General features: G+C 46.1%; 2 pseudogenes; one reads left to right on the top strand and one right to left on the bottom strand.

Annotated features, from left to right (window-relative positions):
- The first annotated feature begins 32,258 nt into the window (after nucleotides 1-32,258).
- Nucleotides 32,259-33,702, top strand: LOC133053719 (heat shock transcription factor, X-linked member 3-like; annotated as a pseudogene).
- Nucleotides 33,703-34,729: 1,027 nt separating this feature from the next.
- On the bottom strand, nucleotides 34,730-36,289 carry LOC133053718 (EOLA-like protein; annotated as a pseudogene).
- Nucleotides 36,290-72,089: the final 35,800 nt, after the last annotated feature.

The following is a 72,089-nucleotide window of genomic DNA, read 5'->3' as shown; positions in this document are numbered from 1 at the left end:
AATTTTCCACCATGAGATATGGAATTCTCTGTATCTTTTATATAAAAATCTGGGTGCTAATACTCTTTCATAAAGTTGGGCTTCTCTGTATTTCACATTTGAAGATCAGAATGGGGAATTTCCTATAAGAACTATGGAAATCTCTGTATTTCGTGTGAACCACTGCTTCTTCAGCTACTGAAACATGTGTTCTCTGTTATGTTTCTGTTGCTGTGCCTCACACGTGTGCGTGTACAGGCGTGGGCTCGTGTCGCCTGTGTTTGTGGATGGTGCATGATTCTGGCCCACTGCAGACGCAGAGATGAGGGTGACAGAACATGAGATGTGGAACAACCAGAAGAGGAGGCCCAAGGCATCCACAGCCTAGGGGAGACTGGTGGTGCCCATGCCCAGGACAGCAACGAAAGAAGGATGGCCAGGGATAGCTCCTGACAGTGAGTTCACAACTCTGCAATTAGAGAAGAGACATAAACAAGCTCACAATTTCTGCTGTGTTGTTTTTTCTGTTTGTGTTGTTAGGCAGGGGTAGAGGGTTTGAGGAGTCACCCAGAGTAGATCAAGTGGCGGGGGGCTTTAAAACTGCTGCCTGTGGACCCCTCCATCTGTGGGGCATTGGCTGCCGTGGGAAAGATAGATATGGCTGCTGCAGGACTCAGGATTGTGAAGAGACCAAGGTCCTTGAGAAAAGGCTAGAGACTGGGAGGAGGAGGCAAGGAAAGAGAGCCTGCTTCACTGGAGACTTACTTCTGCCACACATGTGAGAAGGAGATAGGTGAAGGTCCTGGGCTAGTGCTGCCTAGCATCAGCCTGCCCGCCAGCACCCTCCCGGCCCCAGGGTGGCACACATTGGCACCATGCGAGACAAATGACGGGCTAAGGTAAGGCCTCAGTTCAAAAGCCCAGGCATCCCAGGATTGACATAGTATGGGTATGGAATCCATCCAGGAACTTCCAGCCTAAATGGCCATGCAGAAAGGTGAGAAAAGCAATGGTGTGGGGTGCATGTGTGTGCCCCTCTGCTGGTGTGTGTCTGTGAGAGAGAGAACAGCGATGAAGCAAGGTTGGTGGGCTGTTTGTGTAAAGGGACCCTTGGGCAGTGAGAGACAGTTGGAAGGTCAGAGCCTGCTGGTTTTCAGGCTCCAGAGGATAGTGAATAGCAGTCCTGTAAAAGAGGCCCTGTTGCTTGCTCCAGAAGATTTTTTTTTTTCATTCATTTTTATTAGTTGGAGGCTAATTACTTTGCAATATTGTAGTGGTTTTTGCCATACATTGATATGAGTCAGCCATGGATTTACATGTGTTCCCCATCCTGATCCCCCCTCCCACCTCCCTCCCCACCCCATCCTTCTGGATCTTCCCAGTGCACCAGCCCTGAGCACTTGTCTCATGCATTCAACCTGGACTGGCAATTTGTTTCACACTTAATAATATACATGTTTCAATGCTATTCTCTCAGATCACCCCAACCTCACCCTCTCCTATAGAGTCCAAAATTCAGTTCTATACATCTGTGTCTCTTTTTCTGTCTTGCATGTAGGGTTATCATTACCATCTTTTAAAATATATGTGTTAGTATATTGTATTGGTGTTTATCTTTCTGGCTTACTTCACTCTGTATAATGGGCTCCAGTTTTATCCATCTCACTAGAACTGATTCAAATGTGTTCTCTTAATGGCTGAATAATATTCCACTGTGTATATGAGCCAGAGCTTTCTTATCCATTCGTCTGCTAATGGGCATCTAGGTTGCTTCCGTGTCCTGGCTATTATAGCAGTGCTGCAGGAATAGAAGGAACATACCTCAACATAATAAAAGCTATATATGACAAACCCACAGCAAACATTATCCTCAATGGTGAAAAAGTGAATGCATTTCTGCTAAAGTCAGGAACAAGACAAGGGGGCCCACTCTCACCACTACTATTCAACATAGTTTTGGAAGTGTTGGCCACAGCAGTCAGAGCAGAAAAAGAAAGAAAAGAAATACAGATAGGAAAAGGAGAAGTAAAACTCTCACTGTTTGCAGACAACATGATCCTCTACATAGAAAACCCTAAAGACTCTACCAGAAAATTACTAAAGCTAATCAATGAGTATAGTAAAGTTGCAAGATATAAAATTAACACACAGAAATCCCTTTCATTCCTATACACTAACAATGAGAAAACAGAAAGAGAAATTAAGGAAACAATACCATTCACCATTGCAACAAAAAGAATAAAACACTTAGAAGTATATCTACCTAAAGCTCCAGAGGTTTTGACGTTAATTTCCTCCTTTCTTGGCAGTTTCCTCCATGGCCATGGAAGGCAAAGGGTTAAAGGTGTCAGTCTGCACCTGAAGGAGAGTCCTGAAAGCCTCACTGGAGCACAACCTCGCTTTCATCATGGGGTTCCTGAAGGAGACCTGCACCACGTGACTCTCACAGGGACCCTGGTTTCTGAGTGAGTGTCTTGGATGTCCCCCAGCCCAACCATTGGCCGGGTTTGGTGGCCCACACTGCGTAAAATAGTTGGGGACAGCTGAGCTGTAGGCAGACCTACCACAGCCTAGCAAGGGCAGCAGAAAGAGAGCCTTGCCATTCAGCAAGTCAGTGAGGCCTGGTGGAATCAACCCCTCTTGGTGCATTTAGGAAAAGAATGCTGCTTTCTGCACAAGGGAGACGAGAGCTGTGGGTGGAGGCTGGGAAAACATCCCAGGGTGCCTTTCGTGTGGGGCTCTTTGTTGATAGTAGTAAACTGTAGAGCCGACAGGAAGGGAGGCCAGCTTACCATGTCAGCTGTGTGTTCACTGCTTCATTTTGTCAGAGCCCCTTTGGATCCATGTGCACCTTCTTCACAGCACTGTGTCAGAGTCAGAGACCTGTCACATTCTCTTTGGCCTTTTGGGGGACCGGGCACCTGTTTGGCATTTTCCTGCCACAGGAAGATAGCAACTGAGTGTAAAGGAAAACAGTTGCAAATGGAAAAGTACAGAGTAGGGAAGAGCAGGGGAACCTCAGTCAGAAGGTGCTGGCCCTGGACAGGGGGTGCTGGGCCTGTGACGCGGCATTGGTAAGGAATATTCTTAGGACGTGCATGCTGAAAAACGGTTGCTCTAAGTCAGCTCCATGTCTGTTGTTCCATGTCCGATTCTAACTGGTGCTTCTTCACCTGCACACAGATTTCTCAGGAGACAGGTAAGGTGGTCTGTTATTCTCACCTCTTTAGGAAGTTTCCACATTTTGCTGTGATCCACACAGTCAAAGGCTTTGGAGTAGTCAATAAAGCAGAACTAGATGTTTTCTGGGAACTCTCTTGCTTTTTTGATGATCCAACCGATGTTGGCAATTTTATTTCTCTGGTTCCTCCGCATTTTCTTAATCTAGCCTGAACATCTGGAACGTCATGGTTCACAAACTGTTGAAGCCTGATTTCGAGAATTTTGAGCATTACTTTCCTAGTGTGTGACATGAGAGCAACTGTGTGGTCATTTGAATGTTCTTTGGCATGGCCTTTGGGATTGGAATGAAAACTGACCTTTTTCAGTCCTGTGGCTACTGCTGAGTTTTCCAAATGTGCTGGCATATTGAGTGCAGCACTTTTCACAGCAGCATCTTTGAGGATTTGAAATAGCTCAATTGGAATTCCATCAGTTCCACTAGCTTTGTTGGTAGCGATGCTTCCCAAGGCTCACTTGACTTTGCATTCCAGGATGTCTGGCTCTAGGAGAGTGATCACACTATCGTGGTTATCTGGGTCATGATGATCTTTTTTTTTTTTTATAGTCCTTCTGTGTATTCTTGCCACTTCTTAATATCTTCTGCTTCTGTTAGGTCCATACCATTTCTGCCCTTTATTGTGCCCATCTTTGCATGAAATATTCCCTTCATATCTCTAATTTTCTCGAAGATATCTCTAGTCTTTTCCATTCTATTGCTTTCTTCTATTTCTTTGCATTGATCACTGAGGACGGATTTCTTATATCTCTGTGCTAATTCTTCGGAACTCTGTATTCAAATGGGTATAGCTTTTCTTTTCTCCTTTGCCTTTAGCTTTTCTTAGATTCTCAGCTATTTGAAAATCCTCCTCAGACAGCCATTTTACCTTTTTGCATTTCTTTTTCTTGGGGATGGTCTTGATCACTGCCTCCTGAACAATGTCATGAACCTCCTTCCATAGTTCTTCAGGCACTTTGTCTATCAGATCTAATCCCTTGAATCTATTTGTCACTTCCACTGTATAATCGTAAGGGATTTCATTTACATCAGATCTGAATGGCCTGGTGGTTTTCCCTACTTTCTTCAATTTAAATCTGAATTTTGCAGTAAGGAGTTCATGATCTGAGCCACAGTCAACTCTTGGTCTTCTTTTTGCTGACTCTATAGAGCTTCTCCATCTTTGGCTGCAAACAATATAATCAATCTGATTTCGGTGTTGACCAACTGATGATGTCCATGTGTAGAGTCTTCTCTTGTGTTGTTGGAAGAGGGTGTATGCTATGACCAGTGCGTTCTCTTGGTAATACTCTGTTAGGCTTTGCCCTGCTTCCTTTTGTACTCCCAGGCCAAATTTTGCCTTTTACTCCAGGTATCTCTTGATTTCCTACTTTAGCATTCTAGCCCCTATGATGTAAATGACATCTTTTTTTGGTGTTAGTTCTAAAGGTTCTTGTAGGTCTTCATAGAAGCATTTAACTTCAGCTTCTTCAGTATTACTGGTTGGGGCATAGACTTGGATTACTGTGATATTGAATGATTTGCCTTGGAAATGTGCAGAGCTCTTTCTGTCATTTTTGAGATTGCACCCAAGTACTGTATTTCAGACAATTTTGTTGATTATGAGGGCAACGCCATTTCTTCTAAGGGATTCTTGCCCATAGTAGTAGATATAGTGGTCATCTGAATTAAATCCACCAAATCAAGTCCATTTTAGTTCACTGATTCCTATAATGTCAATGATCACTCTTGCCATCACCTGTTTGACCACTTCCAAATTACCTTGATTCAAGGACCTAAGATTCCAAGTTCCTATGCAGTATTGTTCTTCACAGCATCAGATTTTCCTTCCATCATCAGTTACATTTTGCTTGGCTCTATCTCTTTATTCTTTCTGGAGCTATTTCTCCACTCTTCTCCAGTAGCATATTGGGCACCTACTGACCTGGGGAGTTCTTTGTGCAGTGTCATATCTTTTTTGCCTTTTCATACTGTTTGGTTCTGAATTGGGAATGGAGTGTGTCAATGTTGTATATTGTCATCCTGCTTATTTAAATTATATGCAGAGTACATCATGTGAAGTTCCAGGCTGGATGAAGCACAAGCTACAATCAAGATAGTCAGTAGAAATATCAACAACCTCAGATATGCAGATGACACACCCTTATGGCCAAAAGCAAAGAAGAACTGAAATGCCTCTTGATAAAAGTTAAAGAGGCAAGTGAAAAGGTTGGCTTAAAATGAGCATTCCAAAAACTAAGATCACTGCATCCAGTCCCATCACTTCATGGCAAATAGATGGGGAAACGATGGAAACAATGACAGACTTTATTTTGGGGGGCTCCAAAATCACTACAGATGGTGACTGGAGCCATGAAATCAAAAGACTCTTGCTCCTTGGAAGAAAAGATATGAGCAACTTTGACAGCATATTTAAAAGCAGAAGAATTACTTTGCTGATGAGGGTCCATCTAGTCAAAGCCATGGTTTTTCCATTAGTCATGTATAGACGTGAGAGTTGAACTATAAAGAAAGGTGAGTGCTGAAGAATTGATGCTTTTCAACTGTGTTGTTGGAGAAGACTCTTGAGAGTCCCTCAGACTATAAGGAGATCAAATTAGTCAAACCTAAAGGATATCAGTCCTGACTATTCAATGGAAGGGCTGAAGCTGAAGCTGAAGCTGAAACTCCAGTATCTGACCACCTGACGTGAAGAATTGACTCATTGGGAAAGACCCTGATGCTGGGAAAGATCAAAGGTACAAGGGGAATGATGACAGAGGATGAGGTGGTTAGATGGCATCACTGACTATTGGACATGAGTTTCAGTATGCTCCAGGACTTGGTGATGTTCAGAGAAGCCTGGAGTGCTACAAGTCCTTGGGGTCGCAATGAGTGGGAAACAACTGAGAGACTGAACTGAACTGAACTGAAGTCAGCCACGTGCAAAACCCCTGGCCATCTCTGTGTGGTTCCTGGAAGGAAAGCCCAGGGAAAGGAAGCATGCCAAAGTAATGGGCACTGTGACCCTGTCCAACATGATGGGAGGACACAGAACACAGGTGCACATCACTCAGCTCTCCATGGGGAGAACTCCCAAACCCGCCCACCTCTTTACAGGTCACTTCTCCTCACAAGCAAATCCAAGGACTGTATAACCTTCCAGTGTAAGTCATTGAGGTCGAAGAGGACATTGACTTGATTGAAGAGCGAATGAAAGAAAGTGACCAGGACAAAAAAAGAGGGGTGGTTACAAATTCCATTATTCTGGATAAGTAGACCTGTAGTTCTGTATTTGTGCAAGTCTCCTTTAAGGTTGTGTGTGTGTGTGTGTGTGTGTGTGTGTGTGTGTGTGTGTGTGTGAGAGAGAGAGAGAGAGAGAGAGAGAGATCAGAACTGGCTGGGCTGGGAGATGGAAGAATGGACACCAAAAACGTGAAAGATCTTGTGTAAAGTTCTTAGTCCGTGGGGCAGCAGAAGCATGGAAGCCAGGGAAATGAGCTCAAGAATCTCACCAAGCAAGCAAGCTGTAAGGGGAATCAAGCTGCTGCACCCTGGATCCCTGCCAGAAAGGAAAAGCTGGAAGAAAGCAACTGGGGGTGGTCAGTGAGGATGCACAGAGCATGAAAAACAGAACGGGGTGGATTCCCAGGCACAGACGAGGCGGAGCCTACAGCCCTTGGACACCCAGCTACAGAGACCTTTCTGTCCTTCTCAAGTGCAGGAACATTCCCCAGCATGACCAGGCACATGAGCACACCTTGCCTTTTTTGTAAGCTTTGGGAGACAGACAGGCGCTGCAGCATAAGCAGCTGCTACCTGAAGAGTTTGCCAGTTTGAAACGTCATTCCTTGTATTCTTCACAGAACCCTTGGTTATTAGGACTATGCAAAGGATGGATTAGGTTGATTCTCTCACTGCTCCCAGCCACACGGTGCTGGGGAGACAGGATAGGGTGTGAAGTATTCTCATCTGGAGGCTAGATGAGAACAGAACAACTTGGAAAGGGCCTCTATGTAGAAAATGGGCAGACTTCAGTTCATCTAATACCAAAGAATCATGGCCCTTAATGCAGTGCTGTCCTTAATATCTCACTGACTGGCATTACAACAGGGTTCTGGGAGTTCCTTCATGCCAGCAAGAGCATGCTCTGTTTCTCCCTCTCTCCAAAGTGTGCCCAAGTCGCCTTAGTCCTGTTCAGTGTTCATGTCTATCATGAAAGGGATGGAAGGACGCCTGTCCCCTGCTGTGGTTCAGCAGACATTGCCTGTGTTCGCCTCTCAAGTTTGAGAAAGCATTCTTCAACTGTGTGGACTGACAAAGTCGCCTCTCCCTGGATACAACTCATACAGGAGAGGGCTTTGGCTTCACGCCAAGGTTAAGGGTCTTTTCCAAGTTCTGTTGTCCAGAGATTAACAGAGGGCAACAACACCAGTTAGAGAGACAGAGTCAAACAGACAAAAGCTCCTACCACACACACGGAAAGATGGGCAGGAAAACAGAAGCAGAGACAGACACAGAGAGAGCTCTGTGCCCTATGGCTCTGGTGCCCTGAGCAGTGGAGCTCAAATGTAGCAAACAGGTGGGTTTGTACCCGATCCACTGTCATCCAGACAGCATCTGACTCTCTGTCCAATGCAGGGCAACTCTCCAGCCACATTGACCCCCTGCCTTTCATTGGACACATTGGGAGAGCTCCCAGTGGTTAAAGGTCCTGTGGGACACAGTAATGTGCTTTTTCAATATGGAAGCAAGGAACTCTTGGTTCGGATTTCCGGAGGCCAAGTCAATGGCCGTTGGCACCCGGGAGGTGCCAGATACAAGGCAGGGAAAGTATGTGGACAGGCACATTCACTGGAGCAAAGGCAGCCACGTGTGCCTTTGCTCCTAAGGATCCCCTGGAGCAATTCCCTCTGGGCTAGGGGCGTGTCCCTGGAAGGTGCCTCCCACTACCTTCTCTGTGATTGGTCGAGATTTTGGCCCAGCAACCTGGGCGTGACTCACAACTCCAACAGTCTAGGGGGCCCGAGTGCCTGGGTGATTGGAGCTGGAATGCACACCATGCCCCAGGCCATTCCCCGCCATTTTCTTCAGTCTCAGAGCACCCCCAGAAAGATGAAGCTATCTCCAGAGGGTGACTGCAGCCTGTGGACAGGCTGGGCATGCCACCTGCCGTGTTGTCATGTCCAGCCCCTTAACTGATGCCCCAGCTTGGGGTCAAGGCCAGTGCCACATGGAGAGTGAGACACAGCCAGAAGAAGGCCGGAGCCATGGAGGACTGTGGACCTTTGTAGTTGTGATCCTGGGTTCGGGGGGCAGGGCCCCTGCAACCTGCCAGCACCGTGGGGTCATCAGGGATGTTGCAAGCACCAGGGGACGTTCCAGGTGAGGAGGTTGCTCTCTTCAGGGTGGAGGCGGTTTGGAAGTCATGGAAATGGAGCCGGAAGAATTGGCGGGGATTGTGCTGCTGCTGGTTCCAGCTGCTGGTGGTAGACATTATGTAGGAGATGGAGGTGGTGACTGACAAGGAGAAGGAGCAGATGTCCTCGTAGGTGTGTGAGGAGAAGCCAAAGGAGTAGAGCCAGGAGCATTCAAGGCCAGGAGCCCCGAGTGAATGGCCTGTGCTGGAGAGACTAGAGGTTCTGGCAGCCCTGCAGGTGAAGATGAGCTATCGGCATGAGACAGACCACAGGACCTGAGCTCCTATCAGGTGGCAGAACCGACACAGGAAGAAGGCTCACTTGGCTGGAAGGAGTGCCATCATCCAGGGCATCCCTGGCTTCTGGGCCAAAGCCATATCCTGACCTCCACTCCATGGGTTCGGTTTCTCAGGAGGAAGACATGGGGGGGGGCAGGAGGAAGGTTGAGGAAGAGGGCACAGGCAAGGTGAGGGGTCTGAGGGAAGAGGGGCTGGTGGAGTGGCAGTCTCCAAAGCACCTCGAGAGGAGAGCCTGGGCAGGGCCATCACAGCTGTAAGTGTCAGAGGCATGACTCTTGGTGCCTCTTTTACCCCTGCATCTGAAGAGCAGATGCACAGGAGTCTCCTGGCGGGGACACTATGTCAGGAGTTAGCAGTGACAGTAGGCCAGAGGAACATTCCCAGAGAGCTTTCATCGCAATTGTGGATAATCCCGGAAAGTAGTAGAGACAGCAGAAGGCTCACAACCCGTCCCGGTCAATCAGAGCCCCTGAAGATTTCCCCACGAGTGCAGTGCAGAAGCACGGGGGTGTCTACCCTTGTGGAGCTGGAAGGGACTGCTGTCCTTGTATGCTACGAGTGAAAGATGACTGCAGACACATCATTGCCACCCCTTTTGAAGACAGGTAGCAGATGAGAGACCCAGGGTTTTCTTGCTAAACACACACACAGACACACAAGTATACACACACACAACGTACACATTTGCCTGCAGACACGATGTGCCACAGAGACTGCCTTTCTGACATTCTAAACAGTCACATGGCACTACCCAGCAAACACAGGCCAGGCAGAAATCAGGAGCAGTCAGAAACACTCTCCCTAGGTGGATGCAGATAGCCTCAGATGCAGAAGACCACGGGGGACCAAGACTCATGAGCATGTCTCAAGGTATGGCAGGGGCTGGGGACAGCAGTGGGGTGGCTGGGCACGAAGGAGTGCCCAGAGCCCTTGCAAATGCCTGTGTCAGTGTCCTTGTTCTGCCCTGGACAAGCCCTGTTGCTCGTGGCACTCCCTTGCCCGGCATGTGACATGACTGGCTCCTTGACGTAGAGCAGCTTATGAACCACCCCCAGGTGTCCATCATTATCAGTAACCAAGACGAAGGCCTGGGTAACGACATGATGGACTGGAAGGTCAGTGAGGGAGACTCCCATTCCAGCACTCTTGCCTGGAAAATCCCATGGATGGAGGAGCCTGGTAGGCTGCAGTCCATGGGGTCAGGAAGAGTTGGACACAACTGAGCGACCTCACTTTCCCTTTTCACTTTCATGCATTGGAGAAGGAAATGGCCACCCAGTCCAGTGTTCTTCCCTGGAGAATCCCAGGGATGGTGGAGCCTGGTGGTCTGCCGTCTATGGGGTCGCACAGAGTCGGACACGACTGAAGCGATGTAGCAGCAGCAGCAGCAGCAGAGGGAGACTCAGAGGACCAGTGGGTAGGGGAGCTGCATGGAGAAGGATGAGGGGGAATCATATTATCCCTGTGCATGTGGTGTGAGCATTCGGAGAGGAGTAGCAGAAGCTGTTGATGCCTGCCTGGCAGGCAAGCTGAGGACCCTAGAAGCTTGCACCTTTTCCTTCTTCCTGGTCCTGAAATGTGCAGTTGAGCCATCCCTGGTCTCGCTGCAAGCTGATACTTTCCTTTTGTAACAACCGCTACTTGTGCAAGACAGTGATCATTAAGGAATACTACGTTGACATCACTGGCACAACTTAGCTCCCAGTGCAGTGTGAGTGGGTGGGGGAGGGAGTGCATGCTCCTTCTGCATGATCTGACCCTGTCTCCCCTGTATTCCTCCAGGATACAGGATTCCTCCAGGTTGCGTCGTTCGCCTCTAGGCCACTAACTCTGGAATAATGAAAGGCGAGCTCCCAGCCAATGGGCTGCACAGCAGCAGCCTTAACTTCCTCAACTGGCTGTCAGACCACAACTGCCCAGGATCAAACAGGATTGCTGAGGTGGAGTCTGTCTGGGCCTCTGCAGAATTGATGATTGCTATTAGAGTTCTTGGCTGCTCATGGGAGGGTTTGGGGCCTGGTCAGCCCAGTGCTGGCCTTGTTCGTGTTGCCAGCAGATCAGCGACAAAGACTTGTTGATCAGTCCCCTGCAGCACTACCCAGGTAGAAGGTTCTGAAACGAGAGGTAACTGAGAGAAACATGGGTTGTTAGGAGATCAGCAGCTGGGCCCTGAAGGCACAGCCGTGTAGAGGCCAGGACACTCCTTTCCCACATGGGGAATCTAAGGCTCATGCAGGCTGGATGTGGAGCCTTGGTTCGTGTCATGCACATAGACTGGATGATTGAGGACCTCATCCTCAAGTCATCCTCAAGTCACTTCGTGTCCAACTCACAAATGAAGCAGCTGTGCTTACAGCATGAGAGTCCTATGTGATTCTGATAGAGGCAGGGTTAATCAAGCTCCTTCATCAGAATCTTCCTTCCCTGGGCCCTGCCATCTACAGGCCTCCTGCTGCTCATTGAGTTTGAGATTCCCTGGGCCCTTCATCCCCACTCCTTCTCCTGGGAAGCCCCACCAATTACAACAGGCTTCTCTCTGGTGTCACATTGCACTTCTGTTCTGACTTTGGAGTCTTCTCTGTATTTCCACGCCCGCCGCTTGGCCTCTCACCACCAACACACAGTCAAAGCTGGAAATGGCTTTAGCCTGGCTGGTGATAATACTGAAGGGCTGGGGGAGGCAATAGACTGGGACCCCAAAAGGGCAGGACATGGAGCCTACTAACATCATCTCCCACATTGCTGGAGACAGGCGTCTTCAGCTACTGAAACACCTGTGTTCCCTGTTTTGTGTTTATGTCCCTGTATCTTGCACGAGTGTGTGTACACAGGCGTGCTTGTGTCGCCTGTGTTTGTGCATGTGTCTGGCCCGCTGAAGACACAGAGGTCAAGGTGACAGAACGTGAGAAGTGGAACAACCAGAAGAGGAGGCACGAGGCATCCACAGACTTGGGGAGACTGGTTGAAGTATTTCTGCAGTGCCCATTTCCAGGACAGAAGTGAGGAAAGGATGGCCAGTGACAACAGTCCTGCAAATACCAGCCAATCGCACAGACAGTATTTCCTGAACTTCTAGGACATTGTACTGCAGTTGGTCTAGTCTGGTATTCTGCCCTATCGTGGAGAAATAGAAGAATGCTTATGAATGTAATTTATAAAATCCAAATGTATTCTTTACATGTTGAAAAAGATACTGTATAACTTTATTAAAAATTAATACATACTCATAACAGAACATGTAAAGTTGCTAGAAAAATACAAGGAAAGAAAAAAGTCATCCATGGTATCATTTATCATTAGCTCAGAATTCTGAGTTCCTGGGATAGGGAGATGAAAAGATGAGGGTACACTTGTTTTTATAGTATAAAATTATCTTTTCTTCTATTTGAATACCAACATAGAACTTGATTCTGATAAGTGATTCTTGCTTTCTTTACTTATCTCTCCGCCTCTAATTTTACAAATACCTAGTTAATTAACCCCCTGTTTAGAGACTGTTTGCTTCAAGGTTTTCATGTTGTTGTTGTTGTTGGTTTTCCGTTTTTTCCTATGATTAAACAATATTGCACGTCGTGGCTATGGTAAATAGTGCTACAATGAACATTGGGGTGCATGCATTTTTTTTTAATTAAGGTTTTCTCCAGGAGAATGCCCAGGAGTAGGTCGTATGGTGATTATATTTTTAGTTTTTTAAGGAGCTGCTATAGTGTTCATCATAGTGTTGGTACCAATTTACATGCCCACCGACAGTGCAAGAGGGTTCCCTTTTCTCCACACCCTCTCCAAATTATTGCTGGTAGAATTTTTGATGAAGGCTATTTAGGCTGGTGTGAAGTAATACCTCATTGTAGTTTTGATTTGCATTTCTCTGGTAACTAGTGATGTTGAGCATATTTTCAAGTGTTTGTTTCCCATCTGTGTGTTTTTAGAAGAATGCCTATTTAGATCTGCCCATTTATTGACTGAGTTGTTTTTCTTTTTGTCATACTGGGCTACATGTGCTGTTTGTATATTTTGGCAAATAATGCCTTAATAACTAATGAGAACTATCTTCACACAGGTATCTGTCTTCAGTACTCTGTGGTGACCTAAATCGGAAGGGAATTAGGAGGAAAAAAAAAAAAAAAAACACTTACACACAGCTGACTTACGTTGCTGTAAAGCAGGAAGTAACACAACATAGTAAAGCAACTTACATACTGTAGGCTCCACTTGTAGAAAGTTCTAGATCAGGCAAAACTAACCTCTTCTGAGAGAACTGAGAACAGGGGTTGCATGGGGTAAGGGCAGTGTGGGGATGGGGCCCAAGAGATTTCCAAGGATGATGGGAAAATATATTGCAGGGAAGATCGATATATGATTTATATGACATATATACCATATGAGACATATATATATATATATCTTGGTGAAATTTTATAGATACTTCTGCAATGTAAATGCCAAACAAGTTCTTCTTAAGTAGCTCCATGTATTTATAAATCTACTAGATACTGTCAAATTGTCCTTCAGAAAGCTGCATCACTTTGTGCTTTCACAGCAATGCATGAACATTCATTTTCCAACCTCTGATCCTCAGTTTGGAGGAGATATTTGGTATCACTCAAAGCTTTCATTGAACTTTTGGCAATTTGCATTGTGAGAAATTGTATTCCATTATTGTTTTGGTTTGCATTGGAACTTCCCTGTTGGCTGAGAATGGTGAAAGCATCTGCCTACAGTGCAGGAGACTCAGGTTCGACCCCTGGGTTGGGAAGATCCCCTGGAGAAGGAAATGGCAACCCACTCCAGTATTCTTGCCTGGAAAATCCCTTGGACGGAGGAGCCTGGTAGACTACAGTCCATGGGGTTGCAAAGAGTCGGACACGACTAAGTGACTTCACTTCTTTGATTACAAATTAGGTTAAAGGTTTCCTCCTGCTTTTTGGTAATTTTTCTTATTTTCCTTCTAAGTACTTTGATTTTCTTTGTTTACTTCATGTTTGTCTTTTATTGGGTTTTTCACCATCTTTTCTTACTTTAACTTTTGAACTCTGCTTAAATTAGCTAAATGCACCCTTTGTCAGCTATCTACGAAATATTTCTCAGTTGTCATTTTATAATTCCTTGTTTATTATTCATTTACCCGTTGCAGAAACTTTTCTACAAAGTGCAAAATTTCCCTTTTTAGATACTGGACAAAGATCACTTAAACAATTTAAATAACTGAGAAAAATTCCAAGGACCTAAAGAGTGTAGGTTGAAAGTTTGTGGGGAGGGGTAGCAAGTCTCTTTGAGTTCACCTATGTGCCTTTCCACATGTACTTTTCAATAAACTACCATGAAATATATCTAGATATCTAGATAGATAGATAGATAGATATGTATAAAGAGAAAAAAATGAAGTAGAGGCGGGTAGCTCCATGATGGGCCAAGATGAAGCCAGGAGGGCTGGAGCTGCACCTGGGACTCCAAACAGAGGAGTCAGCCATAGTTGGGTCAGCCCTGTGAAGCCAGCAGGGACACGTCTCTAGAGCTGTGACTGGAGGACTCTGGGCGCCCCAGCAGTACTCAAAGCCAAGATCACCAGGAGGGGAGCACAAGCAGGACGATGATGCTGCACAGTAGGCCTGTCTCCCCTGGGCCACAGGAAAGGTGATGCTACTTTTACTATGGAAAATGTAGTCTGTGGATATTGGGAAAAGAACTTGGTCAGTGCACACAGTGTGAAAAAGTAAGGAAGAACCATGACTATCACCACAGTGCATATTCTAGCCCACTTCTCCCCATCATGTTTCAGCTCATATTTGTAAAGTTGGAATTACACTTCATGCGCATTTTGGTTTTCTCTGTACATTCCCAAAGATTTTATTATAAAAATTTCCAAACATTCAACAAAGTGGAAAATTTTTTCTAGCTAATACACAAAGACATCCCACCTTGATTCTACTGTAACCATTTTCCGTACTTCCTTTGTCATGCATCTATCCATTTTTCCATCCCTATATCCATCCATTAATCAATCTCACTCCTTGGTGCATTTTGTGGGAGATTGCAGACATCAGTATGTGTCTTTGTATTTCAGCAAGCCTACCATCAAGTAGTGAGCTGTATTTGTTTATAGCAGTTTTCTTTGAAATGTAAGCTTTACATACAGTGAAATATACCAATCTTTTTTTTCCCCAGACATGTTCTTTTTTAGTTGAAGATTAGTTGATTTACAATGTTGTGTTACTTTCTGCTTTACAGCCAAGTGATTCAGTCATACACATATATGTGCAATATGCATTCTGTGGGTGTGTGTGTATACATACAGATTCATTTATTTAATCCTTACACTGTGCCACGTATGGGTTTAGTTCACTGACCAGAGATTGAACCTGCATCCCCTCAGATGGAAATATGGAGTCTTCACCACTGGACTGTCAGGAAAGTCCCATATATATTCTTTTCCATTATGATTTATCATAGGATACTGAATATAGTTCTCTTTGCTCTACAGTAGGAACTTGTCCATCCATTCCATGTACTCCAGTATACAGCTCTTAGCCCCAGTCTCTTACTCCTTTCCGCCCCCAATTCTCTCTGCCTTAGAAGCCACAAGTCTGTTCTCTATGTCCATGAGTGTGTTTGTTTCATACGTATGTTCATTTGTGTCATATCTTCGATGCCACGTTTAAGTGATATTTTGTGTTTGTCTTTGTCTGACTCACTTCACTTAGTATGATCTTCCATTGGTCCATCCATGTTGCCTCAAATGGCCTTACTGTTGTAGCTGTACAGTTTCTTGCATCCTTTTTAAGCATACATAGAAGTATTCATCAGTGGTTATTTTGATGAATATATTATGAAAACGTGTTTAGTACACCACTCTTGGAATAATAGGTCCATTTTGAGGCTGTATTAGGGTTTTATATGAATGTATATGTCAGTCAGTTCAGTTCAGTCCTTTAGTCATGTCTGACTCTTTGCGGCCCCATGGACTGTTAACACGCCAGGCCTCCCTGTCCATCACCAACTCCCCAAGTCTACTCAAACTCAGGTTCATCGAGTGGGAGATGCCATCCAATCATTTCATCCTCTGTCGTCCCCTTCTCCTCCCACCTTCAAACTTTTCCAGCATTAGGAACTTTCCAGTGAGTCAGTTCTTCACATCAGTTGGAGAAAGTATTGGAGTTTCAGCTTCAACATCACTCCTTATGAATATTCAGGCTGATTACCTTCAGGATTGACTGGTTTGATCTCCTTTCAACCCAAGCACTCTCAACAGTTTGTGTGGGTATGAATAAAAAATTATTGTGCTTATGCTCCCCTCATGTGGAGAAATATAAGAATGCTTAAGAATGGAATTTATAAAATCCAGGTGTATTCTATCATATGTATATATGGTTATGCATACATATTTACTGTGCTTATGCTGTGCAATCTTGGACAAAAGGAAGAATGCTTATGAGTGTCATTTATAAACTGAAAAGTGATTCTTTACAGGTTGAAAAGGAAGGGAAGTGACTTGCTGACCTCATAAAGCATAAGGGTGTGGCCCCCTAGGGAGGCGTGTATATAGGGGTGCTCAGGGGCTCTGGAGGAGACAACTGCGAGTCTTCAAAATGGCAAACGACAGCTCCAAGTGGAGCAAGGGCAGGTGTGTTCAGTGCATTCTCCCAGCCTGAAGACAGGGGTTTCCGACTGGAAACTGTAAAACTCAGGAGAGCTACCTGAACACTGAGAAGAGAAGGTGGGATGGAAGTTTTCTGGTAGGCGGCCCAGAATTAAATGGTCTTCAATGTGGTTTAAGACCTCAAACACAGCCTAATTATCAAGGAGTGATTTAAGGCAAGATATTAAAAGACTAGATAATGGTGAAAGGTGAGAGAGAAGAGAAAGGGAAGCCTGAATACTGTGGCTGTGAACCAAGGTTTGGAGGAGACACACTACCCCTGCCATGTGACACATCAGTGTAGAGTCAGAGAGAGGAAGATGGCAGGTGAGTTTCATGGGCTCATAAGGGGCATTTAAAATGCCTCTTTTATCCCACCAAACCATCTAAATTTCTCCCCATCCTCCCCTAGAGGTGTCAGAATGGGCCTTTGTGATGTCAAGGCTCACCCAGGGTCACCATTGGTTGGAGAAGTGACTTGCTGACCTCATAATGTATAAGGGTGTTGCCCCCTGGGGAGGGACATATATAGGGGTGCTCAGGGGTCCCTCAAATTCCCCACCCCAAATCTCCCACACTCTCATCATCCCCCTCAAATTACCCCCCTCCCAAATCTCCTACACTCTCATAATCTATCAAATTCCCCCACCCCAAACCTCCCACCCCATCACCAGTTGTGGAAGTCTGTATTGAGGCTCTGACCTGAGCCCAACTCACTGCCAGGCCCAAGAGGCTGACCCTCCTCTCCCAGGACAGACACGTGAGCCCCTGGCTCAGCACCTGCAGCTTCCAGCTCCTGCAGCGTGAGGCGGTGGGCACACAGGGGCATTCCTGGGGTGGGGGTGAAAGTGCAGAGACACGGGCTGGAGCCACCTGCCGGGGGCGAGTCCTCTGCCCACCACCCCCTGTGGACATCCTTGGAAGCGGGGTGGGGAGAAGGAGATGGGTGGGAAGGAGACTCCATACAGCTCTGGGCCCTGAGAATGCACTTCCAGTAGCAAGTTGGACTGTGTACCTGCGTCAGGGGGCTGACCATGAGCAGTGTAAGGCTATGGCTTGACCGGGGCTGGCCAGGCTCTTTCCTCATCAGAGCATTGAGCCAGGACAAGGCAGGGTCAACATAGGCCATTAGAGGATGGGACCCGCAAGAGGGGAACGAGGGAGGCAAAAATGGTCTGAGCCAGGAACGGGAACACATCCTTTTGAGTTTAGCTTTGCTGGGAAGTGTCCCTTGACTCCTTTCCCCTGCCTGGGATCTCAGGGCCACCAGCTCTAAGTCAGGACACTTAGAGGCCGTCCAGAGGTCACAGGGTCTGTAGAGGTGAGAGCTGATGGATGAGGGGAGGGCCCTGGGCTCCTGGCAGGGGGAGTCCCAACTGGGACACAGGCCAAGCAGCGCAGGAAGTTGCCCTCGGGGCAGTGACAGCCCTCCTCGCAGCCGGCGGAGAAGTGGCCCACCAGCCCGGTGAAGTGGGCCCATGAGAAGAGGCACCCCTCACTGGGCAGGCACTCACGGTACACACCCCCAGCCAGGCAGCCTGCCTCTGAAGTGAAATCTCTAAGTTGTGTCCAACTCTTTGCGACCCCATGGACTGTAGCTCAAGTGGAGCCCAAGGCTCTTCCGTCCATGGAATTTTCAAGGCAAGAGTACTGGAGAGGGTTGCCATTTCCTTCTCCAGGGGATCTTTCTGACTCAGGGATCGAACTTGGGTGTCCCATATTGTGCGAAGATGCTTTACCAGCTGAACCCTGAATTAGCGCCCAGGCCACACCACCCTCACGGCCTGCTCTGCCCACCTCCTCTCACCCCAGTGCCCATCCCCTCCAGTGGCCCCCGGAGTCATGCAGACCACACCCTCCCTGGGCCAGACCCTAGGTCACGCCTGCTCCTACAGTCTCCCCTGCCCCACAAATCTGCCTGCTTCCTCCTCTGTTTGCCCACCACTGGCCTGGGTGAGGGGTGGCATGTGGCGGATTGGGTGGGAGAGGTCAAAAGGCAACCTGCGAGTCAGGGTTAAAGGCCAGGATGGGGATCAGGAGTGAAGTCAGAGTGCCCAGACAGGGCCTGGGCCGGTGCTCACCTCTGCAGACCTGGGTGCAGCAGGTGGGGCTCTGGTGGGCAGGCCCCGGGCAGCCGCTCCCGTCCGCCACAGGTGACGCTACATTCCTCCCAGGAGCCCCACACCCCCGGCCCGGGGCAGGCAAGTACCGCCTGGCACTGCAGGATGCCCACCTCACAGGTGCTGGGGATAAAGGCAGGGTTTCAGAAGACAGGGTCCTGCCTGCTTCCCCGGGGTCCCTCCTGCCCAGCTGGCAGCCCACGCCTCCCTGGTGCTCTTGGCTCACCAGTTGTCACACAGCCCCGCCATTACCTCTCCAGGCTCCAGGCTCTCCCAGGAGCTGAGCCCAGACCCCACGGAGCGACTCTGGTTCTCAGGGATCCCTGAGGGCACAGGAGCGGGGTGGGCTCTTCAGATGGCTCAGCCAATCACCAACCCTGCTCAGGGCTCTACCCCACTGTCTCCACCCACGGGGACCAGGGTCCTGGTTGGTGGAGGACACAGAAGCCCCAATGGGCACCAGCCCTGGGACACAGGAGTTGCCCATTCCCATCCTACAGTCCCAGGCTGGCCCCTGTGGGCAAAGTGGAAGGGGCCAGGCGGGAGGGCACTGCTGTGCTTGGGGGGCGGGTTGGGGGACACACTGACCCATGCCTCTGGGCTGGTACTGACAGTGGCACTGGGCCAGTGGGCGGGGTGGGGCACACAAAGGCCATCCTGGGACAGCTGGCCTGGGGGTCACCCACAGCTGGGCTGCTGGCAGGTTGTCGAGTCTGGCTGGCACACGACCTTGGGGAGACATGTCCTCGCAGGAGTGAAGGCAGGGCTGCCCATAGGGGAGAAGACAGTGGCTACCTGCAGAGTCTGCAGCAGGAGGGAAGCAGAGAAGGTAGGTTTGGGAGTGGGTCCATCCTGAGGCGGGGGGGGGGGGTGTCCCGAAATTTGAGTGACCAGCCCTCCTGTCATGCCCACCACCTGCTAGGACCTTCACTCGCCCAGTTCCACAGGGTTAGTGCCCTAAGGGCTCTCCCTCAAAGGAAGTGGCATGCATGTGTGTATGCAGGGGTGGGGGAGGGTCAGATGCAGGGGGTCAAAGCTCAGAGGTAGCATTTCCCTAGCCTTACAAGCCACCACCACCACCCACCATCTCCACAGAAGTCCTCACCTGTGCACTGAGTGGAATTGCCCTGGCAGGGTTGACTCTGCCTGTGGCCCCCAGGGCAGGGCCGGCCTCCCTCAGAGGTGGGAGGCCAGCTGCATGCTCGGCTGTGATGGGACTGCCCCAGGCATACATCACAGGGGGACCATGGCCCCCTTGGGCTCCAAGCTTCGTCCACTGTGGCAGGAATACAAAAGCACCCCTTTGCCTTGGGAAGCCCAAGAGGTTACAGCCCCCTGGGATTGAAGCCCCCCAGTGGGACATCTCACCTGGGCATTCGGGGTAGGGGGGCTGGCACAGGTCTCCCTCTGATGCTGGGCCCCTGCCTCCTCCGCCTGCCTGGGGCTTGGGCGCCCCCACCCCCCCCAATGCTGTGGTGCTGGACAGCTGGAGGCCCTGGAGCGGGTCCTCATCTGGGCCAAGCAGGGCTGGGAGCATGCTGTCCACTCCAACCATGGGCACCAGGCACCAGGCACTGTGGGGGTGAATGGTGAGCCCTGGGGTGCAGCCATCCCACCCCCAGTCCCAGCCCTCACTGCACCCCCAGACTGCTTCTCCTCACCTCGTTCTGAGCGTGGTACATATCTGGGCAAGGCAGGTCTGTGCAGGTGAGCTGGCCTAGGAACATCAGTGGGACTGAAAAGCTATGCACGTGAGGGTTTGGTGCCCTGGGACCCGCCGCCCAGCACCCTTCCCCTGTCTCTGCACCCAGACCTGATTATCCAGAAGGAGCAAAGCAGATGGAATGTGGGGAGTGAGGGGGTGTCCCCCCATGTGCCTGGGCGTGTAGTGGGTGCCGCAGGAGGCTGGGGGGTTCCTGAGGTCAGGCAGCACCCTCCGTGTCTCCCTACAGCGAGCCCATGCAGTGCACAATGCTGTACTCCACCAGGGGAGCACAGAGACCATCGAGGAGGTGGAGGCTAAGCAGGATGAGGAGGCACCTGAGTGGGCCCAGGAGGCCAAGTCCCCATAGGACCCCATGGAGGATGGTGACGTGGAGGCCCTGCCATCCTACAGCAAAGCCATCAGCTTTGAGCAGCTGTCCTTCAACTCCCAGGATGACTCGGCCGGCCAAACCCCCATGGAGGTCAGCCCAGATGACAGCCACTGGGACTGACTGGAGGCCAGCATCCTGCCACCCCTGACTCACCAGCTGACAGCCAGCCAGCTGCTGCTGAACAAGTAAGAGCCGTGGCCACAGCGATGGAGCTGGGAGTGACCCTTAGTGTCCACTGGGCTGCTGAAGGCAAAGACCACTTGGAAAAAGTCCCCCTCAAGACATTTAGAACCACATGTGTGCTCACACTCTCTCTGTAACATGATAGGAGGTTGACAGCACAGGATGCCTGGGGACCCAGGCAGCAGGGAGTGGAGGGCAGGGTCTCACCGTACGGAATCAGTGCCCAGGAGGAACTGAGGCTAGTATTCTGGCAGGATGTTCCAAGACAACGAGCTGGAGGAGACAGAGAAGGTGTACATGGGACAGCCGCACTTCCTGCTGCTCTTCTACGTACTGTACAACATGCTGGTTGCCCGCTCCTAGATGGTGTGCTACTTTGTCATCATCCTCGGCCACATGGTCTCCGCCTCCAAGATCAGCCTCGTGCTGCCCATCCTCATCTTCCTCTGGGCCATGCTGTTCATCCCCCGGCCCAGCAGACGCTTCTGGATGATAGCCGTCGTCTACAAGGAGGTAGGCTTCCCTCCAGTGGACCTGCCTGACCCCTGCTTCACATAAATAAATAGTTAGAGAGATCATCTTAGGTCAGCACATAATTATAACCAGCAGTTGTTGGCGCTGAGAAATCTAGTTGTCTTTTCACATCTCACAATTCATACAACATAGGAGCTAGTATCATTCTGTACAACAGGGATAAGGAACAGCCTTTATGAGATTAAATAATTGGTCCAAAGTGGGCTTCCATGGTGGCTCAGATGGTAAAGAATCTGCCTGCAATGCACGAGACCCAGGTTTGATCCCTGGCTCGGGAAGATTGCCTGGAGAAGAAAATGGCTACCCACTCCAATATTCTTGCCTGGAGAATCCCATGGACAGAGGAGACTGGAAGGCCACAGTCCATGGGGTTGCAAAGAGTCAGACACAACTGAGTGACTAACACTTTCACTTTCATTTTACCCAGCTGGGGAGTGGTGGGGGAGGCTTTTTGAGGTCCGGTGTCTGCTCTGTGATATTGACCAGCAAGACAGTAAGTGTGAGGCAGACTCAAGCATGGTGCCAGGGTCAGTGCATGGTCAGTGAGTGGACATTGGGTCAAACAATACAGTTAGCACTTGAAACACAGTTGGATGCAATTAACCCTGATGATGTAGACATTGGAGGACTGTTTCAACTTAGATCTCTACAAACATCTCTGTGTTTGCACCCTGAGCTGGCAAGGTTTTGTTTCATTTGCTTTTATTTCTTCTTGAGGAGAACTTCCAGTGAGCAATAAAATGCTGAGAAGAAAGAGAGCAGAATAAAGTGAAAATTGTCTATAGTGTCTGTGCAGTTTGCTCCTAAAGATTGTGAGCTAAAGCCATGCTTGTAGAATAAAGATCCTCCTGTTCACATTGGTCCTAGTCACCTCATTTAATAGCTGAATATTTGTATAAGCATCTAATTGAATCAACACAAACTAGCCCTTGCATGCAGCTAAGTCACTTCAGTCATGTCTGACTCTTTGCAACCTCATGGACTGTAACCCTTCAGGCTCCTCTGTCCATGGAATCCTCTAGGCAAGAATACTGAAGTGGGTTGTCAATCCCTTCTCCAGGGGAACTTCCCGACCCGGGGATCAAACCCACATCTCTTATACCTCCTGCATTTGCAGGTGGGTTCTTTACCACTGGTGTCACCTGGGAAGTCCAGAAACTAGCCCACTCCCTGACAATAGAAGAAGTCATTTGAGCCAAGTCAGGAGTAACCTCCATGGCCCCAGTGTGTCTGCAGTCACAGGACCTGGAGACGTGGTTCTGGCCTTGTCTTGAGGTTGATATCTGTGGAAGGAGAATTTGTTATTCCACATGCTGTGTGCATTCCCAGCACCAAAACTGAGACTTTTCCCCTTAATGTTTGTATCACTCTTCCTCATCTAGAACTATTCTTAAAGGGAGTCATTTCTTCTCATTTCTTGCATCTGTGCAGGTGGCCATTGTGGTCAAGTACTTCTTCCCATTTGGGCTCTTCCCCTGGAACAAGAATGTGGAACTGAACAAGAACAAGTTGTACCACCCACCCAACAGCATCAGGGTGGAGACGAAGAATGCCTACATGTTCTATGATCTAATCAAGCTTCTGGCACCTTCTTCCACTGCTCCATCCTGAAGGTACTGCCCGCCCATTACCCCTGGATATTCCCGAGAACCCTGAGCTAGGATCACGAGGGGCTGAGGGGCCACAGGCAGAGTCTATCTGTGTGCTCTTGTTTTCTTTGTTAACTGTTTTGTTCATGCCATTCGTTTTCTCAACACTGTGTACTCAATAATTGAGTTTGTGACCAATCGGGGGAGCTTTCCCCCTATTTCTACTCTGGGATGCATGCTTGCATGCTAAGTTGCTTTAGCCATGTCTGACACTTTTGCAACCCTGTGACCTATAACCTGCCAGGCTCCTCTGTCCATGGGATTCTCCAGGCAAGAATACTGGAGTGGGTTGCCATGCCCTCCTCCAGGGAATCTTCCTGACCCAAGGATTGAACCCACAACTCTTATGTCTCCTGTATTGGCAGACAGGTTCCTTACCACTAGCGCCACCTGCAAAGCACACCCTGGGATGAAGGCACCCTAATGATCCCACGTTTGTGGGGATTCCACAAAAGGTGTGTGGTTCTTATTGCTGTATTCACCAAGTCGTCCCTGAGTTGAAGACAGATCACTAGGGAGTTAGTATTTGGGGTCTCCTCTCCAGTTTGACCTTGGCCCACCCCCTTTTAGGAGCATTGCTTTTCTCATGTATTTTGGCTTTGAAACCACTGATTTAATGACAGACTGTCCAATCCATGGGCCTGGGGATGCCAGGCTGCACTCCCAGAGAGGCCACCTCTGAGAAAGCCATGCCTGCATTGCTCTGGGAAGATAGGTCTGCGGGTAACCTTTTCAGGATCTGTACCTCCTGTCATCCTGCTGAGCACCTGCAGGGTTTCTGATCTCAGACACTGTGAAACATAAGCTCTTGTGATATGCCACTCAACTCTACATGTTAGAGATTGTCACACAGCATGCTTTGGATGTAGTGATGTGCCTTTGGTCAGAATCTCACTTTACTTCCCTTTTTTTAACTGTGTCTCCTTGTATTGATATAGCATATCTTACATTCATTTTATCAAGTATTGTCTTTGTTAGTTCCTTTTCAGAACAAGCTTGGCCTAAGTTAAGGCACACACATGCCACATCCAGCACAGTGGTTGAGAAAGACCTGAAACAGGGGTGAGCACATAATGAAAAGACAGACACATATAATTTGGCAAGCGGGGAGTCAGGGGCCCCTCTTGCTCTCCATGACAGGAAGACAAAATGGCTCTTTTCAGCCCACAGTTTTATTGGCAGAAGTCACAGGAGATCATTAAGGAATAGCTACCCTGGGGAGTTTGATTAGCGAAGGCTCTGCCGTTGATCAGGAATATCTTATTTTGTTTCTATGGGGATGGATGCAGGGGTACACAGTGAAGTGGACCAGACAGCACGTCCCTACCCAAGAATGTCTATTTGGCATGCTTCCTGGGACAATCATGAGGACGCAGTTTGCCACACTCTCAAGTTATGGGGCAGGTTCTGGTCTCTGCTCCGCCAGGCTGCAACACACACATACATGCACACACACATACATGTAAATGTGTTCTCAACCTCTATCTTACTTGGTGGGCTGTTTCACACTGGCTTTTGTCTATGTGAACTATGACCAAGACCTTCACTTTGCCTACTGCCACCTTGCAAGCTGCCAGTCCCTAATCCTCCATTTGAGGGGGTCTTTCCTGAGTCATTGGGGTGTGATGAGTTTGAAATGCTACATATAGGTAGATAATAAGCTTTCTTAGGATCCCTGACCTTGCTTTGGTTTTCTAACTTTTTTTTTTTTTTGTAACTTCAGCTTTGTTTATGTATTGTTGCTTAGTTGCTAAGTCATGTCCAACTCGTTGTGATCCCATGGATTACAGCATACTAAGCTCCCATGTCTTTCACTATCTCCTGGAGTTTGCTTAGATTCATGTCCATTGAATCAAAGATGCCATCAAAATATCTCATCTGTCACCTTCTTCTCTTGCCCTCATCTTTCCCAGCATCAGGATATTTTCTAATGAGTCAGCTGTTCCCATCAGGTGGACAAAGTATTTGAGTTTCAGCTTCAGCATCAATCCTTCTGATGAATATTCAGAGTTGATTTCCTTTAGGATTGACTGGTTTGATCTCCTTGCTGTCCAAGGAACACTCAAGAGTCTTTTCCAGCAACACAGTTTGAAAATGTCAGTTCTTTGATACTCAGCCTTCTTAATGGTCCAACTCTCACGTCCATACGTGACTACTGGAAAACCATAGCTTTAACTAAAGGACACTTTGTTAATTTATAATTGGTCAGTGAAATTGTAAGCTGTCAGAAGTCTACACATGGTGATTTGATGAGCGTATATATGGTGAAAGGACCCCAGTCAGGTTAGTCAACACATCCACCACTTCCTCACCTGACTGTTGGTCGGTGTTTGGTGGGAACACTTAGGTTGTGCTCTCCTAGCAGTCTCCACTGTCCATCAGGGTCGTTGGCTGCAGTCGCCCTGTTTGACATGTGGTTTCCTATCCAGAGGGACACATCCTGGTGGCTAGGGTGTCACAGGACCAAGTCCCAGCTTCTGGCTGGACAGCTGGCTGAGCTGTCCCGCCCCTGCCTCCTCAGTGTCGTGGCCTCTGGGACAAAGACGACATCATGGACAGTTACTCAGGAAAGGTGGAGTTGGGTGATGAGCTGTCCCTTGACCAGGGCAGGAGGGCCTCCTCCGACTTGCTCAAGTCCATCAACCTGGCTCGTCTATGGAGTCGGTGCACGTGACCTTCCCTAAGCATCAGGCCACTGTCCAGGGAAGCGCTCCAGCAGCAGCTCCCAGACATCACAGGGGTCCAGCTTTTCCTCAAATAGGTCTAAGAGAGGTATTGCCGAGTGGTGTCACTGCAAGGACTCCTGAGTGGAGTCATCCCCTGGTGCCAGAGGGTCAGCGGCAAGAGAGCTGGGTGCTGTTGAGGTGGAAGATACTGTGATGTGAAATGAATGTACTTTGTAACTAGACACAATAAGTTCAAATCCTGGCTGAGCTGTGGGTGCTCACGCCCCTGTCCAGGGTGTCTCTCTGAATTACCCAACCCCCACACGGGACAAGTATTTCAGGTTTTGGTGAAAAGTGGCCAGCACACTGCCTCGTACCTCTTGTCAGACACAGTGTAGTTGTCAATCATACCCAGAGATTCTGCCGGTGTGCCCAGAGTGAGGTATATCACGATTTATTTTGAAAGTACACTTAGATTTAATCAATAGGAACTTTAAGCCAAACCACCTGGTTATCTCCTACGCTAGTTACTAATTTCTTACTAAACAGCCAGAGACAGGAAAGTACACGTGTGTTATGGTTGCCCTTCTTGGGGTAACTGCAATTTCATGTTGACAACACTCCTGTCTGAAGCTCTCCAGACCCTCTGTATTCATCTGAAGAAGATAGTTTTCTACCACTGGCAGGCCATCTCATATTGGTTTTACAGCTAGAGAAATTTGGCCCTGAAAAAAGGCATGGTCCTGGACCCAGACTAGAAAACCCACGACCAAAACCTAGGATCCCATTGAGCAGGAATAAATCTGCTCCCCAGTCTAATTCTTCCTGGGACAGAGGTCCCACAGCCACCCGGGAAGGAGCCATCAGTGGATGTGAAAACCTATGGATGCCTTTGGCTACAGAAGCAGAGTGGGGACTGCAGACCCCAAGTTCTCCATCACTGTTCTTACAGGCATCTGAGCATCTCGCCCTTTAACCAGCCTCCAGCTGTCCCTCTGCCATGGGGGTGGCAGGTTTCTACAATAATTATGGCAACAAGTTCACAACTCACAATGCATCTCAGTTCCTTCTTGCCTCCAAGCAGCACAAGTAACAGGAACAGCAGCCAGAAAGGAAGCAGTGTTGGGAGCATCAAGCAGAAGAACAGATGGAAAATTTACATAGAGAAGCTGCAAGAACACTTGATCAAAACAAAAGCATTTTTCATAAAGAGGTGAGACTTTACTTATTATTGCCAAAATATAGGAGGAGGAGGAGGAGGAGGAGGAGGTGGTGGTGGAGGAGGAGGAGGTGGGACGAGGAGGAAGGAGGAGGAAGGGGAGGAGGAGGTGGTGGAGGTGGAGGACCCCTGAAGGAAGTGGTTGCTGCTGCAATACCCAGGCTTCCCCAGAGCTCTCTGGGTGACTGCCCCTCTCCCACTGCCATGGCTGCCACTCTGGGGAGTCCATCTAAAGACCACGGTCTCAGCAGGCAAGATGAAGTGCCAAGCACCTAATGTGACCAGGAAGATGCCAGATCCTGGCTCCGAGATGCACTACAGGTGAAGAAGAATGAGCTGGTGCAATTCCTGCTCATGAGGTGTCTTGCAGGCAGCAACTTGCCAAGGAGCCAATCACAGAGGCAGAAGTGCTGAATAGTGTGCTCAAAGATTACCAGGACCATTTCCTGGTGGTCCTTGGTCAAACCTCACAGTACCTGCAGTTGGTCTTTGGCTTGGAGGTGAAAGAGGTGGACCCCAGTGACCATACCTATATCCTGGTCCCCTCCCTGGGCCTCACCCTCAATGAGATGCTGAGGGCTGGGCAGAGGTTGCCCAAGGCCAGCCTCCTGGTGGTGATCCTGTGCCTGATCACTGTGGAGGATGACCACGCCCCTGAGGAGGAGATCTGGGCAGCACTCAGCATGATGGGGGTGTGTCCTCGTAGGAACACTTCACCTATGGGGAGCCCAGGGAGCTGCTGACCCAAGTGTGGGTACAGGAGGGGTACCTGGTATATCAGCTGGTACCTGAGAGTGACTCTGCTCGCTACAAGTTCCTGTGGGGTCCCCAGGCCTATGCGGAGACCAGCAAGCTTAAAGTCCTGGAGTATTTGGACAGAGTCAGTTGAAAGGGTCCCAGCTCCTTCCACCCCTTCTGCAGAGGCTGCAAGGGAGGACGGGGGAGGGCTCTGAGCCAGAGCAGCAGCCAGGATCCTTCCAGGCCCATGTCCAACAGATTTTCTTGGGGACAGGAAAGGAGGCTGATCCTTCCCTCTGTGATTGAGGAGGGAACAGTCAGCCTTCTCAGCAGTGAGGGTCCAGGCCTATTGGGGGAACCCGGTGTGTGGCATCTTTGTGGTCCTGTTCTCTACAATGACATGGAGACTCATCTCTGTTTCTTTAGGAATTTTTCAAATTTTCCTTTTTAGAGAAGACAGTGCATTCCAGTATCTAACTATATCAATGACGTTGATCACACTTTGTATTCAACCAGCTCAAGATGAAGACTTTTCCTGTTCTGTAAAAGAGATTAAGAACACTTTCATTTTATTCCATGGTCCTGCACAAGATGACATGGAATTAGAATTAGAATGATTTTGGAAATGTGAATTTATTTAGCAGTGATATAGTTGGTGGAAAATTAGAAAATAAAAAGTGATAGTAGTGAATTATTGCTTCTTAAACTTTTTGTGCGTCATTTTGTACAGCTAAGTGATCTCGGTTTATATGGATTTTCCTGGGTTATCAAAGGAAGTAGCAATTCATCCCTTCCTCACTGGCTCATTTATTGCAAAGACCTTTTTGGGGCCTCTGCTCCGTGAAAGGCCCTGTATTAGCAGTGGGGACACTGGGAGAAGCAGGACCCACCCACACCTAGAGTGATGGTCTACGAGCCACAGTCATATGAGGTGCATCATGGGAGTGAGGGGAAATGGGACATTGCTGTAAGGTGGCAAGAGAGATCTCTTTCTGGGGTAGCATGGAAGGGATCCTGGCTCTTGTCACTTTGCTGCTGACCACAAGGATGGCGTAGGTGTTTTCTCCCCATTATCTGCTAGGAATCCTGAAGAACTCCCATCACACTCCCTTGAAGTGATGCCCAGAAATCCATGGACCGACCCTCTCTTTCCTGGCCCTGGGGATCCAGAACTCAAGGTGTTAACTAGCTTTTAATTATCTTCATTGTAATTGGGCACTGTAATCAAAGACTCAACATTTATTGGTGCTGCAATGACGAAAAGTAAGGGTGATGGAAGACCAGCTGGGACACATGCTTTTATTTCCTTGGGTCCTGCTGGAACACTCCTCCACACCCAAATTTCACAGGTCCTCTAACTGGAAATGGGCCTTTCTGGGTAGCCCATACAATGAAGAATGTGCTTGCATTTTTGGAGACCTGGGTTCAATCCCTGGGTCAGGAAGATCCCCCTGGAGAAGGGCATGGCAATCCACTCCACTATTCTTGCCTGGAGAATTCCATGGCCAGAGGAGCCTGGCAAGCTACAGTCAATGAAGTTGCAGAATCAGACATGACTAAGTGATTAACACTATGGTCCACTATGGTCTAAGTAGAAAAGTTTCTTAGTTTTATTTAAGAAACATCCTGTTTGGCTAATTAGGAATTCCACATCCTATTGAGGTGCATATTCTCTAACCCACCCTGGACCACAAAGGAGCCAACCCAATCCAGTGGAGAATGGAGGAGTGTCTGGGGGAAACAGTGTGAGAAATTCCTGCCCCGCCTTCACAGGGCCAACAGTCACCAGGCCCTTCAAGCTCTGTCTCATCACTCACATGCATCCTGTAGCCCAACACACAGGGCTCCTCACACCCACTCGCATCACAGATGGAGACCTGAGGCAATGGGGCTTGGGCATCTTCCCAAGACCACGTGTGTGCTAGTGAGGGCCAGGGTGGGCTCAGAGCTCTGGTCTCAATTTCCCTGGAGCCCCTGCCCTTCCCGCCCACCCCAGGCCACAGCCTGACCTTCCAACTTCTCACACCTTCCTCTTCTTAGTGCTACACGATGCCTCTGAGGTGACAAAAAGCAGGCCCACAGAAGGAAGGGGACAAGGAGAATCAGAAGCACCATGGGGCTGCTCTGTGGTTTGCTGAGAACTGACTCTGCTGGGGGCCGGCATCCTTGTCCAGTCCAAACACCTGTGTGAGGGCAGCACCCTGTCCCTGCTGCTGCCATTGGGCCTCCTGCCCAGTGGAACCTGCCAGGCTGACCAGCTTCTCACCGAGCAGGAGGGAGGGAGATCCTGACTGTATGGTTCCAGTGCCCACTGGGATAAGGCCCTACAGGAGTCTCCTCTGATACAAAAGGGAAGGGAACACAGGTGGACCCCCAAGGCTCCAGGTCTCTGCAGCCGCAGCAAGGGAGGGGAGCAGGTGGAGGGACTTTGGTCTGGGGACATTGACATGCTGACGCCAAGCACAGGGGCAGGAGAGTGAGGGTGAGAAAAGCAGGTCTTGGATGCCATGAGAGCTTGTGTGTGCACAACACAAGTGTCCCAAGCCACGGCTGATAAAGACCCCCTTGGTGACACACAAACCCACTTCCAGGACCTGGGTGCTTCCTGGAGAAGGGGGACCAGAAAAAGCAGCTCCCTCAGGGCCCAGGGCATGAGGAGGGGCCCCAAGCATGAAAGGGAGCAAGAAAGCCCACCTAGCCAGGCTGCCCACAGATGCCATGACCTTCCGTCCCCTTCTGAGGAGCCACCAGGGGCCCCTACCAATGTTTACAGCCTCCAGAGTCATGTCCCAGTCAGATGAACTGACCAGATGCAAAGACTTGTCAACCTGCTTAGAAGCAGAAAGGCCACAGAGAAGCCCAAGTCGAAACCTGGAGCTCATCCAGGCCACCAGTCCTTAGGCAGAAAGGCCCCTGGGAGAGCTTCTTCCACACCCTCTTAGATCTCCCCTTTCAGACACCAGGGACTGGCCCTCACACAGGGCAAATGACCTTGCTACTGGCAGAGGTGGGAGACAGTGCCCTGGGGCCTTGGAATACGGGCCTTTCCAAGGTGCCAGTCTGTACCCTACACAGTGATTTTTCAAGAACTGTGGCCCACACCCAGCCTCTCATCCTTTTTCAAATACAGGTAGACTGGGGCTTCCTTTGGTCACATATAGCTCAACAAGTCAGGCATGTCCCTGGGAGTGAGTGTGTGTAAAGCAGGGCCCTTGAAAAACACCTAACCCATGAGCCAACAAAATCATTTGATGGACCTGTCATCTGGGTAACTGAGAACAGGTCCACAGTGGTGGTGGGAACAGGGGCAGGGGCAGGGAAGATCAGAACTGGCCTCGAAGAGGACCAGTGAAGTGCCTGTTTTCAACAGAACAGGCTGTACCTTGAGCCTCCAGTCAAGTACTTCAAAGGTTAGTTATCCAAATAGACTCAAGTTGGACGTGGGCAGCCAGGACTGCAGGTAGCAGAAGCCCAAGCACCCCACTGACAAAAGGAAACAGGGCTTTCAAAGCAGCCTCCAAGGAGTCTGAATCCGAGGCTCTGGGGAGGGGAAAAGCACATGCAGGTGTTCCCAAAGTGAACGCTCTAGGGCCACCAGAGTGGTGTTTATGGAAAAATTGGAAACTGAAGGCAACAGCATGTGATGTGAAGTGGGATGATGCCTGGGGGTGGGCAGAATGCGGGAGGCTGTAAGCTCAGTGGAGCACCTGGCTTTGTCCTCCCACATGACATCCTGGGGAATCTATGTCTCAGGTGCTTGGGAACAGTCAAGTGGAATATGTCACTCCACTGTGCTCAACCAGAGCCTTCCTGTGGGGAGAGCTTGACCTGCGGGGCGGTGGGGGCAGGACAACAGGAATCTGACTTTGGGGCCAACTGAATGGGACCAACCAGCCAGCAGGACCAGCCAGAAGACAACAAAGCCAGAAGGGGAAAAGGATGGGAGGGGGGCATCCACTCAGGCAGAGCTAATCAGTCCACTAAGGACCCCATCTTCTGGGAGGGACAGTCACCAGGGGCCCATCTGACCCCTGGGATCTCTCTTGGTGGTAGCAGACCTAGGACTTGCCAGGGCCTTGACCTTCAGCAGAATCCAGCCACAAGCCTGCATGTTGCTAGTGAGGGGAGTGGAGACAGGGGAACATTTGACAACCCATCCAGGGCCTGGCCCCCAGAAACAAGGCAACTGGCAGCAGATGGGAGCCTTTGTAGGCAACCTGAAACCTACACTTCTGTGCTTTCAGACAAGAGACAAGCTGGGGATCCCATCTCTGTCCCCAGACTGCCTCCCCCACACTGGGCCAAGGCTGCCTCTCCACATCACCTCTGTGACATAATGAAACAATTAAGGAAGCTGACCACTTAATTGGCTGCCTGTCCCATGACCCAGATTCTAGACTCTCCAGAGAGCTTTTTTGGGGCACCCCAACCCTGGTCTGAGGCCCTTCTGCCCTGAGCATTCAATGCTTGGGTAGAGAATGCTCCTGAGCTAAACTGGCTCCATGGCTAGTCAGAGTAGTCAGGAGGCATGGGCAGCCCTTCTGGCCTCATCAACTGACAGGGAGCCCACAGCAGGGGACCCCCATGATTACTCCCCGGTTCCAAACGTGGATTCAAGGGAGGCTTTGGAGAAGCAGGGTGACCAACCTGAGAGCCCACACCCGGGCTCCCAAGTATACTTGACCCCACAGGGCCCCAACCCAGAAATGGTCAACAAGGAAGATAACAACACCATCCTTGGGCTGTCCTTCCCCAGGAAGCTCTGGATGATCATGGAAGATGCAGCCTTCACCTCTGTGCACTGCAGTGACAAGGGAGACACTGTGGTCACTGAGGCAAATCTCTTCCAGACGGCGGTCCTCCAGCTCAGGGGCACAGACCAGATCTTCAAGACAGACAGCATCAAGAGATTCATCCGTGAAATGAACCAGTATGGGTTCAGTAAAATCTGCCCTTCGAGGTGCTCTGCAGGGAAGAAGAAGCTGATGGTAAGGTAGAAAGCCCTCCTGGGGAGACTAGACTAGATGAGCTGAGTGCTGGACAGGTTTCATTTCCCAGAAGAACATTGTTATCATGAGAGGGTAGTTAAGGAGAGGAGGAAGCAGGGTCTGTCATATTCCACCACCCCCCTTAGACAGGATCCACAGGGGTGACTCCAGACCCTGCAGGGCCACTTGATGCTAGAGACGACCAGTAACACCTTAAGTGAGGCTGGCCCCAGGGGAGCTCTAGGGACTAGTGTGCTAGGACCTCATAACCTGCCAGAAATGAAGAGACCTTTTCTCCATACTTAGGCATGGCCAGGATGGTGGTAGGGAGGAGGGTGGTGAGGAAGGCTCTTCTCGCCCTTGCTGTCTAAAGTAATTCATTTCCTTTCAGATCTATCACAACTTCAACTTTCAGAGAGACAAGCCTCTCCTCCTGCAGAACATCCAGAGGAAAGGTGACCCTCAGCCCACCACCAGCACAACCACCCCAAAGAGAAAGAAGCGAGCGGTGGAGACCAGATGCTCTCCTCGATTCCATCATGAGTTCACCCAAGAGACAGACAAGAACACCCAGAATGGAACCCCAGAAACCCCCAGCCTGCACTCATTTCTGTTCTCTGGCCTTTGATCTGTGTGCAATCAAGCCAGGTGGGCCAGGGGAAACCATCTCCCCAGTGAGCAGGGTGGCCCCAGTGACGAGGGCATGTCCAGCAATGCCATGTCTGTACCCCTGGCTACTGCTGGAAGGGAGGGAGCAGGGGAACTGACCGACAGCCCCCCGGAGTACCCAAGTTACAATTTGGTGATGGCTGTGTACAAGACCTTTTACTCCACCATGATGGCAGCCCTTTCAGTCATGGCCCCAGATGAGGCCTCTGAGGCGGAGGAGTAGCAGGGAGAGTCCTCAGATTACAAGGGTGCCCTCCGTGAGCAACTCAAGCACAAACAAAATTCCTGAGCTTCCAGATCCCTAGGGACACTCAAAATCACTCTCTTGTAATAAAAAAATCAATTTATGTTCTAATAAATTAAAGTGAAACTCTGTGGGAGTAAAGTATCAAACGAGAACTGCAAGTCTGTGTTCTTTATATTTGTCCATGTGATTCACACTGCACAGGATGAGCCCAATGAGGCTGTAAGCACATGCCCCAGGCAGGCTTCAGTCTGGTCCCCATTGTCCCTTTTTTCTGAAGCAGCAACATTTCACATGCTCAGCCAAGAGTGTGGTTGCTGAGTTGAGTGCAGAGGCCAGCACAGGATGGGCTTGTTCTTGGACCTTGGTTCCTGACAGTGGGGGTGTCACTTTCCATGAGTCATGCATCCTGAAGCGGAAGGTGCTCCTCAAGGATCCCCCGATGATACCACAAATTTCTGATCAGCAGCTGAGCATCTCCAACTCTCGATCCATGGCCCACCCTAAGATGCTCAGCAGAAAATAGGGTCATTCTCCCCACCCGCCAAGAGCCTTGTAAACGCATGACCCCAAACCCAAAGATAAGTACAAGGTTCCCACAAGGTGAACACCAGCCCTTCTTGCTCTGCCCTCACAGCTACATTGACGAGCCTATGTTTAGATGTGATGCGTACAGGCAGCGTGTCCAACATGCAGGCCTTGTCTTGGCTCACAAGACAGTTTACAGCAGGGCAAGGGTCACCTGCAAGGACACACTGTGGCCTGTTTCTGGCCCTGTGGGCCTCTCTACCAGCCCGAGGCCTCGCTGTCTGCTTATTCTCAGCCTGCCCCCAGCCTCCCCTCATTACTCCCTGGGCACTGTTTGGGCCAGAACAGAGAGGGGAAAACACTAACCGATTTCCTAACAACACGTTTCTCTCAACCACCCAGATCCAGCAGAGCCAAAGTTAGTGGCAACGCTAGCATTCTGCAAAGGTCAAAGGCCCAGAAATTCTCACTGAGTCCAGAGCAGCACCGCATGAGGGGAGTCCCTGCCCCGGGCCCCACACCAAGTGGGCACCACTTGATTCAATCAGAACCAGATGTGCATGTCCAGGGTGGGGTGGTAACTCAGGGTGTCACCATGTGCTGATCTCTCAGTCACCTCCCTTTTGAGAGCCCAGTCTGGACAGGACTCCTGCCCAAAGGGGTTCAGGTGCTAGGGGATGTCCACCTGGAAGATGTCCCTCCCACCCCTCCCTGGCAAGGCCTGCAACAGCCAGCGGGATTTGGCGAGCACAGTCATTTACTTCTGTCGCAGGTCGGGTAGCAGGGCTTGAATCTCCAGCTCTTCCACCTCATCGGGACCTAGGTTTTCTGGGCATAGCAAAGTGTCCCCAGTGTCCGCAAGACTGTGCAAAGACAGGAGACAGAAAGAGAACAAGGTCATTCAAAGCCGTGCCTCCTAGAGACGAAGACCGTATCATGGAGGGGACGCGAGGTGAATTGGGTCCTCTGGCTGAGCAATTCAGACTGGCTCACCTTGGCAAAGGGAATTCAGGGCAAGACCAAGCGAGGGAGGGAGCAAAATGAAACGGAGAGGCCTGGTGCTCCAGGAACCCACCAGGCCATGGGGAGCTCTCAGTCTGCCCACTGAAGGCTGCAGGGACAGAGCAGGAGGGCCCCGGTGGGGAGCCTGTGAACATCAGGTCCCCAAAAGTTTTGCCAGCAGACAGGTGTTGCTGTGGGGCCTCACCGCTGGGGAGTCAGGGGACTTGCTAAGGCCCGGCCGCAGGCAGTGGGGGTGGAACTGCCTGGGTTCCCAGGCTGGGTGCTGTGCTGCCTCTCATGGTCTCTGCTGGGCACACACACGTGGGGACACACACACACACATGTGGGGACACACACACACATGGGGACACACACACACATGGGGACACACACACACACACACGTGGGGACACACACACACATACGTGGGGACACACACACACGTGGGGACACACACACGTGGGGACACACACAAGTGGGGACACACACACATGGGGACACACATACACACGTGGGGACACACACACATGTGGCACACACACACACGTGGGGACACACACACACACATGTGGCGACACACACACACACATACACACACACAGAGGCAAGTGCCACGTACAGACCTGGATGTGCCTCTGCCTAAGAGCACAAATGGGGACTGAGGCCCAGAGTGGTGGTCAGGGAACCCAGCCACCGTCTCCCAGCCCAGGCACCCTCTCTGTCCCTCTGAAGAACCCTCAGTCCCCCCTACACCTCACCAACTGGTTTAACAGAAAACAAATGATCACAACCTGGTTGAGATCCAGGGCAGCACCGCAGCCAGGCAGTGCAGGGCCGGGCATCACTTGCCCACAATCACTGTGCAGCCAAACTTGTCCCCATCCCACAGCAAGGCCTGGATCTGGGCGGGGCTCATCCCCAACCTCTTCTTCAGCAGCTCCCACCAGGCCACATACTCCCAGTCCCCGGTGCACCATGTGGACAGCCAGGGTACAGTGCTGGGTCTACATAGCATGGGCCACCATTGTATCTCCAGGGTCTTGACACTCTTTAAGACGAAACCTGCAAAATGCTGTCAGAAGGACAGACAGCTAAACTTCATCTCCCAGGGCTCCCAGGGCTCCCAGGGCTCCCAGGGTTCCCAGGGCCTCTTGTTGCTGCAGATATACAGAACCACAAAGGTCTGGAGCTTGATACAGCAGTCTCCAAGCTCACAGCCCTGGGCTGGACCTCAGCCCTATGAACCTGAGGTTCCTCCAAGCCTGCTGACACAAAATGGGGGATGGTGGTCAGAGAGGGCTGACTCCTTCCATCTGTCTCCACATGGTCTGCTGACAGGTGGATGGTGACCCAGAGGACACATCCACCACATGGAGACGGTGGGGAGGTCAGGAAGGAGGACGAGACAGCAGGAGAGAGGCACGTGGTGAGTTCCAAGACAGAGGGCCCCAAAACACTGGGAGCATTGAGGAGGGAGGGCAAGCCCCTGGCTTCACAGCCCATAGGCTGGGCTCTGGTCCTCTTGCAGCACAGACAGGCACTGTCCTGGGCTTGACTTCCCCCACCCAGGCCACCACCCCACCCCTCGGCTCCTGGCCCCATCCCTGCCCATGCTCTGCAGATCCCCCATCTCAGCCCAGGGCTACTGAGGACAGTTCCATGCTAACCAATCAGGCCTTGGCCCTGGGGCTGCCCTGGACCTCAGACGGCCCTGCCAGGTGTCTTCCCCATGCCTTTGGGAGCCACCTTCCTCCAAACCCTTCACACACCCTGGCCTCCACTGCCAGCTGATGCCAAGCTCTCGCCCAGAACCTCGAGAAAGAACAAAGGAGTGCAGGGACTACTGGGACGGGCACACTCTGTGTCATCACCAGGGCCTGGGACAGCACCACACAGGGGTCACAGAATTCAAATCTCAAATAATCTGCTAGGTTACTATCATCTCATTCCATGGCTGGGGAGATGCTGAGAGATAGAAAGATAGCCCATGACTGCAGGGGGCCTGACCACACCTCCAATCTCCCTTCTTTTCTTTTACCTGGAGAGGAGTCCTTGTTTACTGGAGGGGGTTGGAGTCAGAGAAGCAGAGCCACAGGCCTGAACCCCAGCATGGTCTCAGCACCTCCAAGGGAGCCTCTGTTTCCACATGGCTGTGAGGACGAGGACAAGGTCCCAGAGGAACCCAGCCCAGGGCCACCCAAGCCTTTCCTTCACTGAACACAGCAGAGCCACAGTTATCACAGGTCCATGAGGTCCCATGAGTTCTGGTTCCTACCCTGGTGGCCTGCTCTCCTCACCTCTGGATTCACCACCAGTAGCCATGAAGGTCATCCTTCCATACTTGTAACATTCCAGTGTCTTCCTCCCTCAAAGCCTTTGTAGGGTATGAGGAGAAACATCATGCCCCTCAGAGTCAGGTGCTGGAATCTCAATTGCAAGTACCTCAGTGTGACACTACAGACAAAGGAAAGGTCTTCACAGAGCTGATGGAGGTCACCTGAGCCCATTATGATGGACCCTCTTCTTACAGGATGCCTGGCCCCATATGAAGGACACATTTACAGACAGACAGGCAGGCACACAGGAGAACTCCTGGTGAAGAGGAAGGCAGAGCTCTCCAAGCCCAGACGCACCCACCACGGCCAGCAATGACCTGGAAGTGAGGTGGTAGAGATGGGACAGACTCTCCCCACAGCTCTCATGAGAGCCAAAGTCAGCTGACACCTCAACCTTGGCTCCTAGCCTCCTGAACCAACACAGTTCACAGGTTGAGCCACCCAGCCTGTGTGACCCTGACACAAAAGTCGTTCTCCAAAGAAGACCCTTTATCCAAAGAGGACACAGATGGCCAAGAGGCACTTGAAAAGATGCTCAACATTCTTAATTACTAGACAAATTCAAATCAAAACTCCAATGAAGTATCACCTTATACTTGTCAGAAAGGCCATCATCAATAAAACCTATGAAGAATAAATACTGGAGAGTGTGCAGAGAAGAGGGAACACTGGTACACTGTTGGTGGAAACATAAATCGGAACAGTCAATATGAAGAACAGTATGGAGGATCATTAAGCAACAACAAACAGAACTACCATATGATCTAGCAATCCCATTCCTGACTATATACCTGGAAAAGGCAAAAACTCTAATATGAAAAGATACATGCACCCCAATATTCATTGCAACACTATCTAAAACAGTCAAGATATGGAAACATCCTAAATGTCCATCAACAGATGACTGGATAAAGAAGATGTGGTACACACACACACACCCACACACACACACACAGAGGAATACTTCTCAGCCATGAAAAATAACCAAGTAATACCATCTGTGGCAACATGGATGGACCTAAAGATTATCGTATTAAGTGAAGTAAGTCAGAAAGAGAAAGACAAATAATCTGTGATATCACTTATATGTGGAAAAAAGGATGATACAAATGAAATTATTTACAAAGCAGAAACAGACTCAGAGAACAACTTATGGTTACCAAAGGGGAAAAGCAGGGGAAGGGATAAATTAGGAGTTTGGGATTAACAGATACACACTACTGTGTATAGAATGGTACTACTGTGGTGCTGCACAAGACTCTTTTTTTTTTTTTTTTTTTCTTTTTTAATTTTTATCATTATTATTTTTTTTTCCCAGTGGGTTTTGTCATACATTGATATGAATCAGCCATGGATTTACATGTATTCCCAATCCCGATCCCCCCTCCCACCTCCCTCTCCACCCGATTCCTCTGGGTCTTCCCAGTGCACCAGGCCCGAGCACTTGTCTCGTGCATCCCACCTGGGCTGGTGATCTGTTTCACCATAGATAGTATACATGCTGTTCTTTTCAAATATCCCACCCTCACATTCTCCCACAAAGTTCAAAAGTCTGTTCTGTGTTTCTGTGTCTCTTTTTCTGTTCTGCATATAGGGTTATCGTTATCACCTTTCTAAATTCCGTATACATGTGTCAGTATGCTGTAATGTTCTTTATCTTTCTGGCTTACTTCACTCTGTATAATGGGCTCCAGCTTCATCCATCTCATTAGGACTGGTTCAAATGAATTCTTTTTAATGGCTGAGTAATATTCCATGGTGTATATGTACCACAGCTTCCTTATCCATTCATCTGCTGATGGGCATCTAGGTTGCTTCCATGTCCTGGCTATTATAAACAGTGCTGCGATGAACATTGGGGTGCACGTGTCTCTTTCAGATCTGGTTTCCTCAGTGTGTATGCCCAGAAGTGGGATTGCTGGGTCATATGGCAGTTCTATTTCCAGTTTTTTAAGAAATCTCCACACTGTTTTCCATAGCGGCTGTACTAGTTTGCATTCCCACCAACAGTGTAAGAGGGTTCCCTTTTCTCCACACCCTCTCCAGCATTTATTGCTTGTAGACTTTTGGATAGCAGCCATCCTGACTGGCGTGTAATGGTACCTCATTGTGGTTTTGATTTGCATTTCTCTAATAATGAGTGATGTTGAGCATCTTTTCATGTGTTTGTTAGACATCTGTATGTCTTCTTTGGAGAAATGTCTGTTTAGTTCTTTGGCCCATTTTTTGATTGGGTCATTTATTTTTCTGTAATTGAGCTGCAGGGGTTGCTTGTATATTTTTGAGATTAATCCTTTTTCTGTTTCTTCATTTGCTATTATTTTCTCCCAATCTGAGGGCTGTCTTTTCACCTTACTTATAGTTTCCTTTGTAGTGCAAAAGCTTTTAAGTTTCATTAGGTCCCATTTGTTTAGTTTTGCTTTTATTTCCAATATTCTGGGAGGTGGGTCATAGAGGATCTTGCTTTGATTTATGTCGGAGAGTGTTTTGCCTATGTTCTCCTCTAGGAGTTTTATAGTTTCTGGTCTTACATTTAGATCTTTAATCCATTTTGAGTTTATTTTTGTGTATGGTGTTAGAAAGTGTTCTAGTTTCATTCTTTTACAAGTGGTTGACCAGTTTTCCCAGCACCACTTGTTAAAGAGGTTGTCTTTTTTCCATTGTATATCCTTGCCTCCTTTGTCAAAAATAAGGTGTCCATAGGTTCGTGGATTTATCTCTGGGCTTTCTATTCTGTTCCATTGATCTATATTTCTGTCTTTGTGCCAGTACCATACTGTCTTGATGACTGTGGCTTTGTAGTAGAGTCTGAAGTCAGGCAGGTTGATTCCTCCAGTTCCATTCTTCTTTCTCAAGATTACTTTGGCTATTCGAGGTTTTTTGTATTTCCATACAAATTGTGAAATTCTTTGGTCTAGTTCTGTGAAAAATACCATTGGTAGCTTGATAGGGATTGCATTGAATCTATAGACTGCTTTGGGTAGAATAGCCATTTTGACAATATTAATTCTTCCAATCCATGAACACGGTATGTTTCTCTCACGGTTTGCAGATGACATGATCCTCTACATAGAAAACCCTAAAGACTCTACCAGAAAATTACTAGAGCTAATCAATGAATATAGTAAAGTTGCAGGATATAAAATTAACACACAGAAATCCCTTGCATTCCTATATACTAACAATGAAAAAACAGACAGAGAAATTAAGGAAACAATACCATTCACCATTGCAACAAAAAGAATAAAATACTTAGGAGTATATCTACCTAAAGAAACAAAGGACCTATACATAGAAAACTATAAAACACTGATGAAAGAAATCAAAGAGGACACAAACAGATGCAGAAGACTCTTGAAAGTCCCTTGGACAGCAAGGAGACCAAGCCAGTCAATCCTAGAGGAAATCAACCCTGAATATCCATTGAAAGGACTAATGCTAAAGCTGAAGCTCCAATACTTTGGTCACCTGATGGGAAGAGCTGACTCCCCTGGCCCTTGTCCTCTCCCCGCCTGAGTCCTTGCTCTTCATACCAGGCCCCCAGTCTCTCACAGACCCGGATGTCAGGAAGTCAGCACAGGCCGAGTGTGCTCTTCTCACCCCAGGGGCTCCCAGGGATGCCGACAGGGGTGGGGATCTGTGGGGTTCCATCAGTCCTCCCTCAGGGTCCTGTCAGTCCTCCTCAAGGACCTCATCTTGTCTCTGGGTAGGACTTTGGATTCTCTCCTGTCCCCTACTAAGGCCCCAGCCCTTACACCAGGACACCAGTCTCTCAGAGACAAGGAAGATGGGAAGTCAGCCCCCTATACCAGGTCCCCAGTCTCTCTGACACCTGGATGTCAGGAAATGCAGCATGTGTTCATCTGCCGTATGTCTTCCCAGAGCCCACTCTACTCTTGGGCCCAAGGTCCCCTCAGTGTCTTCACCTTGACTCTCAAAAGAACTAAGATCTTCCCCTCTGCCCATCTGAGGCCCTGCCCCTTCTCACATTTGCCTAATGTCTCTGAGACATGGATGTGGAAGTCAAAACAGGCTGCCAAGTGCTCATCCCACCACAAGAGTCGCCCAGGGCTGACAGCAGGGTCAGGGATCTGTGGGGTTCCTTATATCTTCCCTCAGGGACCTCATCTTGAGCCCTGGTGAACCCGGGAATGCCCACCTTTCCTGACATCCAGGTCTCAGAGAAACTGGGGGCCCATGATAGGGGGTGTGGCCTCAGGTGAGCAGAGGGAAGAAGCCCAGCTCCTCCAAGTTTCAAGTTAAGGACCCTGATGGAGGACTGAGGGGACCCTGGACCCAAGTCAGAGGAGTCCTCAGAGAAGCCCGTTTCTGTTGTCAGTCCAGGGTGACCATGGGGGTAGGATGAGTGCAATAGACATGTGCTGAATTCCTGACATCCGAGTCTTGGAGAGACCGGGGCCCTGGTATAAGGATCCGGACTTCAGCTGGGGAGAGCCGAGAATCCCAGGTCCTGCCTGGAGGCAAGCTGAGGTGCCTGAAGGAGGACTGAGGGGACCCTGCTTGAGGACTGATGGAACCTCACAGATTCCTGTCCCTGTAGTCATCTGGAAGACCTTGGGGTGAGAAGAGCACACTAGGCATGTCTGCCTTCCTCACGTGAGGGTCTCAGAGAGCCTGGGGACCTCATGAAAGAGGCGAGGTCTCAAAATGGTGCATGGGACAGTCCCTGATCCTGCCTGGAGTTCAGGCTCCATGCAAGGATGGACTGAGGGGGTTAGACCCCAACAGCGAGGCAGGGATCCTGGCCCTTGTGGGGACTCTTGGAAGCTCTAGAACTGGGTGTGCAGGGTGAGCAGTTTTTTGATCGCTGGCTTAGGGACCTCGGGAGGTGAGGTTTTTTGGGCAGAAGGCAGAGGCTGGACTTCCTAACCCCGAAGGAGGACTGAGCAGACTCCCACCTCCATGGTCCGTGCTGGGAGGCCAGGCAGGATGTTAGGAGGAGGCCCTGGGCAGGTGCAGCTGCATGTGGGGCCCCACCACCATTTCTGTTCAGACTCGGGTCTTGATCTGAGTTTCACTGAAGTGAAGTGAAGTGAAGTTGCTCAGTCATGTCTGACTGTTTGTGACCCCGTGGACTGTAGCCTACATGGTACCTCCATCCATGTGATTTTCCAGGCAACAGTACTGGAGTGGGTTGCCATTTCCTTCTCCAGAGGATCTTCCCGACCCAGGGATCAAACCCTGGTCTCCCGCATTGTAGGCAGACGAGTTTCACTGCAGGCTCCCAAAGGTGAGGGATCAGGCTGGTCAGGGGAAAGCTGAGCACTACAAGGGAGGCCCTTGAGGCCCTCCCACTGCACAACAGGGGGACCTCACAGAGTCCACACCCTTACCATCACAGAAGGCCCAAGGCTGTGCCACAGGATACCCTTGATGTGTCACCTCCATTTCTCTCACAGGAGCTCCAGGAACCAGGAGGTGAAGACAGAGGTCTGAGGACTGTGTGCTGAGCACACAGAGAGCAAAGAAGGTCCAGGCAGTGCCAGGAGTCAAGGTGAGGAGGGGATTCCGCAGGCCCTAATCCCCCTACCTTGTCATTACCAGAAATCTCGAGCTGTGCTATCTGCATCCTGGGGAACCACCTCACTTCCTCCTTCAGGTAGCAAGGGGACTGGGCAGCCAGGAGGAGCACCCCTGTGAGGTCTGAGTAAACCCCTCAAGGGTAGACCTGTAAGTGGTCTGAGTCAGATCACCCAGGGTGCAGTTCTCAACCAAATTAAGACCATTTAAATTCTCCTCCAAATTAAGACAGCAGTTAAAGTCCACCTATTCATTTTTTGCCTGTAACTGTTTGCTTGAGACTGGTAAAATCACTACTTTCCTTTTTAACAGAAATTGTACAAATCTAACTGATTACTATGATTTTTACACTCTGTCATGGGGTGAATTTTGTTTCCCCCTCCAAATTCACATGTTAAGGCCCTAACCCCAGCACTTCAGAATGTGTTTCTGTTTGAATATAGGGACTTTGGAGGGGGGTTCAGGATGGGGAATGCATGTATGCCCATTGCTGCTTCTTGTCAATGTATGGCAAAAACCACTAAAGTATTGTAAAGTAATTAGCCTCCAATTAAAATAAATTAATTAATTAAAAAAAAAAAAAAAAACGAAAAAAGAAAGGCTAAATGAGGTCATATGAGTGGGCCCTCATTCATTCTGACTGTGGTTCTTATAAGAAGAGTAAGTTTGGAGACATAAAGGAACACAGGGTTGGGCACACACAGGGAAGGTGACATCTGAAGATTCAGGATGGAGACCACCATCTGCAAGCCAAGGAGAGAGGCTTCAGGAGAAACCTGACCTGCTGACACCTTCATCTTGGACTTTCAGCCTTCAGTACTGTCAGAAAATTAATTTCTTGGGCTTTTCTGGTAGCTCAGTAGTGCAGAACCTGCCTGATAATGCAGAAGACACAGATCCAATCCCTGATCTTAGAAGACCCCACATGCCACAAAGCAACTACCCCATGCACCACAACTCTTGAGTCTGTGCTCTGGAACCTGGGAGCTGAAACTGTTGCAGGCTGTGTGCCCTAGAACCCGTGCTCTGCAACAAGAGAAGCCACCACAGTGAGAAGCTTGCACACCACAGCTAGAGAGTAACCACCATTCACCATAACTAGAGAAAAGCCTGTGCAGCAACAATGGCCCAGCAAAGCAAAAAATAAATCAACAAATAAAATTATTTTTTTTAAAAAAGTAAATGAATTTCCATTGTGCATGCTACCCAGTCTGTGACACTTTGTTCTGGCAGCCCTAGCAAACTAATACCTGATTCTTCTTTTGGACCTTTGCCTCTTCCTAGTGGTGGAACTCCAGAAAATGGGAAATGGGAATCTTCTTGAAGGAAATGAGAGAAAAATATACTTTGGGAGAAACAACATGTTTGCCTAAAAACTCTGTCTCTTGGCCTAACATTTGGGAGATTTTCTGAGGAAGACGTGTGTGGCAGATCCTGCCCATGTCCCCTCTGCCTCATGGCTGCAGCACATACCAGTTACTAAAGTGCAAGCAGCTCGTCAGTCGCTTGGAGGTTTTTCCCTCATGCCTGAAGCCTACTTTGTCAGTGCTTAGGGCAGACTGGAAATGTCAGAGACGTGATGCTTTGTGACCCATAGGAACTGGAGTATAAACAACCCACCTCCCTCAGCCTCAAACATGATAACTCAGGTAATTCTCCATAGGCTAGCAGAGTTCTCCAGTAGAATGAAGTTCTCTTAATCTTTCTTGAAATGCAACTTTTCTTGGCTCCCTTCCTATCTCTATTGAAGCTCTCCATCCTTTCTCTGGAAAGCACATCTCCCAAGGAAACTACTTGCTCTAGAATTCTTATTTTAGGGTGTGATTCTGGGGGAACCAAAACTAGGGCCACCTGCCTTCTAGCTCCCTGTGTGTTCATATGAAACATCCATATTTCAAGATGTTGTTGTAGTTTCCAATTTAACAAGATGATACATTGCATTGGGGATTACCTGTTGGCTCAATGGTAAAGAATCTGCCTGCCAATGCAGGAGACTCTGGTTCAGTCCCTAGGTCAGGAAGATCCCTGGAAAAGGAAATAGAAACCCACTCCAATATTCTTGCGTGGAGAATTCCATGGATATAGGAACCTGGTGGGCTACAGTCCATGGGATGATGAAAGAGTCAAACACGACTTAGTAACTAAATGACAACACTGCATCCCATTTTTTCTGTGGCAAGGTGGTGGTAAGTGGTTCATCCACCGTTGAACCCTGGAGCCTCTCCTTGCAGGAAAGGGTGTTCTAAAGTCCTGCCTGTGGAAATGCCTTTGTGTCAAATCATCAATGCTGCACTTTTTCCTTCTATAAACACCAAAGCCCAATATTTTCAGTACTTATTGGCTTTAAAAAAGTGTTTAAATTGAAGGACAATTGCTTTATAGAATTTTGTGGTTTTCTGTCATACATCAACAAGAAGCAGCCATAGGTACACCCATTTGCCTTCCCTCCCGACCTCCCTCCCATCTCCCTCCTCATTCCACACTTCAGTTTGTCGCAGAGCTCCTGTTTGACTTCCCTGAGTAAATTCCCATTGGCTATCTATTTTACACAAAGTATTTTAAATTTCTGTTACTCTCTCCATGCATCTCACCTCCCTCCTCTCCTCCCACTGTGTCTTTCTTGGCTTTGCCTAGCCTGCACTCTTGCATCACATCTCCATGATGGGTAGGTGTGTTTGCATCAGGGTGGAGTGGTTTTAATAAGTTATCTTGTGCCTGAGCCACATGTTTCCCTATGGGGCTGCTCTAATACCTGCTGTGAAGTTTTCATGGTCCATGGGGGTGCAGTTGGGGGAGTTGCTTCTGAATAGTGGTCCAAGCGACTATGAGAGAAACAGACTTCTGAGGAACAGTGCAAGCTGCCCTGGGTGTGCAGTTAAGCTTCTGCTAAGCCCACTGACCCTAAGCCCTTTCTTGTTACTTTCAGACTGCTGTTGAGCGTGTCAGAGGTTGAGGTCCTCTCAGTGACTACTCAGAACAAGGTCAAGGATGTTCTAAATTGAGTAACTTTCAAACTTCTAGGCTCCCTTAACCCCCGAAACTGTTTACAGCCAGGCCCACAGTTCTGGAATGATGAGCCCTGGGACAAATCTGTGGATGAATGCATTAGCCACGTCTCACCTGACTGTGCATGTAGCCTCTGCAGCTGGTTTGCTGACAGGATCACCTGTCTTTGCCCCAAGAGGAAACGTTTTGTCACAGAAACTATTTCTCTGCCACATCTTTTGTGAATCTTTTGCTATTAGCACAATGATCCTAAGAAGTATTGCTGGCTTAAAGGATTTATGTGAGTCAGCCAGGGTTCTACCACCATAGTGTTTAATCCCTCCCCGAATCCTTTCTCATCTTCTTATCCCATCTGGTCGGGTTTTCCTTCCAGATGCTCACCTCCACTTTGCTTCTCTACTACCATTTAGACTGTTTAATAGCCTCAGGTGTCATCACCTCAACTGGGGGGTCCCTGTGGTTACCTCCAAGTCCACCTCCTTGATCTTAGTTCTACATATTCCAGGCACCTCTGCCTCCTGTTTCTCTGCTAATTATCCCCAAACACGCTTCCACCGTGTCCGTCCCCAGCTAAGAAACATACTGTGCTCCCTATGGATTACCATACACCTTCCATTTTTCTCTGCTGGACTTTTGAGGCCCTCCACAATCTAGCGTGTTCCACACAGCCCAGCACGCTCTCATTCTCCATTGCTCAATGTGCTTTGCTTTTTCCTCTTACTATGAGCATTTCAGGACCTTTCCAGGGCTAGTGGATACGGGTGTCCAACTTGTGTACTGCCCGCGGCTCTGGGCATCATGCAAAGCTGGTCATTTCTACTTCATGATCTTTTTTTCCCACTGCTTGCCTGTCTGACTTCTTCTCATCCTTCAAAACATCCCTTAGCCACAATGTCTTCCTTAGTTGTGCCTAGTTTCATTAGTCTCCTCTTCCTTTGAAGTTCTACAAGTCTTAGAAGCTCTCCCCCCTTTCCCCCAATAAGAAAACGCCTCTGCTATGGAGGGCATGTTGTTATTTAGTTTCTAAATTTTATCCAGCTCTTTTGCGACCCCATGGACTATAGCCCATCAGGCTCCTCTGTCCATGGAATTTCTCAGGCAAATATACTGGAGTGGGTTGCCATTTCCTTCTCTAAAAGATCTTCCTGACCCAGGGATTGAACCCATGGCTGCCACATCTCCTGCACTGTAGGCTGATCCCCGGAGGGCATGTACCCCCACTTATCTTCCCATCCCAACAACAGAACACAGTAGGGCTTAGTGACTATTGAATAGTTTTCTCTCTTTTCAAATGTGATTATTTTAACTCTCCCAACTACTTTCTGTGTTCCTGGAGGGAATAAAGGCTACCATCCGCATCTGTGGCTGACACAGTGCTGAGCACAGGATTGGTGTTCTATAAATATTGGCACTTTGATTCCTGAGAATTATCTATAATTAAGACAGAAAGGAGGAAGAACATCAAATGTTGATACGTTTGTTAAGGCAAAATCAGCATCATTCTTAGTCTGAGCTCAGAGATATGTGACCCAAAGGTGTGTGATTTTCAAGTAATAAGGCCTGTTCCAGCAAGTTGTCCACATTGTCCAGATACAAGAAAGGATGAATTATTTTTCACCACCAACAATGTAATTGATTTCAAACAAGGCAGCTTCAATTATTTAGAATACTGAGTAGCTATTCAGGGTTATTTTTTAATTAATCTTTTTTTTTTTTTTTATTGCAGGATATTTGCTTTACAGAATTTGGCTCTTTTCTGTCAAACCTCAACATGAATCAGACATAGGTATACATATATCCCTTCCATTTTGAAACTCCCTCCCACCTCCCTCCCCATCCCACTCCTCTAGGTTGATACAGAGCCCCTGTTTGAGTTTCCTGAGACATACAGCAAATTCCTTTTGGCTATCTATTTTACATATGGTAGTATAAGTTTCCGTGTTACTCTTTCCATACCTCTCCTCCCCTCTCCCCATGTCCATAAATCAATTTTCTATGTCTGTTTCTCCATTGTTGCCCTGTAAATAAATTCTTCAGTACCACTTTTCTGGATTCCATATATATGTGTTAGAATATGGTATTTATCTTTCTCTTTCTGACTCCCTTCACTCTGTATAATAGGTTGTAGATACACCCACCTCGTTAGAATGGACTCAAATGTGTTCCTTTTTATGGCTGAGTAAAATTCCATTGTTTATATATACCACAACTTCTCTATCCATTTATCTGTTGATGGATATCTAGGTTGCTTCCATGTTCTAGCTATTGTAAATAGTGCTGCAATGAACAACGGGATACATGTGTCCCTTTCAATTTTGGTTTCCTTTTTTCCCCCAGTGTCTTTATTTCTTTATGTATATTCAGATTTCTTTTTTTCCCAATTATTTTTATTAGTTGGAGGCTAATTACTTTACAATATTGTAGTGGTTTTTGCCATACATTGACATGAATCAGGCATGGATTTGCATGTGTTCCCCATCCTGAACCCCCCTCCCAACTCCTTCCCCATCCCATCCCTCTGGGTCATCCCAATGCACCAGCCCTGAGCACTTGTCTCATGCATCCAACCTGGACTGGTGATCTGTTTCACACTTGATAATATACATGTTTCGATGCTGTTCTCTCAGAACATCCCACCCTCGCCTTCTCCCATAGAGTCCAAAAGTCTGTTCTATACATCTGTGTCTCTTTTGTTGTCGTGCATATAGGGTTATTGTTACCATCTTTCTAAATTCCATATATATGTGTTAGTATACTGTATCGGTGTTTTTCTTCCTGGCTTACTTCACTCTGTATAATGGGCTACAGTTTCATCCACCTCATTAGAACTGATTCAAATGAATTCTTTTTAATGGCTGAGTTCGTGTATATGTACCACCGTTTTCTTATCCATTCGTCTGCTGATGGGCATCTAGGTTGCTTTCATGTCCTGGCTATTATAAACAGTGCTGTGATGAACATTGGGGTACACATGTCTCTTTCAGTTCTGCTTTCCTCGGTGTGTAGTCCCAGCAGTGGGATTGCTGGGTCATATGGCAGTTCTATTTCCAGTTTTTTTTAAGGAATCTCCACACTGTTCTCTATAGTGGCTGTACTAGTTTGCATTCCCACCAACAGTGTAAGAGGGTTCCCTTTTCTCCACACCCTCTCCAGCATTTATTGCTTGTAGACTTTTGGATAGCAGCTATTCTGACTGGCGTGTAATGGTACCTCATTGTGGTTTGGATTTGCATTTCTCTGATAATGAGTGATGTTAAGCATCTTTTCATGTGTTGCTAGTTATCTGTATGTCTTCCTTGGAGAAATGTCTGTTTAGTTCTTTGGCCCATTTTTTGATTGGGTCATTTATTTTTCTAGAATTGAGCTGCAGGTGTAGCTTGTATATTTTTGAGATTAATCCTTTGTCTGTTGCTTCATTTGCTATTATTTTCTCCCATTTTGAAGGCTGTCTTTTCACCTTGCTTTTCACCTTCCTTTGTAGTGCAAAAGCTTTTAAGTTTCATTAGGCCCCATTTGTTTATTTTTGCTTTTATTTCCAGTATTCTGGGAGGTGGGTCATAGAGGAACTTGCTGTGATTTATGTCCGAGACTGTTTTGCCCATGTTCTCCTCTAGGAGTTTTGTAGTTTCTAGTCTTACATTTAGATCTTTAATCCATTTTGAGTTTAATTTTGTGTATGGTGTTAGAAAGTATTCTAGTTTCATTCTTTTACAAGTGGTTGACCAGTTTTCCCAGCACCACTTGTTAAAGAGATTGTCTTTTTTTCCGTTGCATAGTCTTGCCTCCTTTGTCAAAGATAAGTTGTCCATAGGTATGTGGATTTATCTCTGGGCTTTTTATTTTGATCCATTGATCTACATTTCTGTCTTTGTGCCAGTGCCATACCGTCTTGATGACTGTGGCTTTGTAGTAGAGCCCGAAGTCAGGCAGGTTGATTCTTCCAGTTCCATTCTTCTTTCTCAAGTTTGCTTTGGCTATTTGAGGTTTTTTTGTATTTCCATACAAATTCTGAAATTATTTGTTCTAATTCTCTGAAAAATACTGTTGGTAGCTTGATAGGGATAACGTTGAATCTATAGATTACTTTGGATAGCATAGTTATTTTCACAATATTGATTCTTCCAATCCATGAACATGGTATATTTTCTATCTATTTGTGTCCTCTTTGATTTCTTTTATTAGTATTTTATACTTTTCTATATATAATTCTTTTGTTTCTTTAGGTAGATATACTCCTAAGTATTTTATTATTTTTGTTGCAATGGTGAATGGTATTGTTTCCTTAATTTCCCTTTCTGTTTTCTCCTTGTTAGTGTATAGAAATGCAAGGGGTTTCTGCGTGCTAATTTTATATGCTACAACTTGACTATATTCATTGATTAGCTCTAGTAATTTTCTGGTAGAGTCTTTAGGGTTTTCTATGTAGAGGATCATGTCATCTGCAAACAGTGAGAGTTTTACTTCTTCTTTTCCCTTCTGGATTTCTTTTATTTCTTTTTCTGCTCTGACTGCTGTGACCAACACTTCCAAAACTATGTTGAATAGTAGTGGTGAGAGTGGGCACCCTTGCCTTGTTCCTGACTTTAGGGGAAATGCTATCAATTATTCACCATTGAGGATAATGTTTGCTGTGGGTTTGTCATATATAGCCTTTAATATGTTGAGGTATGTTCCTTCTAGTCCTTCTTTCTAGAGAGTTTTTTATCATAAATGAATGATGAATTTTGTCAAAAGCTTTTTCTGCTCTATTGAGATAATCATATGGCTTTTATCTTTCAGTTTGTTAATGTGGAGTATTACATTGATTGATTTGCAGATGTTAAAGAATCTTTGCATTCCTGGGATAAAGCCCACTTGGTCATGACGTATGCTCTTTTAAAGATGTTGGATTCTGTTTGCTAGAATTTTGTGAAGGATTTTTGCATCTATGTTCATCAGTGATATTGGCCTGTAGTTTTTTTTTTTTTTTTTTTTTTTTTTTTCTCTCTCTCTCTGTGTGTGTGTGTGTGTGGCATCTCTATCATGTTTTGGTAATATGGTGATGATGGCCTCATAGAATGAATTTGGAAGTTTACCTTCTGCAATTTTCAGGAAGAGTTTGAGTAAGATAGGTGTTTGCTCTTCTCTAAATTTTAGGTCGTATTCAGCTGTTAAATCTTCTGCTCCTGGCCTTTTGTTTGCTGGAAGATTTCTGATTACAGTTTCAATTTCCCTGCTTGTGATGGGTCTCTTAAGATCATCTATTTCTTCCTGATTCAGTTTTGGAAGGTTATACTTTTCTAAGAATTTGTCCATTTCTTCCAAGTTGTCCATTTTATTGGCATATCGCTGCTGGTAGTAGTGTCTTATGATCCTTTGTATTTCAGTGTTGTGTGCTGTGATCTCTCCATTTTCATTTCTAATTTTGTTGATTTTGTTATTCTCCTTCTGTTTCTTGATGAGTCTGGCTAACAGTTTGTCAATTTTATTTCTATTTTCAAAAAAACAGTTTGTAGCTTTGTTGATTTTTCCTATGGTCTCTTTTGTTTCTTTTGCATTTATTTCTGCCCTATTTTTTAAGATTTCTTTCCTTCTACTAACCGGAGTTCTTCATTTCTTCCTTCTCTAGTTGCTTTAGTTGTAGAGTTAGGTTATTTATTTGACTTTTTTCTTGTTTCTTGAGGTAAGCCTGTATTACTATGAGCCTTCCCCTTAGTACTGCTTTTACCATGTCCCATAGGTTTTGGGTTGTTATGGTTTCATTTTCATTCGTTTCTGTGCATATTTTGATTTCTTTTTTGATTTCTTCTATGATATGTTGGTTATTCAGAAGTGTGTGATTTAGCGTCCATGTGTTGGAATTTTTAATAGTTTTTTTTTTTATTTTTTATTTTTTTTTCCTGTAACTGAGATCTAATCTTACAGCATTGTGGTCAGAAAAGATGACTGGAATGATTTCAATTTTTTAAAAAATTTACCAAGGCTAGATTTATGGCCCAGGGTGTGATCTATTCTGGAGAAGGTTCTGTGTGCACTTGAGAAAAAGGTGAAATTGATTGTTTTGGAGTGAAATGTCCTATAGATATCAATTAGGCCTAGCTGATCCATTGTGTCATTTAAAGATTGTGTTTCCTTGTTAATTTTCTGTTTAGTTGATGTACCCACACTTGTGAGTGGGTCATTAGATTCTTCCACTATTAATGTGTTATTGTTAATTTCCCCTTTCATACTTGTTAGCATTTGCCTTACATATTGTGGTGCTCTTATGTTTGGTGCATATATATTTATAATTGTTATATCTTCTTCTTTGATTGTTCCTTTGATCATTATGTAGTGTCCTTCTTTGTCTCTTTTCACAGCCTTTATCTTAAAGTTATTTTATCTGATATGAGTATTGTGACTCCTGCTTTCTTTTGGTCTCCGTTTGCATGAAATATTTTTTTCCAGCCTTTCACTTTCAGTCTGTATGTGTCCCTTGTTTTGAGGTGGGTCTCTTGTAGACAGCATATATAGGGGTCTTGCTTTTGTATCCATTCAGCCAGTCTTTGTCTTTTGGTTGGGGCATTCAACCCATTTACATTTAAGCTAATTATTGATAAGTATGGTCCCATTGCCATTTACTTCGTTGTTTTGGGTTCACATTTATACAACCTTTCTCTGTGTCCTGTCTAGAGAAGATCCTTTAGCATTTGTTGAAGAGCTGGTTTGGTGGTGCTGAATTCTCTCAGCTTTGGCTTGTCTGTAAAGCTTTTGAATTCTCCTTCATATCTGAATGAGATTCTTGCTGGGTACAGTAATCTGGGTTGTAGCTTATTCTCTTTCATTACTTTAAGTATGTCCTGCCATTCCCGTCTGTCCTGAAGAGTTTCTAATGAAAGGTCAGCTGTTATCCTTATGGGAATACCTTTGTGTATTATTTGTTGTTTCTCCCTTGCTGCTTTTAATATTTGTTCTTTGTGTTTGATCTTTGTTAATTTGATTAATATGTGTCTTGGGGTGTTTTACCTTGGGTTTATCCTGTTTGGGACTCTCTGGGTTTCTTAGACTTGTGTGACTATTTCCTTCCCCATTTTGGGGAAGTTTTCAGCTATTATCTCCTCGAGTATTTTCTCATGACCTTTCTTTTTGTCTTCTTCTTCTGGGACTCATGATTCGAATGTTGGGGTGTTTCACATTGTCCCAGAGGTCCCTGAGGTTGTCCTCATTTCTGTTTGTTCTTTTTTCTTTTTTCCTCTCTGCTTCATTTATTTCCACCATTTTATCTTCTACCTCACTTATCCTACCTTCTGCGTCATTTATTCTACTGTTGGTTCCCTCCAGAGTGTTTTTAATCTCATTTATTGCATCATCCATTTTTAATTGACTCTTTTTTATTTCTTCTAGGTCCTTGTTAAACATTTCTTGCATCTTCTCAATCCTTGTCTCCAGGCTATTTATCTGTAACTCCATTTTGTTTTCAAGATTTTGGATCATTTTTATTATCATTATTCTAAATTATTTTTCAGGTAGATTCCCTATCTCTCCTCTTTTGTTTGGCTTGGTGGGCATTTTTGATGTTCCTTTACCTGCTGTGTATTTCTCTGCCTTTTCGTCTTATTTAGATTGCTGTGTTTGGGGTGACCTTTCTGTATTCTGGTAGTCTGTGGTTCCTTTTAATTGTGGAGGTTTCTCCCGGTGGGTGGGGTTGGACGATTGGCTTGTCAACGTTTCCTGGTTAGGGCAGCTTGCGTTGGTGTTCTGGTGCATGGAGCTGGATTTCTTCTCTCTGGAATGCAATGGAGTGTCCAGTAGTGAGTTTTGAGATGGGTTTATGGGTTTGGTGTGATTATGGGCAGCCTGTATATTGATGCTCAGGGCTATGTTGCTGTGTTGCTGGAGAATTTGTGTGGTATGTCTTGCTCTGGAACTTATTGGCTCTTGGGTGGTGGTTGGTTTCAGTGTAGGTATGGAGACTTTTGGATGATCTCTTATTAATTAGCGTTCCCTGTAGTCAGGAGTTATCCAGTGTTCTCAGCTTTTAGGCTTAAGCCTCCTGCAACTGGATTTCAGTCTTAGTCTTCCAGTAGCCTCAAAACTTCTCCATTCATACAGCACTGATAATAAAACTTCTAGGTTAGTGGTGAAAAGATTCTCCACAGTGAGGGACACCCAGAGTGGTTCACAGAGTTACATGAAGAAGAGGAGAGGGAGGAAGGAGATAGAGGTGAGCAGGAGGAGAAAAAGGGGTGCTGATGTCCAGCCCCAGCAGGACCAGGAATACCCAAGGGATGAGTGGTGTTGGTGAGGAAGAAGACAGACACACACAGAGACGGTTGCGTAGAAGAGGTAGCTTTTTTTTTATTTTTTAGGATAGCTCAGTTTTTATAGAATGAATGTTACCTCCCCCTTAAGTCACCACATATTACATTGGATATTGGTTTGTGCTTCCATCAATATTTTTTCCCCATATTTCCCCCCTGTGAATTCATCTAGAACATTCCCGATTATAAGTTTTTTCTTAAATGTCCCGTACATAGTCTTCTTGCTTCAATGGCCTAACATTCTCATTCTAACAAAAACAGTGTTCCATAGATTCCAGATATAGTATGAATTCTCTGGGTAATAAAACAATACATGAGAAGGGTCACAGTAACATGTTTGACATTTCTGAGAATAGTACCATGAGAAAACCCTGATATTTTTCTTTACCTGAAACCACAAAGTCTTGATTTACAATGATTAACTATTAAACAGCAAAAACGCCTCTAAAGCAGAAAAACACCTCTATTAATAGTGAGATAATGACAGTGAAGCTGGTTAATATAAATCTATTGAAATCATATGTACCCCATTTCCTAACTCTACAAAAATACCCATAATATCCCAAGTTGTTTAAAGAAAGAGAAACAACAGACAAATAACAGCAAGGAAATAGCAATAATGAAAACCATTTCAACCAAGGAAGGAGCAAGTAAACTAAAGCAGTATATCTACTTCTAAATCTAAATGCCCCTACTCTTTTCTATTCTAGAACATTATAATCTTTTAAGCAAGCAGCCAAAATATACCTGTGGCCTTTTCTTTTTTGACTTGATGTTTATGGTCATGTCCTGAGCCAGAGCAATCATAAGCATTTCCAAAAAGGCTTGGACTTTTCCAGGGGGGGCCTTATTACTATATATTATATTTCCAAAAATTAATAGAAAGCCCAACAACAGTAAGGCAGAAGGAAGAAAGTGACGTACCGGGCCCCCGGGACAACCTCGAGGGGAAGAGCTGCCTTGCAGGTTCCTTTCTTGTCCTGGTGGCTCCTGAGGGGACATATTGGGCCCCCGGGGCAGCCCTATGTGAGGAAGAGCTGTCTTGCAGGTTCCTCTCTCATCCCGTGACCTTGTCATTGTTTGGGTACACCCCGGTGTCTCCCAACAAAGGGGGACTCAACAGGAAAGAGACAGATCTAGGCAGTACTCTGTTCCCTAAGTATTCTCCACAGCTCAGAACACCCACAGAGATTCACAGAATTGGATTGAAAAGAGAAGGGGGAGGGAGGAAATAGAGGTGATCTGCGGGAGAAAAAGGAGAGTCAAAAAGGGGGAGAGAGTAATCAAACCAGTAATCACACTCCTGAGTAAAAATGGGTACTGAAGTTTGGATTCTTAAATGTCCAAAATTGATATCAAACACTGAAAAACAAAGATTAAAAATCTAGAGTAGAGGTTAGACTCTTAAAAATACAATGTTAAAAAAACAAAAACAAAAAATTTAAGAAATATATATGAAGATTGCTTTAAAAATAGGGTCCTTTTTTTGCAAGGTTATAGTGGGTTATAAAAATGAAAATTAAGGAGTAATAGAGTAGTAATAGAGGACTTAAAAAAAGAAGAAAATTTAATTAAAAAATAATAATAGTAAAAATATATCTAGGAATTTCTCTGGAGCTGTTGCAGGCAGTGTGGGTTCAGTTCAGCTTCAGATAGTTCCTTTTTCTAGCTTATACTTCTCAATATGTACAGGCCCCTTCCAGTGTAGTCAGTGTTAACTACAGGGATTTTAATCTGTTGCACCTGTCACTTCTAAAGTGGTTCCCTTTGTTTATTTGGCTTCTGTTTGCAGGCCTCTACAGTGTCTAATTTCCACCCTGATACAAGTGGGCAGAGGTAGTCTCTTGTTTAGGATCGCTTGCTCAGTTGTGCTGTGGGGAGCGAGGGGCACTGCAAACAAGTACCACTGGTGTGTGTGGGGAGCACTCAGTGTTCCAGTCACACTGGGTTTGACCGCGCTCACGATGCGTATGCTTTCCCCATCTACACTGCTCAGGCTCCAGGCTGCTCTACAGGGAGCGGGCCCTCAGTTGCGTGCACTTCCCAAGTCTAAGCTACTCAGGTTCAGGTTTTCGGGTACTCCACAAAGGTGCAGACTCAGTTGGGCCTGCGTTGTGTGCCTTCCCCATCTGAGCAGCTCAGGGAACCAGGAGCTTGACGAGCACACTGTCTTCAGATGGAGCACGACTTCTCCCCTCCCCGCCCCAGCCTCAGTTTCCAGGCGCGCCCGGTCCGGTGTGCCTTGTGTCTCTTCTGGGGAGCTGATCTCTGGCTGTGGTGGATGTCAACCATCCATTATCTCAGGAAGTCTTTGGTTGGAAACTGGAAGCCTGTTTGCAGTTTGGTAGGGGATGCCCTCTCTGAGGCCGAGTTTGCCCCTTTCTGGCTCTGGCTGGCACCCGCTTCCCCCCTGCCTCTGGCAGGGGATGGGCTGGTCTGCAGCCGGCTAGCTCTTCTCTGTACTTTGTTCTGTGAACAGACTGGCTGTGCCTTAGGTTAGGGCTTTTTGCAGGTTAATTATCTCTCTCTCTTGCTATCCCACAGTTTAAGTTGCTATCTCACGTTAGCTCCCTCAGATTGCCTTCAGGGCCTTCAGGTCCAGTCCTTACCCTAAGCAATGCCACCCGCTCGTCTCCATTCAGCCCCCACTTGCTGGTGCCAAATGCGGGCCTCTGGGGTACTTTTCTGCTGGCAGTTGCTTTTAGGCTTGTAATCTCTGGGTTTTATTTATTTTTCCTCCCGGTTAGGTTGCCCTCCGAGATTCGAAAACTTCCCCCAGACCCGCCAGTGAGAGGGTTTTCTGGTGTTTGGAAACTTCCTCTATTAAGACTCCCTTCCCAGGATGGATCTCCATCCCTAAATATTTTGTCTCTCTTTTTATCTTTTATATTTTGTCATACCTCCTTTCAAAGACAATGGGTTGCTTTTCTGGGTGCCTGATATCCTCTGCTAGTGGCCAGAAGTTGTTTTGTGGAGTTTGCTCAGCATTCAAATGTTCTTTCAATGAATTTGTGGGGGAGAAAGTGGTCTCCCCTTCCTATTCCTCTGCCATCTTAGCTCCTCCCAGAATGCTTTCTTTAGCTTGTTCACATCTCCCTACTTTCTTTCTATTTTCCTTTCTTTCTTCTTCCTTCACTCCTTTCTCTCTCTTTTTCTTTTTTTCCAGCCATGCTGCATGGTTTCTGAGATCTCGGTTCCTTGAGTAGGCATGGAACCTGCACCACTTTTTCTGGGAGCTAGGAGCCCTAACCACTGGACCACCTGCAAACTCTGTCCCTCCTTTCTTATTATCAGAGACAATCTTTTCTAACCGTTTTTTGGTCTTGGGACCCCTTTACACCTTTAAGTTATTGAGGGTCTTGAAGAGCGTTTCTTTTCCTGTGGGTCATGCCTGTGGATACTTGCTATTCTGAAATTGAAAAGAGCAAAATTAAATATATATATATATATATATATATATATTTATTCATTTAGTAAACTGGTCATATGTCAATAAAAATATGGTTTATGAAAAATAATGGTTTTCCAAACCAAACAAAGTTTAGTGAAGAGAATGGCCTTGTTTATATTTTTTTTAGTTCTTTGTTGTTTGGCTTAGTAGAAGCTGCTGAAATCTCTTCTCTGTTCTTGCATTCTGTCTGTTGGAGTGTCATGTGGCCATAGCCTCTGAAAACACCAGTGTATCCTCTTGAGAAAATGACAACAAAAAAGACAAATAGTATTTTGGCATGATTAAGAGAACAGTTTTTACCTTATGAAAGCCCTACAAGGATCTTGAGGATTCCCAGAGGTCCCCAGGTCACACTTTGAGAACTGCTGGTCTATATAACCACCTAAGTATTCACTAAGGCCAGTGAAAAGACTCAATGTTTGGGTCAGATGAAATATTCCAGGTCAGAGGAACCATATAATTGTGGTATATGTGGCAAGTCTTTCAGGGTACGTTCAAGCCTTGCTTTTCATCAGAGATTTCATACTGGAGAGAAACCATATAAATGTCATGTATGTGGCAAGGCCTTTAATCAGTCTGCACATCTTGCAGTTCATTGGAGAATTCATACTGGAGAGAAGCCATATAAATGTGATGTGTGTGGCAAGTCCTTTAGTTCAAATTCAAGCCTTGCAGTTCATCGGAGTATTCATACTGGAGAGAAACCATATAAATGCTATGTATGTAGCAAAGGCTTTAGTATAACTTCAAGCCTTGCAGTTCATTGGAGAATTCATACTGGAGAGAAGCCATATAAATGTGATGTGTGTGGCAAGGCGTTTACTAGTACTGGACAACTTGCTGTTCATCAGAGAGTTCATACTGGAGAGAAATCTTAAAAATGTGATGTGTTGGGGCAAGGCATTTATTCGTACTGGACAGCTTGCTGTTTATTGGAGAGTTCATACTGGAGAGAAACCATGTAATTGTGGTATATGTGGCAAGACTTTCAGCATAAGTTCAAGCCTTGCTGTTCATTAGAGAGTTCATACTGGAGGGAAGCCATATAAATGTGATGTATGTGGCAAAGGCTTTACTGAAACTTCAAGCCTTGTGTTTCACTGGCGAATTCATACTGGAGAGAAACCTTATCAATGTCATGTATGTGACAAGGCCTTTGATCAATCTATAAGACTTGCACTTCACCAGAGAATTCATACTGGTGAGAAGACATACAAATGCAATGTATGTGACAAGGTATTTAATCATACTGGAAACCATACTGTTCATGGGAGAGTTCATACTGGGGTGAAACCATATAAATGTGATACATGTGGCAAGATTTTCAGAGTAACTTCACACCTTGCTGTTCATTTGAGAGTACATACTGGAGAGAAACAATATAAATGTGATATCTGTGGCAAGGCCTTTAATGAAGCTGCAAAGCTTGCAGTTCACCAGAGATTCCATAATGGAGACAAACCATATAAAGGTGATATATGTGGCAGAGCCTTTAGTCAAGCTGCAAACCTTAGTGTTCATCAGAAAGTTCATACTGGCGTGAAACCATATAAATGTGATATATGTGACAAACTTCATGACTTGCAGTTCATCAGAAAATTCATACTGGAAAGAAACTATATAAATGTGATGTGTGTGGCAAGGACATTAATCAGACTGCAATACTTGTTCTTCATCGCAGAATTCATACTGGAGAGAAACCATATATATGTGATGTATGTGGCAAGGCGTTTGTTTGTACTGTTAACCTTGGTATTCATCAGAGAGTTCATACGGGAGAGAAACCAGATAAGTGAGGCATATGTGGCAGGGCTTTCAGTGTGAATGCAAACTTTGCAGTTCATCAGAGAATTCATACTAGAGAGAACCTTAGAAATATAAGAATTGTGACAAACCATTTAGGCACAGTCATCCATAACATCATCAGGCAGTTCAGACAGGAGAGAAACCATATAAATATGATATATATGGCCAGTGCTTTATTTCAAATGACGAACTTAGAATCCATCGGAGAATTCATACTAGAGAGAAACATTAGAAATGTGACAGTTGTGAGAAACGTTTCATTTTAAAAAATGTTTTTTGTTAGTATATATTACTACAGTTTATTAAATAATGACACAAGATTTATGCCACATTTTCCAACAATGTTTAAATAAAGAGTTCAAAATATTAAAAAGAAAAGAAAAGAAAAGAAAAGAAATATTCCAGGTCAGTGAATCCAACCATGCATCTGATAAAATGAAATTCCATGAAATCCCCTCTAGTAAGAATACTACAGAAGAAAATGGCATTCCACTCCAGTATTCTTGCTGGAGAATCCCCATCGACAAAGGAGCCTGGTGGGCTGCAGTCCATGGGGTCACAAAGAGTCAGACACACTGTGTGACTCTCTCTCTCTCTCTCTCTCACACACACACACACACACACACACACACACACACACACACACATACACGGACTGTTTAAGTTCAACATGGGTTTAAGTGGATAGAAAAGTCTTTATTATGTTGAGAAGAAATTTTACTCTATAGTTTCCATCTTCAGTCTTAATTCCATTTAGAATGAATCCAATTTTTCCTTTGTGTATTCCATATACATGAAAACTACAGCCTTGTCCCTTGCTGTCATTTTCTTCAAAAGACTCCCTTTATGTTTAAGGACTTAGGAGACCTTCCTGCTCTGAGTATTCTCTAGGCCCACATCTCTGTATTCTCATCCAGATCTTCAAATGCCAATTTGAACTCATACAGTGCTGCCAGAATGTGCTCAGGCAGATTTTCTCATAGCTTACTCTGTGCTTGGCTTAGATCAGGGCTACAAATGCTTCACATTCACAGACGGAATGAAACATGTTGTCAAAAGTCTCTGTCTTCTGGTTAAGCATGACTATTGACTCTTCCACTCCTTCTGCCATTCTGGTCCCAGCTCCACTTTCTCCAAGGCATCATCCCATTTGTCCCTTCTCTTTCACCCCTACAGAAAGGCAGTGCTCTAGATGTAGTGCTTTGAAGTTTGCAAACAGCTTTATAAACATCATCTCATTTAATTAGCATGGAAACTCCACACAGAATGTTGTTGTTCAGTCATTAAGTTATGTCCGACTCTTTGCAACCCCATGGCCTGCAGCACACCAGGATTCCCTGTCCTTCACCATCTCCCAGAGTTTGATCAAACTCATGACCGTTGAGTCAGTGATGCTATATAACCATCTTACCCTCTGCCGCCCACTTCTCCTTTTACATTCAGGCTTTCCCAGCATCAGGATCTTCTCTAATGAGTAGGTTCTTCACTTCAGGTGGCCAAAGTATTGGAATTTGAACTCAGAATCAGTCCTCCTAGTGAATATTCAGGGTTGATTCCCTTTAGGATTGACTGCTTTGATTTCCTTGAAGTCCAAGGGACTCTCAAGAGTCTTCTCCAACACCACAGTTCAAAAGCATCAGTTCTTCAGCACTTAGCCTTCTTTATGGTCCAACTGTCACATTCGTACATGATTACTGGAAAAACCATAGCTATGACTAGATGGACCTCTGTCAGCAAAGTGATGTCTCTGTTTTTTAATACACTGTCTATGCACAGAATGCACAGATGTGAGTAGTGTAAGGAAAACACAGAAGTTTCCGTTAACCTGATTTTGTGGATTAACACACTAATACTTCATTCCTGGTACCCTGTAACCTGCTTTGCTGGCTGCCCAGCTTTCAGGGTTTCCCTATTATAAAGCACTCTACATACGCATGCTAAAATCATCTTTCCTTCCTGCTGATCTGAACATGGAACCATCTGGAGTCCATTTATAGCCTCCAACATTTTTGGGGTAATGTATTTTCCTGAGACCCTCAAGACACTGCATCTGCTAAGACTTCTGGCTGACTTTCCTCAACCTAGGATGACAGTGTTTGGCTAATCAGAGTTCTGTTCATTCATTTGTTCATCCATCCAGCATTCAATCACATATGCATTGTGTAACATAGCATCTATGATGTGCTAGGCACTGCAATGGACAGTAGAAGGGAATACACAAATAAGTCATCTCTGCCCTCCAAGGTTTTATAACTTCATCTAGGTCTAATATGCACAAGTGGTTCAGGTGGTAAAGTACCTGCATGCCAGTGCAGGAGATATAAAAGAAATGAGTTTGATCCCTGGGTTGGGATGATCCCCTGGAGAAGGGCATGGCAACACACTTCAGTATTCTTGCCTAGAGAATCACATGGACAGAGGAGACTCGTGGGCTGCAGTCCATGGTGTTGCAAAGAGTTGGATATGACTGGAGCAACTTAGCACACACATACACAGGTGCACACAATTCAAATACAAGACTAACAGTGATAAGAGAGCTGGTGAAAGTAGATTCATAGTTGTAGGTAAACTCTGAGGTTTACCTGAGGAAGAATTAATCCCAATGGGCAGAGCATGCAAGACCTCCAGGAGGTGTACGGTTGAATCTGTGCAAGGACAAGTAGGTTTCCATAAGCAGAAAGGGGTGATGGGACAAGACAGGCTCGGCTTCCTTCTTGTCTGTTGGTCAAGTTAAGTCTCCTATGGCCTTTTCCTTGTGTCTTCTTGGGCATTTGACCACAGAGAATTTTTTTAACCAGTGTCCTAAGTACAGAAGGGCCTGGTAAATGTGCACATCTGACCTAAAAAAGGAAATTTCCAGTATGGTAACAGTCAGTGGCATATGAAAAGGTATGAACAGACAGATTTTGTTTCAAGATTATGAGTGTAAAGAATAGAAGACAAACTTACAAGGAAAGGCACCCACCCTTATCAGCTAGTCTCTGGTGGGAGTCACCAATCCAAGTAGTGTAAGAAAAAATGTATCATCTCCAAGGGGGATATTTGCATGATGCATAGCATGTGATATACTACACAAATAATAGCACAGCATCACACAGGCATGTCATGAACCCTCTGATGGCAGATAGTCCTATTTGTGATCCTTGAAAACTAAAATAAAATGAGTAAGGCTTAACATTTTTAGGTTTGAAACATGTTTCATTATTTTGTGACTTTGATCTCAATTGCATATTCATTCCATACGAAAACATAAAAATAGTATTAGTATCAAGCACACACTTCTGTGTGGCATTCTCAAGAGGCAGGGTGGGCAGTGTTGGGTTTCAAGTGCAAGCTGTGCCTCTGATATCCCACTTCAACCTTAGTCCTGGGGAAGATCCCATTCAATGCATCTTGCTCGTTATATATTAAAGCATTAGCAGGCTTGAATAGAGAAACAAAACTGTATTGAGATTTTCTATTTCAAATAGCTGTTAAAGAAATGCAACACATCTTAAATGGAGGAAAAATGAAAACAAGGGATTTTGGGAAGGGATGGGCACCAAGGAGGACTCATCAAAGTTCTGGTAGCTGTGGGGTTAGGAGTCTCTATAGAATGTAATACACATGGTGTACATTTATGGGGAGATAAGTAGTTACACAGGAAGGGGGAAAATACAAGGGAAAGCCCAGCTGATAGATGCTTTCCTTAGCATTCTGGATAATCACATGGACCACAAAAATTAAAGGAGGAAAGCAAGGTGAGTAACTGCTTCACATTCCATACAACAAGGACTGGAAAGTCGCATGCTGTGTGTGCTCCAAGGGCCCAGTGTAGCAAAGGGTGGACTGTCTCCTCTCCTCTCTCTCCTCTGAGCACTCCAGCCCCGTTCCATCCTTTACAATCAGATATTTGGGCCCAAGCATCACCATCGCTCCTGTCCTTTCTCTTGGGCGCCAGCCCATCCTTTGTTCTTGCTGGTCAGATTTTCACTGGGTGGGGTGGAGGTGGGGAGCTTCTAGTTTAGTGAGTTTAACTGCTGTGTAAACAAAACTCAAATCAGCCCCCCCACCTCCTAACTTTTCTAAATCCAGAGCCATTTTTAAAAACAATTTTTTCAATAGGTATTATGTTCTCATGTTTAGAAACAAAATGAAACAAAAAATTTATACTTGAAAAAATTCTCCCTTCTTTCCTTTCCTCATGTAGCCAATTCAGACCACTTGCAAGAAACTTTACGTTTCTTCACACACATGCAAATAGAAATATAAATTTCCAAAGACAACCTCTTTAACAAGTGGTGCTGGGAAAACTGGTCAACCACTTGTAAAAGGATGAAACTAGAACACTTTCTAACACCATACACAAAAATAAACTCAAAATGGATTAAAGATCTAAATGTAAGACCAGAAACTATAAAACTCCTAAAGGAGAACATAGGCAAAACCCTCTCCGACATAAATCACAGCAGGATCCTCTATGACACTTCCCCATCCCCACTGGAGACAGGCAGGTAGGGTCACCAGAGTCGGAAGTGGGCAATTGCAGCCCCAGAGTGGCATCCTCTACCAAACTGCAAGCAGACTTCATTGCTAACCAAGACTTGTCGGGATTCTGGAGAGTTGACATGCGCCAGGAGGTTCACAGCCCGAGATCAGCTCCCCAGAAGAAACACACGGCACACCTGAGAAGGCACTCCCATTGTACACGCAGCAAACTGAGCAGCTGGGATGGGGGAGGAGATAAGACGCAACACCCACCTGTGGGTGACTGCGCGCGCCAGGCACCTGGTCTCGTGAGCTGCTTCGACCTGGGAAGGGCACACAACACAGGCCCAATGGAGTCTGCACCTTTGTGGAGTACCCGAGAACCTGAATCTGAGCAGCTTAGACCTGGGAAGTGGACGCAACCCAGGGCCTGCCTCAGACAGTTCCCGGCAGAGCAACCTAGAGCCTGAGAAGAGTAGACCATGAAAGCACACGTGCAGTGAGGTGGGGCAAACCCAGTGCAGCTGAAACACTGTGAGCACTACCCCACACACGACAGTGGTATTTGTTTGCAGTGATCCTCCCTCCCCAGAGCATGACTGAACAAGTGAGACTAAAAGAGTGATCATCATCACCTCTTGTGTCAGGGCGGAAATTAGACACTGAAGAGACCAGCAAACAGAAGAAGCCAAAATAAACAAAGTGAAATACAGCAGTGTGATATCATAAAGAGGGGATGTGATATAATACATAGTGCATATGATCTCATGTATATAGTGGTCATGATATCATCAATGCAGTGGGTGTGATGACTCAGGTAGAGTGGATGCAATGTCAAGTGTATAGAAGATGTGATGGTATATACAATTGATGTGACTTCCTTTGTAGTGGATGGAATACCGCGAATACATGATGTGACATCATAAATACAGCAGTTATGTCATAGAGAATTAATATGATATCATATATCACGCATATGATGTCATTCATCAGTGTGTGTGATATCATCAATGGAGTGATTGTGATGACGTAAAGAGAGTGTATGTGATGAGATACCATGGGTGTGATGTCAGATATAGTGGTTGTGTAATCACACACAGAGTGTGTGTGATGTCATATACAGTGGGGATGATGTCATAAACATAGTGGGTGCCAAATCATTGTTACAGTGGCTGTGAAGTCACAGGTGTAGAATATGTGATGTCATATACTGTGGATGTGACTTCATACATATTGGGTGTGATGTCATGAAGAGAGTGGATGTGAGTCATAAATACAGTCGTGTGATTTCATAGAGAATGGATATGATATCCTTCATAGTGAATATGATGAACCTCAGTGTGTGTGATATCGATACTGTGGGTGTGATAACCCAGATACAATGGATGTAATAACAGATATAGTGGGTGTGATGTCAGATTCAGTGGTTGTGTTCTCATACACACAGTGTGTGTGATGTCATATATAGTGGATGTGATGTCATAAATATACTGGGAGACATGTCATAGATACAGTGGCTGTGATGTCACATGTATAGTCAGTGTGATGTCATGATCAGTGGATATGTAAGATATAGTGGGTGTGATGCCATAAAGAGTGTGATTTGATGTCATAATGAGTGAATGAGATGTCATGTAAGTGCATGCAATGTCATACATATACCCAGATGGATGTCATGCATGGAGTGGGTGTGATGTCATCAATAGAATGGGTGTGAGGACACAGATACTGTGGATGTGATGTCACATGGGTAGAAGATGTGATGTCACAGTCACTGGATGTGATGTCAGATACAGTGGCTGTGTTACCATGAATCCAGTGGATGTGATTTCATAAATACAGCAGTGTGATGTCATAAAGAGTGGGTGTGAGGGATATGTATATAATGCCTAGGATGGCAGCATATCGTGGGTGTGGTGTCACACATACTGTGCTTGTGATGACATAGATACAGTGGATATGAGATCAGATATAGTGCGTGTATGTCAGACATAGTGGTTGTGTTGTCACACACTGTGTATGATGTCACATGTGGTGGATATGACATCATGAACATAGTGGATGTCATATCATAGATATGGTGGCCATGATGCCACTGGTAGAGTGGCTGTGATGTCATATAGTGGACGTGATGTCATGTAGAGTGAGTATGATGTTGTGAATACAGTGGTGTGATGTCATAAAGAGTGGATATCATGTCAAATATAGTGCGTATGATATGATAGATATAGTGGGTGAGATATCATTGATATAGTGGGTGTGATGACACAGGTAGAGTGGGTATGATGTCAGATAAAGTTGTGTTCTCAAACATACAGTATATGATGTCATGTATAGTGGATATATTGTCATATATAGTGGGTGGGATGTCATACATACAGTGGATATGATGATGTTGATACAGTGGATGTGATATCAGATATGGTGTGTGTGCTGTCACATATAGTGGCTGTGTTCTCACCCACAGAGTTGGCGATGTCACGTACAGAGGATATGACGTTGTAGACATAGTGGTTGTCATGTCATAGATACAGTGGCTCTGATGTCACAGGTAGAGAATAGGTGATGTCATATACAGTTTATGTAACTTCCTATATATACAGTGGTTGTATTGTCACATGTATAATCAATGTGATGTCATACACAGTGGATGAGATGTCATACCTACTGGGTGCAATGTCATGAACAGAGTGGATGTGATGTCATAAAGTGTGATGACAAAGATAGAGTAGATGTCATAACAGATATACTCTGTGTGATGTCATATATTGTTGTTGTGTTCTCATACACACAGGACATGATGTCATATATAGTAGAGGTGGTGTCATAAACATAGTGGGTGTGATATCATAGCTGTAGTGTCTGTAATGCCACAAGTATAGGCGAAGTGATGTCATAATCAGTGGATCTGATGTCATATATAGTCGGTGTGAAGTCATCCGTCATTCATATGATGTCATACATATCGGGGGTGTGGTGTCATACATACAGGGGTTGTGATGACATAGATACAATGGATGGGATATCAGATATAGTGGGTGTATGTCAGAAATAGCAGCTGTGTTGTCACACACAGTGTGTGAGTTGTCACATGTAGTGGATAGGGTGTCATAAATATAGTGGTTGTCATGTCATAGATACAGTGGCTGTGATGTCACAGAGTGGACGTGATAGCATCTATAGTGGGTGTGATGTTATGAAAACAGTGGATGGGATATCATAAATACAGTGGTGTGATTTAATGAGTGGATATTATGTCATATATAGTGCATATGATATCATACATATGGCAGGTGTGATATCAGCGATACAGTGGGAGTGTTGACACAGATACTCTGGATGTAATAGCACATATAGTGGGTATGATGTCAGATATAGTGGTGGTGTTCTCATACACACTGTGTGATGTCATATATACTGGGTATGATGTTATAAATACAGTGGTGTAATGTCATAGATACAGTGGCTGTGATGTCACATGTATAGTAAATGTGATGTCATGATCAGTGGATATGTAAGACATAGTGGGTGTGATGCCATAAATAGTGTGGTTTGATGTCATAATGAGTGAATGAGATGTCATGTAAGTGCATGCAATGTCATACATACATCACAGTGGATGTGATGTCATAAATACAGCGGTGTGATGTCATAAAGAGTGGATATTATGTCAGATATAGTGTGCATGATATCATAGATATAGTCGGTTTGATATCATCAATACACTGGGTGCGATGACACAGATACAGTGGGTATGATCTCAGATAAAGTTACGATGTGATATAGTGGAGGTGATGTCATCTTTAGTGAGTGTGATGTCATGAAAACAGTGGATGGGATGTCATAAATACAGTGGTGTGATTTAATAAGGAGTAGATATTATGTAATAGCAGATATAGTGGGTGTGATGTCAGATATAGTGTTTGTGTTCTCATACACACAGTGTGATGTTGTATATACTGAGTATAATGTTATGAATATAGTGGGTGTGATGTCATAGATATACAGTGGCTGTGATGTCACTTGTATAGTAAATGTGATGTCATAATCAGTGGGTGTGATGTCAGATAAAGTGGGTGTAATACAATACACACTGTGCGTTTATGTTGTAAAGAGTGATTGTGATGTCATGTACTCTTCACATGATGTCATACAGATGCCCAGATTGATGTCATACATGGACTGGGTGTGGTGTGATCAAGAGAATGGGTACGATGAGGCAGATACAGTTTCTGTGATGGCACATGTGTAGTTGATGTGATGTCATAATCAGTGGATGTGATGTCATATATACGGGTGTGATGTCATAAGTACAGTGGATGTGATGTCATGAATACAGCAGAGTGATATCATAAAGACAGGATGTGATATCATATATAGTGCATATGATCTCATGTTTACACTGGTCGTGATATCATCAATGCAGTGAGTGTGATGACTCAGATACAGTGCATGTGATGTCATGTGTACAGAAGATGTGATGTCATATACAGTTGATGTGACTTCCTATATTTTTGGTGTGATATGTTGAATACAGTGGATGTGATGTCATAAATACAGTTGTGTAATGTAATAAACAGAAGATGTGATGTTCATATATAGTGCATATGATGCCGTATGGGTAGTTGGTGTGATGTCATGCATACAGTGGTTGTGATGACACCGATACAGTAGATGTGCTGTCAGAAATAGTGAATGTGATGTCAGATATAGTTGCTGTGTTCTCATACACAAAGTGTGACTGATGTCACATATAGTGGGCATGACATCATAAGCATAGTAGGTGTGATGTCATAGATACAGTGGTTGTGTTGTCACATGTATAATCAATGTGATGTCATACATAGTGGATGAGATGTCATACCTACTGGGTGCAATGTCATGAACACAGTAGATGTGATGTCATAAATACAGCAGTTGTGATGACACTGATACAGTAGATGTGATGTCAGATATTGCGGGTGTGATGTCAGATATAGTTGCTGTGTTCTCATACACACAGTGTGTGTGACGTCACATATAGTGGGCATGACGTCATAAACATAGGAGGTGTGCTGTCATAGATGCAGTGGCTGTGTTGTCACGTGTATAGTCAATATGATGTCATAAACAGATGTGATGTCCTACCTACTGGGTGCAATGTAATGAACACAGTGGATGTGATGTCATAAATACAGTGGCGTGATGTCATAAAGAGTGGGTGTGATGCTATATATAGTGCAAATGAGGTCACACATATGTTGGGAGTGATGTCATACATATACTGGGTGTGATGACAAGGTAGAGTGGATGTGATATCATACTCATGTGATTTCAGATATAGTGGTTGAGTTGTCACATGTATAGTTAATGTGATGTGATAATCAGTGGATGTGATGTCAGATGAAGTGGGTGTGATGTCATAAGCATTGTGTATTGATGTCACAAGGAATGAATGTGATGTCATTTTTTGTGCGCCTGATGTCATACAGACACCCAGACTGATGTCATACATAGAGTGGGTGTGATGTCATCAAGAAAATGGGTGTGATGACACAGATACAGTTTCTGTGATGTCAGATGTGTAGTCGATGTGGTGTCATAATCAGTGGATATGAAGTCATATATAAGAGTGTGATGTCATGAGAACGGTGGATGGGATGTCATACATACAGTGGTGCGATTTAATAGAGTGGATATTGCGTCTTATATAGTGCATATGATATCAAACTTATAGTGGGTGTGATATCATTGATACAGTGTGTGTGGTACCACAGATATTGTGGATGTCATAGCAGATATAGTGGATGTGATGTCAGATATATTGGTGGTGTTCTCATACACTGTGTGGTGTCATATATACTGGGTATGATGTTACAAATACAGTGGCTGTGATGTCACATGTATAGTAAATGTGATATCATAACCAGTGGTGTGATGTCATAAAGAGTGGATATTATGTCATATATAGTGCATAAAATATCATAAATATAGTGGGTTTGATATCATTGATACAGTGGGTGTGATGACACAGATACAGTGGGTATGCTGTCAGATAAACTTGTGTTCTCATACAGTGTGTGATGTCGTGTATGGTGGATATATTGTCATATATATATTGGATGCGATGTCATACATACAGTGGATATGATGTAGCAGATACACGGATGTGATATCACATATAGTGTGTGTGATGTCACCTATAGTGGCTGTATTCTCACACACAGTGTGGGTGATGTCACGTACAATGGATCTGATGTCATAAACATAGTGGGTGTGATGACTCATACAGTGGATGCAATGTCACATGTACAGAAGGTGTGATATATACAATTGATGTGACTTCCTATATATTGGGTGTGATGTATTGAATACAGTGGATGTGATGTCATAAATACAGTTGTGGAATGTAATAAACGGTAGATGTGATGTCATATACACTACATATGATGCCATACAGATAGTTGGTGTGATGTCATGCATACAGTGGTTGTGATGACACTGATACGGTAGATGTGATGTCAGATATTGTGGGTGTGATGTCAGATATAGTTGCTGTGTTCTCACATACAGTGTGCGTAATGTCACGTGCAGTGGACATGATGTAATAAACACAGTGGGGGTGATGACTCATACAGTGGATGCGATGTCATGTGCACAGAAGATATGATATGATATACAGTTGATGTGACTTCCTATATATTGGGTATGATATATTGAATACAGTGGATGTGATGTCATAAATACAGTTGTAGAATGAAATAAATGGTACATGTGATGTCATTTACACTGTATATGATGCCATACAGATAGTTGGCATGATGTCATGCATACAGAGGTAGTGATGACACTTATACAGTAGATTTGATGTCAGATATTGAGGGTGTGATGACACTGATATGGTAGATGAGATATCAGATATTGTGGGTGTGTTGTCAGATATAGTTGCTGTGTTCTCATACACGGTGTGTGTGATGTCACTTATAGTGGGCATGACGTCATAAACATAGGAGGTGTGCTGTCATAGATGCAGTGGTTGTGTTGTCACATGTATAGCCAATATGATGTCATAAACAGAGGATGTGATGTCATACCTATTGGGTGCAATGTAATGAACACAGTGGATGTGATGTCATAAATACAGTGGTTTGATGTCATAAAGAGTGGGTGTGATGCCGTATATAGTGCATATGAGGTCACACATATGTTGGGAGTGATGTCATACATATACTGGGTGTGATGACAAAGATAGAGTGGATGTGATATCAGACACACTCTCTGTGACTTCAGATATAGTGGTTGTGTTCTCATACGCACATATAGTAGAGGTGATGTCATAAACAGAGTGTGTGCTATCATAGATATAGTCTCAGTCAGAGATCAGCTCCCCAGAAGAGACACATGGAACACTTGAGACGGCGCACCAGCTGCCATCCAGGAAACCAAGTGGCTGGGACTGGGGAGGTGGTAAGTCGTACCCCCCACCTGGGGAGAGTTCGGTCGCCAAGCACCTGGTCGCCAGAGCTGCTCAGACCTTGGAACAGCACAAAACGCAGGCCCAACTGAATCTGCACCTTTGAGGAGTACCCAAGAACCTGAATTTGAGTGGCTTAGACCTAGGAAGTGCACGCAACCAAGGGCCCACTTTAGACAATTCCCCTGCAGAGCAACCTGGAGCCTGAGCAGTGTAGACTGGGAAAGCACACACGCCCTGAGTGGGGGCAAACCCAGTGTGGCCGAAACACTGCAAGCACTCCCCACACACGCCACTGGTATTTGTTTGCAGTGTTCCTTCCTCCCCACAGCACACTGAACAAGTGAGCCTAAATAAGTGACCACCTTCACCGCCTTGTGTCAGGGTGAGAATTAGACACTGAAGAAGCCTGCAAACAGAAGAAGCCAAAAGAAACAGAGGGAAATGCTTTGGAAGTGACAGGTGCAACAAATTAAAAGCCTGTATTTAGGATGGACTACATAGGAAGGGGCCTATAGATCTTGAGAAGTATAAGCCGGATCAAGGAACTATCTGAAAATGAA

Source organism: Dama dama, unplaced genomic scaffold (assembly GCF_033118175.1).
Source record: "Dama dama isolate Ldn47 unplaced genomic scaffold, ASM3311817v1 ptg000183l, whole genome shotgun sequence".
Taxonomy (NCBI): Eukaryota; Metazoa; Chordata; class Mammalia; order Artiodactyla; family Cervidae; genus Dama; species Dama dama.
The sequence above is the reverse complement of the archived record's forward strand: the minus strand, read 5'-3'. Positions and strand labels throughout refer to the sequence as shown.